This window comes from Miscanthus floridulus, chromosome 13 (genome assembly GCF_019320115.1).
Source record: "Miscanthus floridulus cultivar M001 chromosome 13, ASM1932011v1, whole genome shotgun sequence".
NCBI classification, from domain to species: domain Eukaryota; kingdom Viridiplantae; phylum Streptophyta; class Magnoliopsida; order Poales; family Poaceae; genus Miscanthus; species Miscanthus floridulus.
In genome coordinates this window covers 56,237,002-56,309,090 of record NC_089592.1, presented here as the reverse complement: position 1 = coordinate 56,309,090, position 72,089 = coordinate 56,237,002, and the positions used below count along the sequence as shown (strand labels likewise).

Genomic DNA, 72,089 nt, shown 5'->3' with positions numbered 1-72,089 from the left:
CCTTCAGGATTGTTGGGTCATTCTTCTTCTTCACGTGGGTCCCGCGCGATTTTGTAGATGTCAACAGAGACGGCTCCACGTCGCGGCCCTGTTCGTCACTGGCGAGATGCGTAGGCGTTGCCTGCCGGCCATGGCGTTCTATTCCGTCCTGACGGACGTCGTGGTGAACTGACACGTCTGTCATCATTCGTACGAGGGTTAGGCAGAACAGTACGAACACGCCCGTGTTCTTGATGTGAACCCTCAGGTATGGCCCGTCGTGGCCACGGGTTACATCGAGGCGTGCCAATCTCTTCCCTGGTGACAGAATTTTGATCCAGACACATACGCTTGACCTGGAGTGGCTGGCGGCGGTATAGGTCCCCGTCGAGCGAGACGGAGTACGAACCCAAGGGGTCAGACGAGGCGAAGCCCGCGACGTCGAGACGGAGCCCGCACCAAGAAGTCGGGTGAGACGGAGATCGCGGCCTCGAGGTCGGGAGAGGCGGAGCCCGCCCCGAGAGGTCGGGCGAGACGGAGATCGCGGCCTCGAGGTCGGACGAGGCGGAGCCTGCGCACCTGGGGGTTGGTCGGAGTCGTAGTCGCGCTCTTGACTAGCTCCTTCTCTTCGGATACTCTAGTAGTCATCGACACTATTTAATGCGGCACAACGCATAGGAGGACGGAGATGAGGTTTCGGCTCTGTTCAGCAGGACTTATTGCTGATACGGCTAATTTATATAACTAATTTATTATGAGAGAAAAACATATTTTTATAGTTGAAAAAGTAGAACATATTCTTAGCTGATAAACTCAGGCGAACGGAGCCTTCGTTTCACCGTTGGGGTTCCGGCCGCCATGTGCCGGTGCTCGGAGTCGTCTCCTCAGAGGTCAGAGCCCAGAGGCAGTCACGGCTGCTGGGACGCAGACGGACGGGACTGGCATTCGCTGCGCATCGGTTCGCGCAGCTGCATTGCAGTGGCTGCGGCTCGACGCTCCGGTCCGGGTCCAGCCTGGTCGCCTCGAGTCAACACAGCATGCTAGCTGGCTGCAATGGGCTGCCTGCACTGCTCCGTTCGTCAAGAAAAAAAAACAAAACAATTCTAGCTTTCACCTGACACTACGTACTACGCATACGCCCCCTGGCCTGGCGCCATACTGTGTCACGTGCACCTCATGTGCTGGGACTGGGATGGAATACTCAGCAGCAGCTGCTAGCTAGACGATGCAATGGGTTATAGCCGGCTAGGCCTTAGTTGACTGCACTCTGGGCCTCTGGCGCTGCCGTCCGCCGATGCGGATGCCCATACTGTACAAAACAAACCCTGGGCCATGTTTAGTTCCCAAATTTCAGAATTTGGCACTATGCAAAAAGAAGATTCTCCGTCACTTTAAACTTGCGGTACATGCATGGAGTACTAAATGTTGACGAAATCAAAAACTAATTGCACAGTTTAGTTGTACTTTACGAGACGAACGTTTTGAGTCTAATCAGTAACGATGGGACAATTATTACGGCGCCGAATCAGGACCGAACTAAACGCGGCCCTGGCGTACATCACCGGTGTCATGGCCCGATTCGATTTTCTAGACGCGAGAGGGACAAGGACGATGCTCGACTGGACGGGAGTAGCTCCCCTTCAACCACGCAACCCAATAACCCCTTTTCAACCCTTTTCGCCACAAAAGCCTACACCTCTCGAGAATCATAGCCTTCTTCGATGCTTCGTTGTATTAGCTTGTCTCCATGCATTGCGCTGTCACGTGCTATCGTACCTATTCATGTGACAGTTTCTGGGAAGATTAAAATCTGCTGGTTGGGGTTTTATAATTCGTAATCAATATGAAACTGGCCTCATTACATGAGCTGGTAATCTGCCATCAGTACACGATGCCCTATATGTAGAGGCACAAGCCTATCTCGTGGGTTTACAAGCAACAATTGGGCATGGACGGGATCTCACGTCTGTACGTGGAAACTGACTCTTTCACACTTGATATGCGCCCTGTTGTTTAGGCTAGTTTGGCTTATAAGCCATGGCTGAAAGTACTATTGGCTGGTTTGGTATGAGAGAAAAATACTATTCGTTGGCTGATAAGTCATGGCTTATAAGTCAAATACGACCAAGCAAACAGACTGATGACCATTAAGTCGGCATACTATGACTTTTGCTTTCAGGTGGTGCTTTGTAAACCCTAATCAATACAATAAAGTTGTCATTGCTATTTACTCTACCAGTAATTGATGCGCAATAGAAAAGGGTAATTGTAAACCTCACCTTAGCTTAATCCAATTCTTGTGTCCAAGTCTAGATTGACTAATTTTTTTTTGTGGCAACTAAAAAAGGAGGGGGTTGCGCAGGTTCAAGTCTGGACAGTATCTGAGCCTTCTTTACTACTTCCTCTGTTATAAAATTTTGTCTATGCCTTTAGGCATGTTAATCTTTTTTATAGTTTGACTAGGTTATTGAACATATTAATGATATTTGTACATTCAAATAAGCTTATTATAACATATTCAATGATTAATCTTTTGATATTTATTATACACCTTATCAAATATTAATAGTATTATATATATTTATTTATTTATTTTACCAAAGCTAAAAATATTTGATTTTTTTTAAAGCGAGAATGACACTATCTATAGGAACTTTGGCTTTGGTCATTGATATTGGAACTTTGTATGACTTATTATATGTTGAAGCGAAACTATTTCATGAGCAATTTGTATACATGTGTACTACTATGCGGAGGTACACATTTTGATGCTATTTTTAAGGGCAGTTGTGGGGGATATACCCTCGGTATCCACAGGACAAGACATAGGCTGCACCATCAGAGGTGGTCCAGCCTACAAGATCAAGGCGTGCACCGTAAGACTATATGAAGATATGATTTATTATATAATACCAAATATGATATTTTCCTTATAACTCTACCCCTCCAGAGTATATAAGGAGAAGCAGGGGTCCCCTAGACGAGATATATCGAATCTGATACACAATCAATACAAAATAACAGAGCACAGGATGTAGGGTATTACGTCAAGCTAACGGCTTGAACCTGTATAAATCTTGTGTTTTATATCTATTTTACCATCTGGTCCGCATCACGCTCACCTCCACGATTTATCTACTACCATGGGTATTCCCCTCGAGAGACTACCGACTAGATTTCATCGACAATGGCGCGCCAGGTAGGGGATGTGTGTGCTGATTCTGTGGCGAACCAGATGGGAATCTTTTCTTCAACCAACGTCGCCGGCAACTCAGCAATCGGTGGCAACTCGACGCTGGCACGCGGCGGATCACTTTCCTCGGCAAACAGGCGCACGTGCTGGAGTTCGACGCCATGCCATGCGCCTCCAACAGACACAACACACGACAACAAAATCGGAGTTAAGCAATCCAAGAAAGCTAAGTCAAGTGGCTTCCTAATTAAACATTGTTATTATACTTCCAGATATATCCGTATGTCTGCATGATTTCGGTTGGGAGAAACCTAATCACATCTTGTTGTTGCTCGTGATTTCTGATCGGATACGCAAGATCGTTTCCGTGGATCAAGATAACCAGCAATCAGGAAAGGCGGCCAACGATAACGAGATGTGGAGTAGTATTTCCACCAAAGATGCTGGCAACCTCATGTATCTCAGGCATGCAAAGAAGATCTTGGACTGCGCCCTCGCCTCGGTCGGACATGCTCAAGGACTTCGCCTCCCCACGCAGATTGATCCCGTTAGGCTTCGATTACGCCCATTCGCCTACGACTCCACGTACCCGTCCGAGCTGTCAAACGAACCGTCCGAGCCGTTAAGCGAGCCGACCGGACTACTCATTCTGATCGCCTATCGCGTCACAATGATTGCCACGAAGAACGGCGTTATAACGACCGCGATCGCCGCCATGATGATAGGATAGAAAGCTCAAGGGACGGGCAATTTCACCGCCGCCGACCAGACGTTATGTCTAAAGATAAGTACCTTTTTATATATGAATATTATTAAAGTATTTACCATGATGTTTCTTCATATTATTCTATACATGATTATTCTCCAAACGACTTTTCTCCATGTATACCATCTTAAAGATGACATACGCTTTTCACCTCAACGGCTCCCCGAACAGCCACGTTTACGCTTGTGCTCTCCAGAGATAGCCCTGTCGCTGGCTTCTCCCTATACGTGCACGAGCGCCTGCCCTCTCTGTTATGGGTGGTCAGCAGCGGCTCCTTGGTGATGCTTGTCTTCCTACATGTACATGAGCTCCAGCGCTCTACATTACGGTTTACGGGCTAGCTGGGGCTGGGGGCTCAACCAACAAACTAACAGCTCGAGCAGTTTATATTAAATATAAACACATCTCTAAAAGAAAACTTAATGTTTACAATATATTTAAGATATTCTTCATCAACTCGCCGACCAACCACGTTCGCACTTGCGTTACCAGGAATAGCCCTGTTCTCGATCTCACTCCTACACGTGCACGAGCGTCAGCCCTCTGCGTTATGGGTGGTCGGTAGTGGCTCCTCGGCGACGCCTGTGCTCATACGCGTAAATGGGTGCTAAGCACTCTACGCTATGGAATATGCGCTAGTCAGGGCTGGTGATACGATACAGGACCAACTGGCAGAAAGTTACTCATATTTAAAATATGAACACTTCATACAAACATAATGTCTATCTATTCCGCTCTGTTGCCTTCATCGCCGAGTTCATATATTTATTTTTACATCATGTACTACTCATTCTATATATTTATTACAGGGTCATCGTCCGGGTGGTTGCACCACCTGGCCTTTGGACTTCTCCACCGATCAACTGGTCAGACCACTAGGTTCATAGACTTCGTCGCCGATCAGTTGGTCGGACTGTTTGTCGTTCACTTCTACTCGGCGCTCACTTCACCGTCGACTAATTGGTTGGCCTGCTTAGTGCTCGATTCTTCGCCAACCAACTGGTCGGATTGTCCGTCGCTTCATCATCAGCTACGCTGGGGGCTCGCCAGCTAAGCTAGGGACTCCTCAGCGTTTGGATTGTTCGTCGCTTCATCGTCTGCTACGCTGGGGACTCCTCGATATTCGGATTGTTCGTCGCTTCATCGTCCGCTATGTTGGGGGCTCGCCAGCTAAGCTGGGGACTCCTCATCATTTCGATTGTTCGTCGCTTCATCACCACCTAAGCTGGAGATCCAGCATTCGGATTTTTCATGCAAGAGTCGGCAGCTAAGCTGGAGACTCCCTTGGCGGTTGGATCTTGCTACGTCTCATTGATGTGCTATCAACTTGCTCCATGTTGTTCGGATTAAGGTGCTGATCTAGGGTAGCACGTCTAGGGGCTTGATACGCACATGACAGATGACATTGACAAGCTTTTAGGCTTATTTTCTTTGACCCTGCTATAAGATTTATTTCTTCATCTTTTAGTAGACTCGGGGACTAAGTGGCTACACTTCACCTAGTGGTGAATGTAGTGCTCTTTTCTTGATTTACCATCCTTATTGACTAAATCATGGATGATTCCTCACAAATGGAGTCTAAGTGGCTACACTTCGCCTAAGGTGGAGATTTTTCAAATTTTTATCTTGAGCCCCTTACATCCTTTTGGCAAGCCTTACTTGGCTAAGTCCGAGGTCTCCTAACCAGTTAAAATGGTCGGCTTCTACTTTCATCGCCTAGGTCACCAGTTAAACTGGTTGGCTTCGACTTTCATCGCCTAGGTCACCAGTTAAACTGGTCGGCTTTGACTTCCACCGCTCGGATCACTGGTTAAACTGATCGTCTTTCACGTCGAACTGCTCGGACTTGCTCAAGACAACGTTGCTCAAAGGATATAAGGCGCTCGGGGAATAGCTGTGGGGGATATACCCCCAGTATCCATAGGACAAGACATGGGCCGCACCATCAAAGGTGGCCCAGCCCATAAGATCAAGGAGTGCACCGCAAGACTATATGAAAATATGATTTATTGTATAATACCAAATAGGATATTTTCCTTATAACTCTACCCCTCCAGAGTATATAAGGAGGAGCAGGGGTCCCCTAGACAAGATATATCAAATCTGATACACGATCAATACAAAATAACAGAGCACATGATGTAGGGTATCTACCCCACCCTATAATACACCAGTTAGAATAAATCTACAGCCACACAACAAATGCCTGCTCCACAGTCATAACCTATGCTACATCCACGCCCATGAATGCACCCAGAAAATATAACACCATCAAAATGAATGCACCAGATTATCTCTTAGTCATTCTCTCTCATTACTCATCCGAATCTGACGGCTCATGTTTAGTGTGTCTACCCTCAACGGACCGCGGAAAGGAAAAAACACCATGACTTCCACCGCCTCCTGGTTCCCGGCGACGGCAACCTCTCCAGCTCCGGTGGCCTCCTTCGACAACAGACGCGGTATGGCGCGATAACCAGCGGCAGGCACTCATGAGCAGGCACCCATCGAAGGCCGCCGCCGGTGCTTCGACCAAGCCGAAGGCTGCGACGACGAAGCTTGCAGCTCGAGGGAGGGCAAAGCGCGTCAAGGCACCGCCCAAGCCCAAGCCCGAGATGGATTACTTCCCCGAGAAAAGAGAAAGGAATCTGGTGAGTTGGTTTTCTAGGATGACCTGGCTCGGGTTAGGTTTTGGTATTCCCAATCGAGTAGTCGTTTGGTCTTGATCTAATTAGCCCATGAGCGGCGATTGTTGCTCTAGCGGCAAGATTTGCCTTGTCATGCTTTGATTGGTGGAAAAAACTAGCGATGATGGCTCCATTCTGCCGCGAGTAATCTGGACTGGATTGGATAGGCAAGTATCACCGCCCCTTCCAAGTTCTAATCCGATGTGTGATAATCAGATATACGCATGCTTTGGCAATTGTGTCGATTAATTATTGGTTTTATTAAATAGAGCATAGAGTGATGTCAGTCTGCCACTCATGGATCAGCAGCTAATCGCTTGCTATAGTTATGGTGATTGGTGATGCCAGGTCCCCTGCGTACTATGTTTGTGCCATCATAGCTTTTGCTTTTCATGTGTCCTACGAAATGCGTCTCTGGCCAGGCGAGTAGTTGTATCATCTCTTGTAATCTGATAAATTTCTACACTCTATTTGCATCCTTTCCTATTAGTTAGTTACTAATTGCAAGATTTAAATTATTTCGTTTGACACTTCAACATAGATTTTTCTTAGTCTGCTGATTTTCTTTGTTGTTTGTAGTTGCTAATATCTTGACTATTAAGCCATAATTGTCTTGTACATAAACAGAGAATTTTTGTAAATATCTACTAATCTGAGCAACTCATTGAAGTTAGCAGAAAACTTCTCTGAAGATTCACTGACAGGAAAAGCGCGCGCGCGCACACACCTTACAGAAAGTTGCGACATTCAGTTTCCTTTGAAATCCAAAAGTCATCAAACCACACATTGGTGAAAATCCCATGCGCTCGCGCGTCGCAATAATTAAACAACGTGGCATTGTAATTAAGGAACTCTCATCACGCCGATGAGAATGGTCGAGAGGATTGGAGAAGCTGTGTGGAAGGAAGTAAGGTATTCCAGCAAGCAAGCGAGAGCGAGCGAGGAGGGAAGGATCAGCAGTCGCGATGGGCAAGTCGGATTTTGACATATAATTTTCTGACAAACTAACTAAAAGTTCTATTTAGATTCTAGGTTGCAGGCAATGGTAATGGGTGCACCTTTAGAGGATGCCATACATCTGGCCCAGAGATATGACAGAATGAGGCAAGAAGCTGAAGCACAGGTGAGCATCTTTGCTAGCTTAAGCAAAGTTCCTTGCAAAGATGAAACTTTATTCTCAGATTAGAGAGTTATTCTCAGAGTCGATAGCAACTGTCAGTTAAGACTCAGGAGCTATGTGAGCTATAGTGGTTCTTACTATCACTATTGGCTTTAAGGTTGAGGCTGAGAGAGCTTACCATCAGAGAGTTCTGGAGATACTTGACCAGTTGGAAGAAGAAGTACGTATGCTACCAGCTTAATTATTTGAGCATATCAGGTGGCACAGAACATACTCATTTGCCGATATATGGAGATAGCACAACATTATATGTTTCTGATAATCTATTCCTTTCATTCTCTTAATGAAATTATAAATGGCGTTCATGATTTCCGGAATGTCTAAATTGCTTATTTCTGCAGCATACCAAGGATCATTGGTGACTCCATACCGATGGTTGGACTGGAATAGCTGGTGAAATATTGAGACTGACGCCGCTGTTATTCCTCCATCTGAAGAACTTTTTCCTGGTCAAAACTGAAAAGGACATAGAAGAGGCAATGGATCCAGCAGTATCTGCTTTGACTCAAGCGAACCTAGAATACAACTATACTTCTTGCTTGGCCTTGTTTATGCTGCGGTGACACTATTCTTGCTTCCTTTCATATATGGTATTCTTTTTGGGTTCGCATATGTTGTCTTCTGCCACCAGGTACGAACCGCTCTTGAGAGTTTACTGATCGTCAAACCCACTGGGGGTATTTAAATGATTTTGAATAAGTTATCTCATTTGAGTCTTGTTTTCTTGTGTTATTAGATAATAAATGTCTACAATCAGCAATATGAGAGCGTCGCACAGTTCTGGTAGTCACTTTGTTTCATTAACTCCTTCCTGGTAGTGGAGATGCGGTGATTTGGGATTCTCATGTGTGCTAGATAGTCCATGCCTCAATTGTAGGATGTTAATATGTTACTAAAGATTTCTCTTTTTTCACACCTATAGGTGACGCCAAGTGGGTGGGGCAACCATGCCCAAGGTCCAAAATGCACACGTTTTCATGACACATCAATCGTTGGAGGCAGGCACTGAAAGGATCACATTCGAGGTTGAGCAACATGCTTGGTTGTCGTCGTCGTTGTCTCTTTTTTCAGCTGTTGAGGACATGGATCAGGAGCAACACACCTACTAATGAGGCAAGATTTTTTTTCTGCATGGTTTAGCAATTCTAGAATAGCTAGAAACTACAACTTTTTCACCTCCACATATTATATAAGAGCTGACACATAGACACTGTAGGATTCAAGATTGTATCAATAATATTGATTTTTTTGCGCTGTTTTTGGAAATATTTTAGGAACTAAACTGAGACTATATTGTTATTTACATGGTGTTTTTTTAAGATGTCAACATGGTTTGTCGCCGTAGCGTTAGCACGGGCAATATACTATTACGTTAAGCTAACGACCTGAATCTGAATAAATCTTGTGTCTTGTATCTCTGTTACCATCTGATCTGCATCACGCGCACCTCTACCGATTCATCTACTACCGTGGGTATACCCCTCGGTATATTGCCAACTAGATTTCGTCGACAGCAGCTCCAACAATTAACTTTTAAGCTAGCTCTAAGTATTTTTCTTATATTTTTATTAAAAAGACATGAAGAGCTGGTTCTTGATAAAGAGCTAAACTCTTATATATATTTTAAGGTTACGTGAGTGTCATATATGGCTATACATGTTAAAAACAGCTTAGAGCTAGTAACCGGCTGTAACAACTGCGGGTGCCCTAAGCCTGGTTAAATTTAAAAACGCTTTTACTCAGAAAGCGTGGCATGCATCTTTTTTTAGCATAATACAGGCATCCAACCATAGACACATGGACACGTTGGGGGACAAAATTCAAAGGACACGGTTTAAAAAAAATCAAAGGACAGAAAAAGGTCAAAGGCTAAATAAATTAAGTACAACGTGCCAATTTGGCCGTGGGCCCTGCCTGCCGCCCACCGGCCCACCGCCAACCCCGTGGTGGGTCGTGCGCGACGGTTCGGATAAGGCCGGCGCCCCAGCGGTCGCCCTCGCTCCGTGCCGGGCCCCGCGCTTTTGGTCGTGGACTCCGCCACCGAGGCCGCGCCGTAGAACGCGGCGACTCGCAGCGTCGCGTGGCCCCCTCCACGGATCCCTTTTTTGGGGTGCTCGTCACCTCGCATCTCGCATCGCTGTGCGTCGGAGGGTGAACGCATCAGACGGCCGCGGGTGGGGCAACGGGCTGTGGGCCCCATCAGGGAGGTGGGCCTGGGATCTGGGTGGAGGATTTGCGAAACGAGCCTCTGAGGCTATCTGAATCACTCCAGTGACCTCAATGCGATCAGTGTCGCTCACGTCTGAAAAATCTCTGGACTCCATTGTTGACGCTTGCGTGAGGCATGAGCATTCCCGTTACGTTGTCGCAAGCATCATCACGGCCGGTTGGTTGGTTGGTTGGCGACTCGCTCTCCGGCAACAAACTTGGGCTACCACCGGCAACAAACATTCGTCTCCCAGATCGTGTGCTAAGGTACAGCGGCAGTACAGCACACTCGGTGCGTCACTGTATGACATAACAGGAGCCCCGGGGTGTTGAGTTGAGCCGGACCGGACGTGGCAACGAACGCACCGCGGCGCCGGGGAGTTTAGAGGGCGCTGGACTAAAGATGTCAACAGGCCCGTTCTCCGATTCTCCGCGAGGAATTCACCTATTAAGGGATAAGGATGGTACAATTTTTTTTCCATACGAAATTAAATGGAGAAAAAATCATCCCTATCGGGATGACGGGGACGGGGATGATATGCATGCCCCCGTCCCCGTTCACCGCGGGGACCCGAAATGTGCACTAAGGAGGCTATTGCTTAAGGTAGCTGGGCTAGCTGTCTGCTGAGTGCGTAGCTGGCTTGAGAAGAAAGAGAGCGCGTGGGCCACTGGGCGCTGAGCGCTGAGCGTTGGCGTCGTGGAGAAGCAGTGTCGGCCCGTCGTAGTGCAAGAGCTGGGCCAGCGGCTTGCGCGGCGTGGGGGCGCAGCTGATGCGCGTTGCCCGGCCATCAGCCAAGCCAAGCCGCCGCTTCTGCCTCCTTCTCCTCACTTGTCGTCTCCCTCGCTGACGTCCCAATCCATTCCCCTGATCCCCAGACCCCAGCTGCTTCGATTACACGACCCTCCTCGCAAACCCTAGCTCTCCCGCTCTCTCCCTCTCCCATGCGCCCCAAACCCTAGCTTGCCGCTCGCCCACGGCCCACCCGCCGGTCATGCGCACCTTCGCCTCCGCGGTCCCCATGGAAGCCTCTGCCTCTGCCCGCAGATCCGCCGCGGGCCCCGACCCCGATGGCGCCAAGAAGCCGCGCCTCACGCAGCCGCTGCCGTCGCGGGACCCTAGATCTTACGCCGTCACCGCTTCCTCCAATGGCGCCGCCAGCGCCGCCGAGCAAGCACTGATCGGCGAGCTGCTCGGCCAGTACCGGACCATGCCCGGAGAGCTCACCTTCAACTCCAAGCCCATCATCACCAACCTCACCATCATCGCCGGCGAGAACCTCCAGGCTGATGCGGGGATGGGGATCCCCGCAGGGATTAAATCCTCTAGCAGGGACGGGGATGGAGAATAAGTGCTTCCCGTGAGCTTTTACGGGGACGGGGACAGGGACAGGAAAAATTTACTCCCGCGGAGACAGAGATGGGACACTAACCCCACGGAAAATTCTCCGTTGACATTTGGACGCTGGACAGACAGGCAGACAGGCCTACGGAGCGCTCGGGCGAGGCCCACCAACTACTACTTGGGCTATACTGCCACTCTGCCAGCAGCAGGGGCCCCGGCCCAGGCCCGGGCCCGAGCCTGGTCTAGGAGACCGCGCCTGCGCTGCACCATTTCACGCTCTCCCGGTGGGGGCCGCGGCGCTGGTGACGAGGTGAGGTGAGGGTCGAAATACGAAATGGCGGTAAGGCCGTAAAATGCCGGGAGGGAGGCCTTATCCATCCACCCGGTGGGTGCCAGCTCGGACGTCGCGTGGTCGGGTAGCGGCGCGCAGTCGCTTTGGATTACAGTACGTATAAACAAAACTACCACCGCTAATCCCGGTTTGGCCCTCCTAATAACCGCGCCGGAACCACCCCCCCCCCCCCCCCCCCCCCCCCCCCCCCCTAACCGCACACACGGCCCCCCTGCCTCCTCGAAAAGACGCGACAGGCAGGCCGGACGGACAGGACACAGGAGCGTGCTCCAGCTGTATTTGGTCAAACCCGAAGCGCACAGGCAGCGTCGCTAGCCTCCGTCGCCGACGCGCGGGCCCGGGGTCTGGCGAGGCAGCACGTGTCGGTGACCCCTGGTGCAGCGCCCGGCGCGTGCAGAGGCGCGGCTGAATACGGGCCCACCGCAGCTTTAACTAACGCTATCCACTCACGGTTCCACCACAGGGCCCCGGGTTTTCCCCATTATTTACGGCGGCCTGCCACTGTCCGTGAAATTGGCTACGTATATGCCTGGAATATACTACTCCAGAGTGAGTAGGAGAAAGTGTATGTACTCCCTCCACTTGTCAAAAGACCGTCGTCGCAGCGAGATGGGTAAAGAAAGATCTTGAGCCTTTTTTTTCCAGCTGAACAACAGATGCCGGTTTCCATGTGTATTGTAGCTAGACTGATACTCGCTCCGTCCCTTAATATATATAGATTTTTAAAGAAAATTCTAAAATATAGGTACGTATCAGCTCCCATGCTGATTAGTTTGAAAACCTTTTCATCGTACATAACATATGCCCAACCAATCTCTTAGATTTAGGAAACAATCTGATTGGGAGAGAGAAGATGGTCTGATTTTTCTTTTTTTCCTTGGTCTTACATCATTTCCCAAGCCGTACGTTAATATTGGTGCTAAAAACTATATGGCTTATATTAAGGAACGAAGGGAGTAGTATAAGTATCTTGTGCATTTTTAGTTTTTTTTTACCATTTTAATTTGTCAACCTTTGCCCAATGCAAGAAAAAGATTTGATCCTGTTGATTTCGTGCCACGTAATTCACTCATGCTAGTTAACTCATTTTCATTCAAGTTGCAGTTTATTCATTGGGCGCACTTTTGATTAAAAAAAAATACATATAAGCCTAGTAATTTTAAGATAAATCAGGGGTTTAGTAGCATGTTCGTTTGGCTGTGGCTTGTCGTAAACGATCGTAAATTTCCAGCCGAAACAGTTTTTTTCTCTCATATAAACCAGTCAGCAGTACTTCTTCGCGAATTCGCAACGATACGAAACAGCCAACCGAACCGACCGCAGAACCGTGGCATCACGAGTTTTGAACCTTTTCGGAATAATGTATTCTTCGCCTGTATCTGTTTTGCCGTGCTGTTCGGTCAAATATGTTTTAGCTGTCACTGTCCCATCAGGGATTTCTTCTAATAAGTATACTAGTGCAGTGTCCAACTAGATAACCATCTACCAACGAAGGATAAGATAAACAATGCACCTACCGGTCTGTGGTACTTAATTATCCTAAAGATCAGATATTAGCATGAAAGCAAAGTTATTGACCCCGTTCGCTTGTCTTAAAAATGGCTTGTTCGGCTTCTTTTTTCAGCCGGAACAGTGTTTTTCTCTCCCAACAATTCAGCCGGAACAGTATTTTTCAACCAGTTTCAGCCAAGTTTCAGACCAGCGAACGGGGCCATTATTACTCGATCTTGGGTTAGGATTTAGTGTAGACCGTGGTGGTTAGGATTTTCGTGCGAGGACTATGAATTTCTTATTTTTTATTCTTGAATCAAAGTAGAGACACGCACACTCATCTATATGGACACGTATACACACTTTACACTATGAACACCTTCAAAAGACCAAGACTAAGTTGGCATATCTTGATCTTGAGATTGAGAAAAGTCACTACAACGTCTCGCTGTTGATTGGCACATCACTTCTACTGAAAGAATAATATTGTTAAATTTTAGAATAAATCTAGAAAAATAATAGCATCAAAGCCAAGTTGATAACTTAAACCTGAATGGGTAGTTTCCATCGTCACAAAAAAAACCCCCAACCACGCTCCGTTCAGCGGGAAAACTATACCTTGGATTCTCATTATACTTACTCCTATTGCTAGCTTACTAATATCATCGTTTTTAAGTAGGCATAATAGGATTTGAAAAGGTTTTGGTCTTTTGGATAACATGGTACTAAAAATTAATAGTTAAAGAATAGTCCTAATCCATCAAATATATGAAGACACTACTAAATGAACTAGCTGAGACTCCAACTAACAACTACTATTAGGTGGGTCCTAGCCATTGTTGTAAAATGATATATCAACACTGTAGTGGGTCCCGACAATTGACGTATGTAAATTTTTAAGGGTCTATTTTTACAATATTGCCAAATGTTCTACTATTGTTGCTAAAACACTTTATCTCCGGTAAATGAAGTTATTTGGCTTAGTCGCAAAAATATTTTAGCACTGCTAATCGTGATCAAGTCAAATATTCATTACTTACTTTAGTCCTAGAGGAGTATAATTTATGCATATCCATCACGTTCATTACTTAATAAACTATTAAATCATTGAATATTGAGTGTTGAGTGAATAAGAATGTTCATCGTAGTCGTAATATATTGACTGATTTAGTGAATGTTAAGTAATTGACATGGTGCATGTTCTCCTAAAAACATGTAAATATATCTAAGTGATCATAATTTTTCCTTAGCTAAATGTGTTCGTACATAGTTAGTTATGAATGTCATGTTTTCTATAAAAAAACGTAATTTAAAAAGCCCCTGCTATAACTTGTTATATTTTTATAGCTTTTAGAAGATAACACCGCTAAATATCATAGACAGCTAAATAGCTCCCGCTATTGTTACATTTTGTAGGCATGATGATGCTTCTAAAAAGATAACTTAGGACTAGTTTGGTAGAGCTCCACTAGCTTCTTAAAATGTAATTGGATTTTAGTAGGAAGCTGACGAGAAACACTTCTTCATTTACATCGGTCGCTGCTCGTTCAATCGTGATTCTCACTTGCTCTTCACCTTACTCCACCACCAAAATTACTCCGCCGGAGAATCAAGAAGTGAGGCTCAAAAATCAGGAAGAGGAGCTCTACCAAATTGACCCTTAAACCATTAGTTTCAACAGTACATGCAAAATCCGATAAATAAAGTATTATGAACGCTCCTTTTCATGGATGTTCTTATATCGATCAACCTAGACACTTGAAAGAAATCCTATGTCAAGATTGTAAATAAAATTTCCTCAATTGTTATGACCCATGACTTATGTTTCTAGAGAGAATAACTCTATTTGCAAATAGATATCTAAATCTATAATATCTCTGATCAATTTAAAATGTTTTTCTTTTTGTATCTGCAAGTATGAACAAACCATCAACCGTGTGTTCTTGGTTACCTCCACGATCCTAACAAGACTAGTACCTCGCCAAAAGGGGAAAAACTAACAAGACCAGTAATGTTGTCACAGTATTTTTCTTAAAAGGGAACCGAAGCCTTCAAAGTTTAAAAGAAACACGATCCTTAGAAACCGAAAGGAAACGATCCTTAGAACCGAGATATTGGGCTTGATTAGTTTATGATTGAAATTTATAGTTACCAAAACTTACGCAAGCAAAAATTTGGCAATATTTGGTTGGCTAATAAAATCTGCCAACATCTCGCAATTAGCATGCTAAATTTATGGCGAACATTCTTGCCTTAGTTTTGGTAAATTTTTAGTGCCAAATTTTTGGTATGGCAGTTTTTGATAGCCAACCAAGCGTGCCAACTTTTTGGAAGGTATTTTCTAAAATTTTTGCACTAAGCCAATTGCCTGCCAAATTTCTTAAATTTGCTTATATTTTGGTTTGGTCAAAATAAAAACAGCCAAAAATAAATGGTCAATCCTGCCCATGGTCCACTGTACAAACTGGGAATAAAATAAACAGCCAAAAGCAATCTGTTCGTTTGGGATAAGGTGAGTACCGATAAATTAGATCATTTTTTAACTCAACGTCAGATGTACCTTCATGAGAGAAGGCGAGTACCGATAATATCCTTGACGATGGCACAAGGGTAAATCCGGGAAACCCCTGGGGGGCTCGAGTCACCTTCAAAAACCTTTGCCTAAAATAAAAGAGGCGCAGAGCAATTTCTCCCCTTCCTGTCTCGACATTTCTTGCGACCTCTCCCCTCCGTCTCCGTCCCTCGCTCCCTACTCTGGTCTAGCAGTGTTCTCATAGGAGAGCGAGAGAAGCAAGCAAGCGGCCGAGCGAGAAACTGGAGCAGAGAACAAGCCGGTGGACCAATAATTCGGTGCCGAAGCGGGGGCGCAGGAGAGGAGAAAGAAGGGGAGGGCAGCGAAGAGCGAGCGCGTCACGTTTGATCTGGGTGAGCACCGGCTTGCTCCGGGCTTTTATTCGCGTCGCTGTTTCTTTTGGGTTTCCGGTTGGTTGTGGCGGCGCAGAGCCGCGGAAAGTTCGATTCTGGGAGGTTTTGAGCTCCATCCATAGTTTTGTAATGAGCAGCGGTTTTGGTTTAGGGATTTTTTCGATTTTTTTTTCGTTTCGTTCGTCGCACGTGGCCACAATCTGCTTCCCTGTCTCGTCTTGTGTAGGAGGAAGTTGATTTGGTTTTGGCTATCGTTCGTTTCAAATGAAATCTAATGTGAAAAGGGATTTTTTCTTCTTCTTTTGATAAACAAAATTTGGTGCTGCTTTTGCAATCTTCTTCAGAACTTTCCAATCTTACATTCCCATTCACTCTTTTGCCGTAAACATTCTGATCTGTAGTTGCTGCATTCCCGTACAGAACACTGGGCCTGTTCGGTCCTTTTTGTTTCCTCCGACCAAGGACTGGGGCTGTTGGTATTCTCTGTTACATTGTTCTATCTATACGCACATCGTGCTATTTCGTCTCAGTTTAATCAATTTAGGATGTGTTCTTTCGCCGTTGCTCTGTTCGTTTCACGCAATAAATCAGCTACCGGTTTAGATTCAGACATTCAGTTCATCTTTGGGCACGTTACTTGCTATTTTCGTTGAGATTTTTGCATGCCAGATGTGTACTATTCTTCCTCTGCATTTCTACTTTTCTAGCGATGGAAATCCAGAAAAGGTGATTACTATAGCCATGTACTGTATACCTATAGCCATCAGCTTTTTCCCCACTGGTTTGAACATTCTATTTTTTGCAAAGTTACAGTGTGTGATGTGTCTGATTCACTGATTGTGATCATAAAGCCCAAGATTTGGCCCCAATTAACTGACCATGCCAAGCAGTTACACTTCTGCAGAGTAGCTATGAAGTTGTTACAAGTGTAAGCTCTGGCGCTGGTGGATGCAAGTAGATTTGTTTTTTTTGATATAAATTGCTCGAAATTAACAAGCTGTGCTTAACACCATGTTGCAACTGGCAGCAGCAGTTCAGCAGCCAGCACGGTTTGCATGGGGTCACGGATCATGTTCCCGTGTCTGCTTTGTGATAGAGTCTTCAGCAGTATGATAGTATCTTGTGTAGGTCATCTCTGGCTGAATTGGTCTCGCAATTTTTTTTCCTGGAGTGGTGGATTGTCAGGATTGGGATGCCAAGTACTATATGCGTCTGGTTGATAAGAATGGGGGAGGACTGAACTGAGGGAGTGGTTGCATCATGCTGATGGAGTGTGGTAGTGGTGGTCCTGGTATTCCGTTCTTATGTTTTCGTGGAAGGGCGAGTGGACCATCCTGTTGTTTGATTAGTTCCTTTTGGAATGGATATTGTGGGCCTCAACCGAAGTAAATATGCTTGTGTTTTGGATCTTTGGAGATGGGATGAGCTGGACTTGAGGACTTGTGTTCAAGACTTTAGTTGTAGTTGTAGAAAAGCATCCTTGTTTCTCATACCTCAATAAGGTCTCTGCAAAGGTGTAGTCTAACAGTTGCTTGCCTATCATCTTTTTCTTGTTGACACTGTTGTGCTGGAATGAAGTGTTACTGTGGTTGATATGAAGTGGTTTATTCCTTCTCCTTGTCAATACAATCAACTGGGTTATAAATATTGCATCTGTTTTTTACTACTCATGTGCAGTCCGTCTTTCATCACCTAAGCTTCTTTGTCGATATTATCCATATTTTACTCGCTTCAGAGTTCAGATTCCTAATGCAAGAATTGATGAACTTAGTCAGTCCACTCAATGTATGTAGTCAGTCCACTCAATGTATGTAATTAAACTATTTCAATTTGTTACAATGTAGTGGGCAATTTTGTGATCATTTTTTTGTTTTATTCATCATAAACAAAACTATTTGATACGATTATTGCAAAGACACTTCCATGAAATTGGATTGTTAATGAATGACTTCATTGACTTGACATATATCTATTTCTCCTTTTATATGGTTGTTTATAGTAGGTATATTACGAGTGTTCTAAGATTAATGCATTATCTTTGATAGTGGACATCAAGGTTGGCTGATACTCTGTTTATTCTTTCAGAGGAATTCATTTTGTACAGTGCTAGCTACTTTGATACAAAGGTCTCAACAGGTTAACCTGAGACAAGAATACTGGAACCATGGTTTCAAAATCATATTCAAATCTGCTAGACATGACCTCTGGAGATGGATTTGACTTTCGACAACCTTTTAAATCTCTTCCTCGTGTTGTAACTTCTCCTGGCATTATATCTGATCCTGATTGGGATACAATAAGTGATGGTGATTCAGTTGGTTCAGCATCTTCTACTGAGAGGAAAATAATTGTTGCCAACTTCCTTCCTCTGAACTGTACAAGAGATGAAACTGGGAAGCTGTCCTTCTCATTGGATCATGATGCACTACTCATGCAACTTAAAGATGGTTTTTCAAATGAGACTGATGCTGTGTATGTGGGCAGTTTGAAAGTTCAGGTAGATCCCAGTGAGCAGGACCAAGTTGCACAGAAGCTTCTTAGAGAATATCGATGCATACCTACTTTTCTCCCATCTGACCTGCAGCAGCAGTTCTATCATGGCTTCTGTAAACAACAATTATGGCCACTTTTTCATTATATGCTTCCAATTTGCCTAGACAAGGGTGAGCTATTTGATCGCAACCTGTTTCAAGCCTATGTCCGAGCCAACAAACTTTTTGCAGATAAAGTTATGGAAGCAATCAATACCGATGATGATTGTGTTTGGGTTCATGATTATCATCTCATGCTGCTCCCTACACTCTTGAGGAAGAGGTTGCACCGAATAAAGATTGGTTTCTTCCTTCACAGCCCTTTTCCCTCCTCAGAAATCTACAGGACTCTGCCTGTAAGGGATGAAATCTTGAAGTCACTGCTTAATGCTGATCTCATTGGTTTCCAAACATTTGACTATGCTCGCCACTTCCTATCTTGCTGTAGCAGATTGCTAGGCCTGCATTATGAGTCAAAACGTGGTTACATTGGAATAGAGTATTTTGGCCGAACAGTGAGTCTGAAGATCCTTTCTGTAGGTGTCCATGTTGGTCAGCTTGAATCTGTCTTAAAGTTGCCTGCTACAATTAGTAAGGTTCAAGAAATTGAACAAAGTTATAAGGGCAAGATACTCATGTTAGGTGTAGATGACATGGACATCTTCAAAGGAATAAGTCTGAAATTGCTTGGACTGGAGCTTCTTCTGGACAGAAACCCAAAGCTTAGAGAGAAGGTTGTCCTTGTACAAATCATCAATCCAGCAAGAAGCACAGGGAAGGATGTGCAAGAAGCTATTACAGAAGCTGTATCTGTGGCTGAAAGGATTAATACAAAGTATGGTTCTTCAAGTTACAAGCCTGTCGTCCTAATTGATCACCGCATACCATTTTATGAAAAGATTGCATTCTATGCTGCGTCTGATTGTTGTATCGTAAATGCTGTGAGGGATGGCATGAACTTAGTACCATATGAGTATACTGTTTGCCGACAGGGAAATGAGGAGATTGATAAACTCAGAGGTCTTGACAAAGACACCCATCACACAAGCACACTTATTGTTTCAGAGTTTGTGGGTTGCTCCCCATCTCTTAGTGGTGCTTTCAGGGTAAATCCCTGGAGTGTCGATGATGTGGCGGATGCCTTGTGCCGTGCAACTGATTTGACTGAATCTGAGAAACGGCTGCGGCATGAAAAGCATTATCGCTATGTCAGTACTCATGACGTTGCTTACTGGGCACGCAGCTTTGCTCAAGATCTGGAAAGAGCATGCAAAGATCATTACAGCCGAAGGTGTTGGGCTATTGGGTTCGGTCTGAATTTTAGAGTTATTGCTCTTTCTCCTGGCTTCAGAAAGCTGTCTTCGGAGCACTTTGTTTCTTCTTATAACAAGGCTTCTAGAAGAGCAATATTTCTTGATTACGACGGCACACTTGTGGCCCAGTCATCAATCAACAAAGCTCCAAGTGAAGAAGTCATTTCCATTCTTAACACCTTATGTAATGACCCAAAGAACGTTGTATTTATAGTAAGTGGACGAGGACGTGATTCCCTTGACGAGTGGTTTTCTCCATGTGAGAAGCTTGGTGTAGCTGCAGAACATGGCTATTTTATCAGGTATGCCAGGCAAAAGCTGTCTCATTATTGTTTACACGGACACACACCATTGTATCCTTTTCTCAGGATGTGATGAACTATGTATGTGTTTTCAGATGGAGCAAGGAAGCTGCATGGGAGTCAAGCTATTCAAGTCCGCAGCAAGAATGGAAGCACATTGCTGAACCTATCATGCAGGTATACACAGAGACAACAGATGGATCTTCAATCGAGTCAAAGGAAAGCGCTCTAGTATGGCACTATTTGGACGCAGACCTTGATTTCGGTTCCTTCCAAGCAAAGGAGCTACAGGATCATCTTGAGAGGGTGCTATCAAATGATCCTGTTGTTGTAAAGTGTGGTCATTATATTGTAGAAGTGAAACCGCAGGTATATTCCCTTTGAAGTCATAAACAGTATCATTTCACTTCCCTATTGGTTACATCTCGTACTAAACAACTTTACTCATGCAGGGTGTTAGCAAGGGTCATGCTGTCAACAAGCTGGTTCAAACACTGGTCAACAACGGGAAGGCACCGGATTTCCTGATGTGCGTCGGCAATGACAGATCTGATGAGGACATGTTTGAATGCATCAACAGTATGACCTCCAATGATGTCTTATCACCCACAGTACCAGAGGTGTTTGCCTGTTCAGTTGGTCAGAAGGCCAGCAAGGCAAAGTATTACGTGGACGACACCAGTGAAGTAATCAGATTGCTCAGGAATGTAACCCGCATCAAATCGCAGCGGGAGGACGTCAATGCCAGCCATGTGCGTGTGACCTTCAGAGATGTAGTCGATTACGTGGACTAGGCACCACCAGTTTGTTACCCGAAATTATTAGCTGCGAAGCATGTAAATTCCACTGTCTTCTGTCTCTCAATGGTTCATTCTAGGAGGGTGTGTTAATCCAGAATTCTAGTGTAGCCGGCATGAATCGTCACCATTACATGAACAGCGGAAATGTGTGCTGAAGTTCTCCCTTTCGAGGTTCAGGTGATGTGTAGGCAATTTTGGTAGGGAAGGGGGAGCTGTTGCTGGAGGTTCGCATTGAAAGCGACGCCTCTTCTTCAAACAGTCATTGGTTGTCTGAATCTATTCTCATGCTGCTATATTGATGATTGTGTTGGATCTAAAATTTCTCTCTAGGTGAATTTGCAGCTCACCATTTAGCGCACTCGATTCATGGGTTTCTTTTTCACCAAGAAAAGAACGTTCTTCATTCATCACTCGGAAATACGATTGCGATACTCAGCAGAATGTTCTAAATTGTCAATTGGTTTTCTACTGCCTCTGGTAACACTGTAGCTCCACTATTAGCGATGAAATATGTAACACCATTGACCAAGGCAAATATTCATTCCTTTGCTCTTGATGATTATAACCTATGCATTTTTGTTGTGATTTTTAATTAATAAATGATGTAATGAACTATTGAATAATTTTTGAATTATTTGATTTTGAGCATTGAAGAAATATGAAAAATACTGATTATAGCCATGCGTATGTTGATTGTTTTAATGAATACAAAGTAATGGGCCTAGAAATATGTGCCCCATATCTTTATATATTTATTTGAGTATTTGAAAATTTCCTTGGCGACATGTTTTTGTATATATTAATTATGAATGTTCACGGTTTTTTTAAAAATCGCTAAATGAAATACTTTTCTCTATATCTCGCTATAGCTTTTCATAACTTATGTTCTAGAACAGGCTACCACTAAATGTCATAGTTCGTGATTTAAAACCTTGCTCAACACTCAACACATATAGGATCTGATTAGTTTGCATTAGGCCACAACACAACATAAGCCAACATAAACATATGCAGTGTCTTCGTGTTTAGTTGTCCTGCATAGGTAAGTCATATTTGATAAAATTGTATTTGTTTATCTATATTTTATTGTACATAGTCACCAAATATTAGAGGTCTCATGTTTCTTGTAAAAACCAGAGAATATAAAAGTATTTTATTTAGAGTGTCCACCAGCTTATACAAATATGCATTGGTTAATACATAAAATCTAGCATATTAAGCTAATATTACATTGGCTTACTCTGAACACTGTGTGTCGGGTACATAAATCCGCGGTCCCTCGTAGACCGGCTTTCACGCCAGGGCTCGACCCAGGAGGACGACTTCTTTTCTTCTGGACCGGCCCAAGAGCCTGAATTCGACAAACCGAAGCACTCGCTTCGGACCCTGGCCGCCTTCGGCCCATCTTACAGACCGGAGCACTCGCTTCAGGCCCTGGCCGCCTTCGGCCCATCTTTCCGACCGGAGCACTAGCTCAGGCTTAGGCCAACTCCGAAACGGCCTCTCCGATCGGAGCGCTAGCGTCAGGTCCCGGCTGCCTTCGCACGGCCTCCGCTCGGAAAGCCTGACCCAAGGACCACCTGCAACTCCGACCCCGCGACCGGGCTTGTGGGAAGCATGCTTACCGCTCCTCTCCAACCGCGCACTAAGAGCCGACTGGAGCCATCCGACCGGAGGCTCCCCGTTCGGAAGGAACCAGAAGACGTGCAGAGAAAGGCAAGGCATGGCTCACAAGTCAAAACCACTGTACCAGGGACCATACACTGCGTGAAACAGTGCTCTACAGCCACCCTGACACAGTATTGTAGGGGCCGCTAGAAACTCCCATATGGTAAGCCCCCCGTGTGTCTCTGGACATCGATCGCAGTATGGGCTCCAGGATTTGCCATACCGGGTGAACATAGCGCGGCCCCTCACATGCCACTAGTCATCAAGAAGTATTTTGCAGGTACCGGCGTCATCCTTCCTGAAGAAGATAGCTTGACCTCTCGTGCACATCTGACATCCTACAACGACATCAACAGTGTTGGGGGCGTCAACCATTATCCAGTTTCCATCACCGTAGGCAACAAGGCTTAGAAACATCCGTACTCTCTCCCTCTCACCTGTAAAGCCATCCCCTTCATCTATAAAAGGGGATGCGCTCCCTCCAATAAGGAGAGGGTTCGACAGATCGACTTCTTCAAGCTTAGACTCACTAGATAGACATCAACACTCCCAACCGTAGGACCACCCAGTTCCGACCGCGACCCTTCCGGTCGGAGCCAACTGAACCTCTTGTACACCTCCTTTCTCCTTCTTGTTTGTAACCCCACTATAGACTTTGAGCACCTGGGCTCGGGATTAAAGTCACCGACCGACCCACACTAGACGTAGGGCACGTTGCCTGAACTAGTATAAATCCCATGTCATTGAGTGGTAGGCCACCTCCGATCACAACGTACAGCAAAACTACAAATATTTACTAAGTTGGTCACATTCTGCAGCGACAGTTGGCGCCGTCCGTGGGGAAGCGCTGTACGTTCAACACTTTTTTGGTCATCGGATGGCCCATTTTTCCACCACCCCCACCGTGGCAGGCTCAAGCGATACGATTCGCTTCGGCTCGATGGAATTTCCCGCACTCTCGCTCGCCGGGATGCAGGTTTCGCCTGTCTTCGAGCCTTCGCAGGCCTTCCATTTTGGAAGCCTGGACTTCGCCGCCGACCGGCTCGGCGTACTCCACCTCTGCGAGGAGACTCGCGACCCGGCACCCGTCGGAGGGATGTCCTTCATCGACTCTGGGACGCGCGACTTCGACGGCGCGGCATCTGTGCTTCATTCTGAGCAAACTCTCTGCTCAAACCCCGCCGTGAGTAATATACATGCTGTTATTTACTTACTACGCTCTATCTTCCACCAAATACCCGATGGGTTACCGTTGTCCCCGTCGCAGCCGCCATACGGCCGGTTCCCCTATGGCCTCGCGTCTTCCGCGGGCGCATACGCCCGGGGACTCCAAAAGGTGCTAGCGCCGCACCCTCTCACGTTCTGAGTTCGTGGGGATGGCGAGCTATGCTCCCACCTGTTTCCTCGACATCATGGATGACGACATTGGGAGCGACGGCTCTAGCATCGATGATGTGGCGCCTAGCCACCGTCGGTCCTGAGAGTACGCTGTGGCGGATGCCCCGGAACGGCCGCTAGGGGTAACAGAGTCCTTCCAGACCCACGCCCCACCGGGCCCTCACGCGGAGACCCCCGAGCTCACACGTGTGCACAGGGAGGACCTACGATGACAGTGGCCACATCAGCCACCAACTGCACCAATGCGCTCGGCACACCACACTACGCCCCGTGTGCATAGACCGGCAAGTGGCGCTCGGGGTCGTGCCCGTTAGCCCCAGCGTAATGCCCTGGTTCAGGGGACCGACCCCCCCACAATTCGCTCAGGCCAGTCAGAACATTGCCGCCGCGATAATGCTCCTACGTGACCTGCCCGAGCCGAACGACCCTTGCGGATGGGCAATCCACCAGAACCTCCGGGCACTGTTGGAGACCATCGCCGTTCAACAGGCGGAGTACTCCGTATCGCAACGCCGACTCGTGACCTCGCTCCCCGTTCGGGGAACAGGGACGCAACAGATGGGGCACTACACCCTATCATCGCCACAACCACTGATCACGGCACAAGAAGCCACAACCGCTCCTCGTCTTGACTTGACGACCGCCCCATGCCGACCGCCTATCTACGCGTGGCTCTGGCCGAACCAAGACGCGCGCAGCGTCGACCGGAGTCCCAGCCCTGACAGCCTGGAACCACGGACCTTTGTTCAACACCCCCAGCAAGCGCCTTTTCCGCCGCGCTTCAATGGGGGCCATGACAAAGGTAAGGCCAGGCACCAGGATCAAGACGAGGGCCCCTCCACGCAGAGGGGAAAAAAGAACAGAAAGGATCGCCGCCAACCGGCTAACTTTGCGTCGGTCACCGCGGTCGATCACGCGGGCACACAGCCCCAGCAAGACCCTCCGGGCCACTTTCACAAGCTCATGGAGAGCCCGTGCACCAACCACAACTATCTCATCAACCACCTCTACAAGGACTGCCAGCTCCTCAAGCGCCTGCAGAGGTAGACTGGTAGGCCAAAGGAGGAAGAAGACGGGGAAGCAGCAACCGAAGAAGGGGGCGGAACGGGCAAGGATCTAGACGACTAAAGTGATCCGACCGGAAGCCTACCGACTGAAGAACGACGACGATGACGCCCTCTCCGTGGACCTTGGAACAACTATGTCTTTTACTCTTTTCCTAAGTTTCAGTCTTACCTTTACTTAGCGAACGCTCCTATAAGAGCACCCTGATCCAAACACTTTTCGGCTTGGGGCGCTCGGGGGCTCCACTAGGGGGTTCTACTACCCCTCTGTTTTTGTTTTTACCTTAAGTACTCTTTTACTTTCGCATGGAGAAACTCCTTCCTACCCAAACGAAAGGGCAGTTCGTTCCTTTGTTTTACCTTACGTAGCTTTGCTTTGAAACATTCTGACTGATTGCACCCCGCCTTTTCCTATGGTTACGATCGGCTGAGCCTTGCGGGCCACACCCTGGGCTTGCAAAGTTGTAGCCTACGGAACAAACGGGTAGGTACGAGAAAGAAAGAAATTTAAAACAAAATTATGCTAAGGCAAAACTAAGGAACGAAAGGGAACAAGCTTCCTCGAACGGAGCAACTCCATCACAAGAACAAAAACCAATTGCAGTCATTAAAACGCACCACAAACGTCTTACATGGGGGCTTCCCCACAAACTTAAAACTTTTTACGTTTACTAACTAAATTATATTTTGCAAGCTACTAAACCGACCCGGCGGCATCTGCTGGCGGCGCGACCGACGAAGGCATAGGCTGCTCACCCCTTGGCGGCACGATGTTCGGCTCGACCGAGGCTGAGGTGACATTTCCCCCCAAACCAGGCTCCAGGCTATCTGCAGGCTCGGAAGCATTCTCTCCACACATGCTTCGGGCCATGTCTTGACGGCAAACGTCCATCACCCACTCGGTAGAGACTTGCTCTGACACCGACCACACGTGCAGCAGAAAGCTCACCCCAATGGATTGGATATCCTCTATGCTCAGACCTTTAGCATACCCACTGCAGATAGCGTCGAAGTCTAGGTTCGGGTGGTGCGTTGCCACCGAGGTCAGCACCCTCGACGCTCCATAAAACAGCCTGCTCCTGACGAGGTCCTTGAACGCGTCTGGGACCTCCGCCAGTTGGACCGCGGGTGCGCTGGTACTTGGTGCTGACCCAAAGATTTCCGAGATGACGAGCCGGGCAACGTTGCGGATCTGGTCGAGATCCCCTTTGAGAGTACATCGCTCTTCACGGGACTTGGCCAGCTCCTCGGTGTTCCGGCTGAGGTTCGCCTTGGACGTCTCTAGGTCTCGCTCTAGCGCCTTCACCCTTTCACCCAGCTCTGGAGGAAGGGCGACAAACTCAGAAACAGGCTGAGGGAAAAATCAACGCCATGAGAAAACAAAAGGGTATGCACCAATGTGAGAGGCCTCAAGGGTGGAGAAATCCTCTGCCTGTTGGGCCACCTGCTCGTGTAGCCGGGCACCCGCATCTTCCATCCCCATCACCTGGCTCTGAAGCATGAGCACTTCATGATCCACCTCCGACCGGACCCTCTGCTCTGCCTCTAGGGCCTTCTGTGCCCTCTCCAGGGTGGCCCGCTCTGGCTCAAGGGCCGCCAGGGCCTCTTGAAGCGCCGCCTCAGTATTGGCTAGGGACGTCCGTAGCCCCACCTCAATCTCCTCATGGCGGGCCTTCGCTGCCTCGAGCCCTTGCTTGACAGCAGTCGCCCGCTCCACCGCACGCTGCCCTTCCGCTCGCGCCACGGCCGCCTGAAAGCTCTAGTTTGGTTTTGGTTAATTGATGAAACCCTAAGTGCTAACCTAGTTTATCAAAGTGATTATGAGATAGGTAGCACTACTCCAAGTGATGAAGCAATGACGAAGATCATGACAAAGGTGATAGCATGGTGATGATCAAATGCTTGAACTTGGAAAAGAAGAAAGAGAAAAACAAAAGGCTCAAGGCAAAGGTATAAAATGTAGGAGCCATTTTGTTTTAGTGATCAAGACACTTAGTGAGTGTGATCACATTTAGGATAGATAGCCGTACTATTAAGAGGAGTGAAACTCGTATCGGAATACGGTTATCAAAGTGCCACTAGATGCTCTAACTCATTGCATATGCATTTAGGATCTAGTGGAGTGCTAACACCCTTGATAATATTTGTGAAAATATGCTAACTCATGTGCACAAGGTGTTTGCAGGGTTGAGATGGGTTTGGGTCCCTCTCTCCCTCCCGCCGAGCTTGCGAGGCGGGATTCGGCGCTTTTGGAAAAATGAAATATCTATTTTCTATTGCGTCGGATGCAAAATTCTTGGTGGTTGGCACACTTAAGCAAGGGTGAAGAAGTTAGAGTTGAAATGGAGTTGGTCGAAATGATGCTGGCGTCGGTCTACTGACCGGACGCTGGGTCACTCAGCGACCGAACGCTGAAGGGCTGTGTCCGGTCGAGCTGTCAGACGGCACAGTCGCTGGGGTTGAGCACCGGACGCTGGTCTGCGTCCGGTCAAGGTGGACCGGACGCATCCGGTCGAAAAAATATGCCTCGGGGAGCTTACTGGAAACGACCGGACGCTGGGGCTTCAGCGTTCGGTCAGTTTTGACCGGAGCGTCCGGTCAGCTTCGTAGCCGTTGAAATCTGACGAACAGCGTTTGAAGCAGGTGACGCGTGGCGTCCATCGGGCGACCGGACGCTGAGGGCCAGCGTCCGGTCAGTATGACCGGAGCGTCCGGTCAGAGCGCGTTTTGCCCAGTGAAGGGGTATAACGGCTCTATTTGATGGGGGCTCTATTTATAGCCCCATGGCCGGCTCAAAGGATAACTCTTGCACATTTTCATTGACATAGCAACCTTGTGAGCTTAGCCAAAGTCCTCCCACTCATCTCCATCATTGATCCATCATCATTGTGAGATTGGGAGAGAATCCAAGTGCATTGCTTGAGTGATTGCATCTAGAGGCACTTGGTATTCGTGTTGCACTACGGATTTCGCTTGTTTCTCTTGGTGGTTGCCACCACCTAGACGGTTGGAGCAGCGGTGAAGGATCGGCACGAGTTGGTGATTGTTCGTGGCCGCCTTCAGTGATTGTGAGGGGAGTTGTACCTTCCCCGGCGGAGTGCCGAAAGGTAACTCTAGTAAATTGCTCATGTCATTGAGTTACCTCACTTGTGGGTCGGTTCTTGCAGTGTCCTATCGTGTGGACGAGGTTTGTGAAACACCTCTTAGCCGCCGAACCACCAAGTGTTGGTCGACACAACGGGGACTAGCGTGTTGGCAAGCACGTGAACCTCGGGAGAAAAATCGGTTGTCTCTTGTCATTTGCATTCTCCCGGTGATTGGCTTGATCTTCATCTTGTGATTGGTTCATCCCCTACACGGCGGTATAATCACCCTACTTACTTGTTTACATTCTTGCAAACTAGTTGATACAAGCTCTTTAGTGTAATTAGAATTGAGAGCTTGCTTTATTATTTACATTCATCTAGTTGAGCTCTTTGGAGTAGCAAGTTTGTGTGCCTAAGTAATCATTGCAACTAGAATTGTCGTATAGGTGGCTTGCAACCCTTGTAGAGCTAGAGCAAGTTTGCATTACGCTATTTGTCATACTAATCAAATTGCTCTAGTTAATTTGTAGATTTTTAAATAGGCTATTCACCCCCCTCTAGCCATATTAGGACCTTTCACCGCCTCGGCCGTCCGGACTTGGGACTCGTGGCAAGCGAACTCCGCCCAGCGCTCTAGCTCGGCCGTTCGGGCGTGTTCCATCCGGAGGAAGTATGACTTGCGGGACGACACCTTCCTTATTTCCTGTGAAGAACAAGCATGCTAAAAACAACCGACGAAAAGATTCAAAGGGCAAGGATAAGTACCAAAAACTCACCTCCGTGGCGAGCTGTAGGTCGACCTCAACCAGCTGTCGAGCAAACTAAGCCTGCTTCCAAGCACTATCAAGCTTCACGGACAGCTTGGTGAGTTCGGACACCGTGGCATGCCCTTGCCCCCTGAAAATGTCCTAGAGCTGGCGCTCCCGGGAATCCCGGAGGACGAACCTCACCTTCGATGGGTCCTCGGGGAAGGGCCACTCCAGGTCACCCTCCGATGAACCACCGGAGGGCCCAGCCTCCGACCGGACCACCACCAGCTCTCGCGGGGACACCACTGGTTCCGCCACGGTATCCGCCTCGTCGTCAGATGAGATTTCCACCACCACATTCGCATGGGACGCCACCGGGCATCCCAACTCAGTCCTGGCCACACTTCCCTCCAGCGCCTTCGGCTCCGACGGTAGGGATAGGTCATGCAGCCCTCCACCCGGCGAGATAGGGAGTTCGCTCTCCCTCGTCTCCTCCACCGCGACTGCCGAAGAAGGGGCCGCGAGCGTCACCTCCGCCGTCGGCACTGGGATCGCCACCAACACCGACGCCACCGCTATCACCTTATCAGCAGCCCCCCGGGGGCAACGCCCCTAGGAAGGAAGGCCTTGTTGCCACCACCCCGATGCCACCTTCACTCGCCGCCACACGCTGCAGTGTGGGCCTCCAAACCTCCTGCATGGGGGTCAGGGCGATGCTCAACCCCGACATCGCCCGACCGCTGACAAAAATCATGGGTAAGCCACACTCCAAAAAGACTCGACCAGCAAGAATCAAAGAAGCAACTAAAGGAAACATACCGGGTGGCGAGCGGCACGACCCTGGAAGGCAGGCTCCGACGACCACGGACCTATGGGCCAAGGACCGCTCCTAGGCTACGACCCACACCCCCTCGCTTCGAACGGAGTTGGAGTCCTCCCAACCGGCTCCTTCTCGGCCTACGGGTCGCTGCGACCTCTGGCTCGGGACTCCCCGACCGGAGCAACGGATGGGGCATCCTCCGACTGCAAGTCACGTATCGACCGGGCGCTAGTCTGCCCCTCAGACCGCCCGGACTGCTTGACTACAGCCATGATAGGCAAGGCCTCCTTCAGCTACAAGTCCATCATTGGCACCAGGTTCCGTCACTACATGAGCGCCCTGTCCGCTCCTCAGACCACTTGGCTTGCTCAGCCGCGCTCGCCACAGACGATGACGGGGCCAATAACGCCGCCAAAGGGTGCGGTGACCACGACCGCTTCACCGCTCGCTCACCAATGATGTCCGCACTCGCTGCGCGCTTCCTCGACGCAGGAACCGCCGCACGCCGCGCGGCCTCCTGCTGACCACCAGCGGACGTCGCCGCAGGGCCGCAACGATCCACCGAGGTCACTACGACCTCCCGACTCTCCTCCTTGTCGGAGAAGACCATGTCATCCAAATCCGTAGGAGGATCCTCTAATGCGAGTTTCGACTCGACGTCGCTCCTATGTTCCCTGGCCCTTATGCGCCGGGCGACCTCCTTCTTCTTCTCTTCCTTCCGTCGAACCTCCTCAGTTCTTTTCTTCTTCCGGGTGTCTGCCGCCTCCTTCTGAGCGGCTTGCCGGGCCTAGCCCTCTGGTCCCTTGGGAAGGTGTGGCTAGGACTTGTACTTTCTGAGCCCCTACGGAACGTACGACCCCTAATCAAGAAATGAGAAAAGCAGAGAAAAATGCACAGATTAGAGAAGGGAACGAACCAGGCGGGACACGATTGAAGAGTTGAAAGGTATGGGCCTCCCTTCAACCCTCTCCTTCAGCCTCAGCTGTAGCACCCAGCCAATGCGACTCCAGACCTCGTCGTCCGGTAGATCCTCCAATGACATACGGTCCGGGTCCAAAAGGCCGTCGTACATCCACATCGGCCGCACCCTCTCCACCAACAGCATGACCCGACTATGGTACAGGGTGTGAAACACCTACACCCTGTTGAGACTGCTCTTCACGAGCTTCCAGAGCTCCGCCTCGATGACTCCCACCTTGTGCTTCTCCTTCTTGGCGTAGCCCCACGACCAACTTTCTTTTTTCTCTGACCTCCTGCCGATGAACACCAGGAATGGCGCTGCCGCCGAATTCCTGATGTAGAACCACTCCCCATGCCACCCCCAATTGGAGTCATAGGGGAGGTACCTGGGATACGAGTCTCCCACGCTCGACTTCCTCTGCAGGGCGAATCCTCCCACTGGCATGATCTTAGCCGAGTCCCCCGCCGTCAAGACTCTCAGGGAGAAGAGCCACCGAAAGAAATCCACGTGCGGCTCCATCCCAAGAAATGCCTCGCAGACAGTAACGTAATCGGCGAGATGCAGCACCCCCGTCGGATTGAGATGCTGTAGCTCCAGGCCCCACTCGTTGAGAAGCCCGTGTAGGAACCAGTGCGCGGGATATCCCAAACCGCGCTCATGGAAGGTAAGGAATGGAACCACCTCGTCGGGACAAGGTTGTGGGAACTCCTCCTTTCTAGGGACCCTCTAGTGCGCCACCTCCTGCGGTGGCAGAAACCCCTTCTAGACGAAGGCCTCCAGCACTGACTTCCTCACGGTGGATGACTTCCAGTCCGACATCCTCACCCTGGATTGCAAAAAAACTAGTAAGTTCTTCTCTTCCTCTCTCACCCTCTGCCTTCTCTTTCCTAGAGACCACCATGACTCTTAGGGATGCTCACGGCAAGAATAGCTAGAGGGCGATAGAAGAAGAAGAACAGGCAAAAGAATGGAGCGAAAACCTCTCCCTGCTCCTACTTAAAAGGAAAGGGACGACGGTTAGGGAAGGACGCGCCAATCGGGGAAGGTAGAACGATGGAGCGAGAGTTTCTCTCTCTTTTTTCCATTTAATGCAGATGGGATGCCCCCTGACCGACGGGACGTGCCCAACACGACAAAACGGCTCCTGATCAGGCGGGACGTGACCAGGACATGGCCCACCAGTACCGCATGACCAACCACTACCGCACGTCAGGCATGAAAACCGAAGCGCCACCACATGCGGACAACTCCTTGTCTCCCCAGGCCAGACCTAGAGAGATCCAACAGTGAAATCTCCATCGGGATAAATCAACCGGCTTCCTGAGTTGATCGATTCACCCAGGATAAGCACCTGAGATAAAGGTTCTGGCTAGACGACTGGAGCTCTTCGAACCCCGTCTCTCAGGTCACCAAGGTAAGCATGTGTTCATTAGAATAAAACTGTTCACACAAGGGCTAACCCACGATTGACAAGCACAGGTCCCGGTCGGACGTCTCCGACTGAAGCTCTTCGAACCCTGTCACTCCAGTCGCCATGGCCAGACCTAGAGAGATCCAACAGTGAGATCTCCACCAAGAGAGATCAACCGGCCTCTTAAGTCAATTGATTCACTCAGGATAAGCACCGGGACACAGGTAGGAAGCAAAGGGACGCCCCATGTGGACCACGCTGACTCCATCACAAACGACAAGCACGGGTCCTGATTGGACATTTCCGACTGAAGCTCTCCGAGCCCTGTCACTCAAAACTATCAAAGGTAAACACTGTAAAAACCCCTCTATTTCTTTATAATCATTTCATACATCCATACGCGCATTTCATACCATACGCCTAAACCCCTCGGACGGTTAGGGCATGAACTGCCCAGGGGCTCGGGAACTAAGCATCGCACATGCAGTGAAATGCATCAAAACATTCCGTGATTGCGTCACGAAGCGGCTGCCTCATTTGATATGAGCAACCAAAACAGAGCCAGGGGGAGAAAACCGTAGATGAGCCCCGTGCGGCCCTCGCCTAGTTTGGTAGACTGGGTCATCTCAACCTTCTCTTTCGATCTTGAACCTCTCGCCAAGCCCACAGAATCTCCATCGAGGGGAGGCCGAAAGGCCACCTAGGCTTGGTCTCCGGAACAACCTAGGCATCTGTCGGGTTGTAGGTAAAGGAGTAGTTGAATGTCACAAGAGGGCTATGTCGACCCCGTCATGAACGATGGACCCGGATTCCACTCGATCACACCAGTTAACAACTCACTGAGCTAGTCTTTCAAGCCCGAGCGATCGGGACAGGAGATGAAACTCAGCCCCTCTGGTTGTGAGGAACCGAGGATGGGGTAAACGCACATAAACTCACATCGACCCCTATGAAGGCCCGACAGGGCATGGGGGCTCAAGAAAAATGCCAAGGACGACGACCTCGAACTCGCCAGATCCACGACTACGACTCGTCCGGTTCCCGACATGCACCGACACCTGGACCTGCGAGCATCGCCTCATCCGATCTTTTACAAAACTAACAATGTCTTCGTAACGGCTTCAGACAGCTTCACTGCGCTCCAAAGAAACCCTAGGACCGTGACCTCGAACTCGCGTCGACATGATTGGCGACATCCGGCTATGGCTCGTGGGACCTGCGACTCCTAAACTCGCGTAACAACTTCACTAACTAAAACTAACTCTCTTGATCCACTACGCACACCGATGCCTAGGTCTACTCGCACTTCCACCTCGATCCTATCCACGGCACGCACTGATGCCATGGACCGTTCATGACTCTGACTCACCCAACCCCATGGCGCGCAATGACACTGTGGTTAAACAAAAAACCTCCCCCACTGGCAAACGCAGAACCCCCCAACCGGTTCTGCCCGAACCGCCCGGGGGCTCAGGGGCTACACCCGCGGGTGCGCTCGTGCGCACCCGTCGGCAAGACAAAAATCCCCTGGACGATTCTGCCCAAAATCACCCGGGGGCTCAGGGGCTCCTATCGGGTTCATAAACCCTGGGGTCCCTCGTAGACCGGCTTCCATGCTAGGGCTCGGCCCTAGGAGGATGACTTCTTTTCTTCAGGACCGGCCCAAGAGCCTAAATTCAACAGACCGAAGCACTCGCTTTGGACCCTGGCCGCCTTCGGCCCATCTTACAGACTGGAGCACTCGCTTCAGGCCCTGGCCGCCTTCGGCCCATCTTTTCGACCGAAGCTCAGGCTTAGGCCAACTCTGAAATGACTTCTCCAATCGGAGCGCTAGTGTTAGGTCCCGGTTGCCTTCGCACGGCCTCCGCTCGGAAAGCCTGACCCAAGGACCACATGCGACTTCGACCCCACGACCAGGCTCGTGGAAAGCATGCTCACCGCTCCTCTCCAACCGGCGCACTAAGAGCCGACTGGAGCCATCCGACTGGGGGCTCCCCGTTTAGAAGGAACCAGAAGACGTGCGGAGAAAGGCAAGGCATGGCTCACAAGTCAAAACCACTATACTAGGGACCATACCCTGCACGAAACAGTGCTCTACAGCCACCCTGACAGAAAGTATTGTAGGGGCTGCTAGAAACTCCCATATGGTAAGCCCCCCGCATGTCTCTGGACATCAATCGCAGTATGGGCTCTAGGATTTGCCATACCGGGTGAACATAGCGCGGCTCCTCACATGCCACTAGTCATCAAGAAGTATTTTGTAGGTACCGGCGTCATCCTTCCTGAAAAAGATAGCTCTACCTCCCGTGCACATCTGACATCCTGTAGCGACATCAACAGTGTTGGGGGCGTCAACCATTATCTAGTTTCCATCACCGTAGGCAGCAAGGCTTAGAAACATCCGTACTCTCTCCCTCTCACCTGTAAAGCCATCCCCTTCATCTATAAAAGGGGATGCGCTCCCTCCAACAAGGAGAGGGTTTGACAGATCGACTTCTTCAAGCTCAGACTCACTAGATAGACATCAACACTCCCAACCGCAGGACCACCCAGTTCTGACCGCGACCCTTTCGGCCCGAGCCAACCGAACCTCTTGTACACCCCCTCCTTTCTCCTTCTCGTTTATAACCCCACTATAGACTTCGAGCACCTGGGCTCAGGAATAAAGTCACCGACCGACCCACACTGGACGTAGGGCACATTGCCTGAACTAGTATAAATCCCGTGTCATTGAGTGCTAGGCCACCTCCGATCACAACGTACATCAAAACTATAAATATTTACTAAGTTGGTCACATTCTGCACCGACACTGTGAAAACATGCTTAAGACTTATGCAGGCAACTAAATATCGGCGTTGTAGTGCCGCGGACGTTCGGACGGACGCCCGCGCCTGCACCCCGACCCACCCAACGCGGCGTCTATGCCCACCCGACCCCACACATTGTCTATGCCCCCGCTTGACCCCACGTGGCGTCTACGTCGTGCCTGACCCCTCGCGCCCCCTCCAGCAGCTACAACAGGCAGGTCACATTGTAATATATGCAATACCCGATCTACTTTTGAAACATCCAGATGCAACACTTGCAATATATGTCTGAAGACCAATGAAACACTTGAAACATGAGTATAAAACAATTGCAAAAGCACATGAAAACACTTGAAGACCATTGCAAACATATGCAACATTCAGATAAAACACTTGCAACATATGTGTGAAAAATATGCAACATGCAGATAAACACACTTGCAACATACGTCTGAAAAATAGATAAAATATTGGGAACAGAAGTTTGCAACATATGTGTGCAACCATTCCAACATATGCAACATCCTGATCTACTTTTGCAATATCCATACGAAACACTTGTGTTTTCAGCGCAACATCTACTTACTACTTGGATGATTGGAGGCTCGTCGACGCGGAGCTCAATGCCGCGAAGTGGCGCGCAGCTCCGGTTGAGAAGGCCACTCCGGTGGAGATGGAGGCCGGCGCTGTGGATAACGCCGCGGCGGAAAGTTGGCCTGGTGGAGAGGAAGGATGGCGGGTGGCGGCGCTAGAGCATGGTAGAAAGAGAGGACGGCGGTTGGTTGGACACGGTGGCGCGGCGGTGTGGTCGCGCTGGAGCATGCACGATGGAGAGCTTCACAGTGGCATTGTCGCGCTGGAGCACGCGTGCGGCGGTGCGGACGCGACGGTGGTGCGGTGAATGGAGAGGAATAGACGACGGGCTGGTTGGGGGCGAGCAGATACACAAGTGGAGATTTGAGCCGTTTGTCTGGTGTCATTGGCCCATCAAAGACAGCATTTGAACGGACGAACGTCCTTAGCTCAGCAATACCGACTAAATATAGGTAAGCTGCACTACACAAGCCTGAATACACCATAATATAGGCAACGAGTTGGACCCATATATGCTTGCAATCTCCATACACCATGCTTAGGTCGTTTAGCGAGTTGTACGGGGTATTGTACCACGTAATTTTGCTCTCCAATACCTCTATATATTTCTTTTTGTCCAAAACTCCAAGTTCTCTCAGTCCATCGTGCTTCTGACACAGTTTGAAACACATGATTTTATCTCTAATCTTACATACCGACTAAATCCTGTGAAAATTCTGCCACTCAAAGGGAGCCCTCGAATTCTATTGGCATGCGCGTTCAGAAGGGATTTCCTTGTCGAAAGCAACATCATTTGTCGTTATGTACTGACCTTTACCGCTAAGAATTCTGGTTGGTAGCCAGATCACAGCGCCTATTTGGCACGGGTTTATCTGGTTTTTTGTTACACTATACGTAGAAGCTAAAATCCATAGTAAAGGAAAAAAATAGTGGTTTTATTGACACCTAGTTTACTTCAAAAGTTGTTTTTTTCTGTAGTACTCGGAGGAGCTAGAGTGACTAGAGCTTCGCCAAATAGAGCCCCACAGTTGCTTAAGTAATAAGAACTCAACATGATCAATCAACCATAAAAATTCTACAAGTCGTGCAAAAAGACACACATTATACTGTCTCCAACAACCGCGATCCAAAATACAAGACCCATTCGTACTTTGGGTAGCGCTACAGGCAAATGGTCCAATATCTATTTTTGGTCTTCTCCACCAGCAAGATCCAAAAGACAACCCTTTTTACAAATGGGTCTACAGGAGAGATGATACTCAGATTTGTTTTATGCCTCTCCTGGCACTTAAAATGGGTCTTCCATATATATACTCTGTTGGAGGCTATATGTATTGTGTTAGAGACCTATTTTAGGTTTGGGTTCCGCAATGAGTCTCCTATTGAAGACAACCTTATCACTTAGGTTTGCTAGCTGTCACACCGGAACAAAAGCTTTGGTCACCATTACATGAACTCAGTGTCCAAGGTACATTATATATTTTTATGCCATGACCACAGAACATAGTAGCACTTGCTACACAAAGTTCTTTTATTTATTTACTAGAAAACCTGGGCGCGACGTTCACCGCGCCATCTTTGATGACCCATACTTTTTTCTGGCTATGGGTAAACGATAAAGTACTGAGCTCAATAAAAAGCTATAGGGTGTTAGATATCTTGTCGAGTTGTTTACAAAAATGAAGGAGCAATACAAGATTGATGAAGACGTGAATCCCTGAGCTTTAGTATGATTTGTTGTACTTATAGTAATTAAAATGCATTTCATCTAAAATTGAATATTTGGTGAAATTTAACAAGACTTCTTCTCATGACTTACAGTGAAGAATAAATAAATGTCACGGCTGAGGTAACGGTTACCAGGACTGGAGTTAAATTTTGCTCCCAATATGTGACAACACAAACTAAATATATTTTAGTGGTCAGTGCTTGAGGGTTCATACATACATGGTTAGATGGACCAATGCTCTTGATGAATTAGTAATAAACCAACATGGGAATTGAAAGATATGTCTTTAGCTCTACAAATCTGTCTCAAATGAATAGAGAACGCCTTATGCCTTCGAACAAATGCCCACCTGGGACTGAAACATGATGAGGCAACATGTAGTCACTATTGAGGTTTTTGGCTAAATCTATGTATGCTCGATGAAGGAATATTGGTGTTGTTCTTAGTCTTTTTTGATTCAAAGCAGTAACCTGGGGACCTCCTTTTGTCCTTTGTGCATTGTACTAACTACTAACCGGAGTAAAACCAGATTAATGTCCACATTAGTCCTACATAATTTGAGTCTTCCATTCCTGGAATTAAGCAATTAAGTGAACTACCAAACTGATATGTCTTTTTTATTACCAGTACTTGCAGGTGGGAACATGATATGATCAATCAGAAAACTGTTGGCAGTATGAGTTTGATCTGATGCTCTTTGACATTTCATAATGAGGTGCTAACCTTGTGAGGCGGTTTATTGATTGCTTGTCTTTTTAGTTAAGCAGCTTGTAGGAGTGTGACTATTTTGATTCTTCACTTGCGCTAGATTGCTGAAGCATTAGTAAAATGGCTTTAGTAATATTGCACAACAATGTTGCATGGGAAAAGTCCATTTTCCTCTGAAGTCAATATAGCTATTAGTAATAATGTGAAAAAATTCTAGTGCGCAATGGCAGAAGCTTTAGTGCCTTCTTGGGATTAAGCAGATGCAGGTGTCACCATGAGCGACACCACGCTAGCATCAACGCATCTGAAGCACCACCATTTTTGTTTCAGTTTTGTCAGGCTGCCGGCGAGGAGAGACAATCTGCACATTGCGATTGTTCAGCAATGTAGGAGTATCAATTTTTATGCAACTACTAGGATGACCTTTTTAACTGTATATATTTTGTGAAATTCCTATGTGTATATGGCATAGTCATGATGTTATGGTGACATCATCAAGCTAGCAACAGAGGCAGAGGATGCGGCGGCCGCGTCATAGCTGCGCTCGGCCAGCTCTCGGCCCGGAAGAGGCGGCGCAGAAGTTGCACACGCGCTTGGCCGGGCCCGGGACCAGGAGGGTGCTGGAGCTGCCGGCCCCGAAGCACATGGTGGCGGCGTTTGGCCGGATTTGGGGTAGAGCCCAATCCGTCTCCATCGTAGCGAGGAGGGCGGCGGCGCTAGGAGCCGCGGACAGGCTGCTGCACGGTGGAGCGCGTGCACTACGCGTGCGGGGCTGCGATGCGGCGGAGCACGGGCCACACAGGTTCGCAGGCCTGCGGACGCGGCGTAGCGATGCGGGGGCCACACGGATAGGCGGCTACGCGGGGAGCCGCGGACAGGCTGTGCGACCCTCCCTCATGTGCCCACTAACCACGCCGCGCCGCCGCCGCCCTCCTCGGACCTCGCGGTCTATGGCAGAGCAAAACGACCCGGGCGCCGTCGAACCTCGGGCAGGAGAACAGAAGACCGTGGTGCGACTCCCGCAAGAGGAGGCTAGAGCCTGGAGGAAGATGGAGAACGGGCGGTGCTGGACGCTGTGAAGATAGGGAACTACGACGCCGATTCCTATCTCGACCCTGAAGGCATTGGACTGAGCAGGGACGCCGCTCAGGAGCTGTGCTAGTGCCAAGCTCAGCGTCCAAAGACCCACGATGGGCAAGAGTGGCAGCTGCAAGCGGATGGAGCGACGGTGCAGGGGGCGGCGGTGGCCGAACGGTGGTTGGAGCATGAGCGGGGCAGCAGTCTGAGGCGGGAGGTGTGAGGTGCCGAGGGGGCGACCGGGCGAGTCGAGTAGGTTCGGGAGCATTCCTGACGGCCCGGTTGTGGCTTAACGGGCAGGAGACCCTGTGAATACGCTGATCGAACGGTCGTCATTGTTGGTTCACCGTAGGCTAACGGGCTGATGTGGCCCTATTCGTTAGCCCGCTTTTGGAAGCATGATTCCTATATAGAGATTGTATAGGCAAACATGCTTTGCATTACAGTTATCTAGTGCCACTTGTGAGCTCTAATGTTGCAATACCTTTGGTGGTGAGTGGCGGATAAGTTGACGCCTTTGTGAAAATTTTGTTAAAAAGCTAACCGGTGGCGAGTTGAACGATTGTCTTGCAGGAGATCGTTTCTTGGTGTTGGCTTTCTTTGAAAAAGGTTTTGAGCACGTTGATACTAACTTTGGGAGTCTACGGAACCCTCCTTTGTGATGTGGAGTGGTGGAACAAAGCAAAGGAGGCGGAGCGCTTGACATTGGGTTTTCTGGGTGACCGTGGACAGTCCGGCCCTTGGGCGGTGGACAGTCCGCCGGTCAACTTGAAGAAATCTAATAGATTGAATTCACAAGCCCTGGTGGTGGATTGTCCGCCGACCAAATTTTCCAGCTGAGCAGAGCTGCTGGACTTTATGTCCAGGGTGCCATGGTTCAATGGCGGATAGTCCGCCCGCTTGGTTGCGGATAGTCCACCGGTCGGGTTTTGAACCTAACAGCTAGTTGCTGTGAACGGTGGACTGTCCAGGAATGCCGTTTTAGCATAGTAACAACTACTTTTTGGGTGTTCCTCTATATATAGTGGGGTGCCTAGTTGGAGAGGGGGCTCTTGGCCATTCTAACAACATATACTTGGAGAGAGCTCCTCTCTTGCACCTCCTCTCATACTCCTTGCTGGTGGGCAATATTTGGAGCGCCACTAGTGTGAATCTTTGCGTGAGAGATTGTTTGTGGCACTAGGTGGTCGTCGTGTGGATGGGTTGCTTGTTAGTCTTGGTGCTTTCCGGTCCCTAGACGGCTTGGTGATTGTGTCTCCATGAAGCACGTAAGAAGATTGTACTGATGCTCCGGAGAAGGATTTGTGAGGGGCTATTGAACTCATCCCCGCCGGAGGAAGGCGAAGAGCATCTCTAGTAGAATCGAGCCTTTGGTGAGTGTCTAGTTGATTTATCCGGCTCAAGGTTTAGTGCTCAAGTTGGAGCCTACCTCGAGGGGTAGTCCTAAGCTTGCGGGCTTGGAGGTAACAAGAGGAGCAAGCTATCCTAGAACTCGCCTCAACATGGACTAAGTGACTGGCAAGTCACTGAACCACGGGAAAAACATCATGTGTCATCCTCTACATTGTAGTTTGCATATCTCAACACAACTTTACTTCATTGCAATATCTTGTGCTTGTGTTGTTGAGCTAGTATTTAGTGTTTTCCGCTTTCTCACTAGTATGTGTAGGAGCTCTGGTGTGCTTGCTCTTGTTCTAATTGCTTAGATTGTTTGATCTTGCAAACTAGAATTGTTTAGGTGAGCTAGACTGAATGGGCACCTCCATAAAATTGATGTCCCTAATGATGTTTACTAGTGCCTCGACATCGTACCCCTCTTGCATTTCGTCACCTCCAACACCATCAAAGGATTGCAAATCCTCCTTCCTAAGTCCATTGTCGACCACCACGACCTCAAGGCTTGACACATTTGCTCCTTGGACCGCCTTTTTGTAGTGCGACTAATGTGCCTCGTTACACAAGCTCATCGACAGATAGTGTGCCCTACTCTTCCCACAATCCAACCTCTCTTTCATTGTGATATCACCATCAAACTTCTCCTTAACCTAGCATAAGAGATCACTAAAGCTAGGCGTATTTTGAAATAATTCGACTTCATCATTCATCTTTCAAACTCCCCATCTTGTTTAACTCTTCCTCCATGATACAAACAGACTAAACTATCCATCTACGAAAGCATTTGAGCAAACTACATCAAGTATTCAAATTGATTCTAAGCAATGTAATCTAAACATACTAACTAAACTACCACCAAATCTATTTAAGCTGAAACAACCTAAACCAACCACAAACATGACATGCAAATAGATGTACATGTATAGATTGAGGGCAGCCTTGAAACACAAGTTTCTACATGTATTCGATCTACCTAATTGTCTTTGCATACCTAGTATATTCAAATTAAAACCCAACCCTAGCTACCTAGACTATTCTACAATACAACTTGAAACAAGCAAATGAACCAGAGATTGCCCTAGGGCGTGGGGGGATGGAGGGGGAGTCATATCCACAAAAATCAAGACCCAGATGCAAGGATCTGGCCCAAAATCGGCGACGATCATGACCGGAGGTAGGAGAAGAGATGAGAGAGAGGTGGAGAAGGGGCCGACGCGTGGCTCTGTATGCATAGCTGCCGAGCCAGGGGCGCCAGTTCAGCAAGTCCGCGGGTCGGCTGACTGCCACATTGGCAACCCAGCCATGCATGTCTGCCTACCGAGGTAGTGCGTTTTTGCCGCATCAGGAGAATTGGCGTGGTCAAAGGAATTAGTTTTCTTAAACAAAGAAGGCTAGCATTAATAAAAAAACAAAATTTTCTTTTCAAAATGGATTTACAATAAAAACTCTTGGTGGCATGTTGTAGCACAATCAATTCTCGTGTCATATAATGAGACAATTGCTATGACATCTTGTTATATTCGCCTGTGCTCTAGAAAATCGTGGATACTATGTCTAGATTTATTTATAGTACAAACTATATTTTAGAATGCCAGAACAGCTTATATTTTGGAACGAAATTTCTGAATCGTACAAAGATGAGTATCATGCATCACATCGCACATGCCCGTGGACCACAGAGATATCTACAGAACACCTGCTACTGCAACAATAATAAACCAGAACACTCGTGCTTTCTGTTCCCACGACCTCTATCTGATAAAGCGGAACACCTCCAAAAATCTGGCACCAAAAGGCAAAAGCGATCCTACCAAGAGCAGCAGGACCACACCGCTGCCTGCTTCCCGGAATAGAATAGAGACCAGCATGGACCGTGCCTGCCAATGGGCTCGCGGCACCCGCCCGACGCGGACACTCTTCACATGCATGGGATCTGACTCTGAGATGCTAGCAGCTAGCTCACGCTAGAAGACGACCTGTCTCGCTTCTCACCTCCCCCCTGGCCTCACTCACAAAAAGAAAAGCGCATACCCATACGTGACTTTGCTTAATTAATCTCAAAAGTCGTCTCCAATAATTGGCCATACAATAATCGTTGAATTAGTGACGGACCCCGTCCCGCTACGCATCATAACGTAACCTTTTGATCTCGATCCGTCCGTCCTCCCACTCCCACTCCCATTCCCATCCTGTCACGTCAGGCCACAGCGCGCGCACATCTGTTAGGCTTAGGCCGCGTTTAGACGACGAAATTTTTTTGGTTTTGGCTACTGTTGCACGTTCATTTATATTTGGTAGTTAGTATTTAATTATGCACTAATTAGGTTCGAAAGTTTCGTCTCGCGATTTCTCACCTAACTGTGCAATTAGTTTTTTTTCGTCTATATTTAGTACTCCATGCATGTGCCGCAAGATTCGAGGTGCCACTTTGAGATGAAAATTTTTGAAAACTAAACAAGCCCTTGCTCTATATTTAACTTGTTCAACCTGTTTTTTTAGTCGAAACGGTGTTTTTCTCCCACGACAGTTCAGCCGTTTCAGACCCGCCAACGACACCAAAGCCGGAGGGAGGATCGGTGCCCGAAAGCTGCAGTGCTGGATTCGCCAAAGCAATAAAACCGTTGACATTCTCCTCCTCCTCCCACTTCCCCCGAGCGGCCCCACGCGTCGTCGGCGTCGGCGTCGCCCGCCTTCCTTCGCTCGGCCGCTTTATTGTGCCACGGCCGGCCTCGCCTGCGCACACGGCACACCTGCGCGTTCCTCCCACCTTCGTGGCCGCCTGCCGGTTCGCGGCTTTCTTCCGATCGGGTAAGCGGCGGGGACGCCTCTCGCTCTCGCTCGTCTTTGTTGATGGCTGTGAAGGCCAACTCTTGTTTGGATTTGGGCACCGGCGGGTTGGTTCGTCAGGGTGTGGCGTGGGATTTGAATTCCGGAGTTCCGCGTCATGCTGCCTCCTGCAGATTCGCGTATCTCGCGCGCCCGCCCTTCTCTTGACCTTTCCCTATTTTCATTTCACATCATATGGTGATGATGCTTCCCGCGCACGTCTCTGTTCGTAGACGTAGCTCGTGGCTTTTGACCAACGGAAATGGAAGCGTTTTTCTTCTGGTGACTTCCATTCAAATAAGAATTCATCTACGTTTCTTTCTTTCTTGTTGATCAAGCGTATTGATCTCTGATAGCAGGTGCCTCTGCTTTCGAATTGCTTTCATTCAGGAGGCGGAGCCGGTCCATTGAATCTGCAGAACGATCGAGCGGGGCAGGAGATTCGGTTCGGTTCGGTTCGGGGCCCTTCTTCGACAAGCATCAGCAATACCAAATGTGGCGTTTGTTTAACGACCTGTGGGATGTGCTAGGATCCGGATTCCTCTCCTCCAGATTTCTCTGATCCAGCTGTACCGTGGCAGCGAACCAGGCATCGCGCGTTGACGCCGCCGACCCCAGTCGCGTCGCGGGCCGCGCTTGCTCCATCGTCTCCCGCCGCCTGCCGGAGGCCGGAGCCCTCCCCCGTGACTTTGAGAGGAAGAGAAGATGGACGACGAGGATTACTCGTGGGTGCGGCGGACGCGCTTCTCCCACTCCGTCGTCCGCTCCAACTCCGGGAGGGAGCAGTTCGGCGCCTTCCTCGAGCAGTTCAACCGCGGCGCCGCGCTCAGGCAGAAGGGCGCCGCCTCGGGGTTCAAGCTCCACGGCCTCAACATGGAGCCAGGGACGACGAGGTTCTCCACCTCCTCCGTTCCGACGACGAGCTCGCTCTGCGCCAAGCCCAAGCCCAAGCCCACGGACATGTCTTCTTCTTCAGACGACAACAAGCCGGCGCAGCACGACAAGGCAGCAGTCAGCGATCGCCCGTCGTCACAACAAGCGTCGGCGAGGCAGGACGATGCCAAGGCTGCAACTGCAAATGTGAAGAAAGGGAGCGGCAACCTCAGCGTGGTCGTCCCTCGGGAACAGCCCACGGTTCAGAGCGCGGAGGATGATGAGAGCCCCGGAGCGCTCGAGTTCTCCTTCCACCCCGACAAGCAGAGCCTGAAGCTGCAGCGAGCGTGTTCAAGCCCTGCTCCGTTCCCGCGGAAGAAAAGCGAAGACGCCGCCCTCACGCGCAGCTCGTCGCTTAGTGTGCTCGGTGAGTCGCCCAAGACGAAGCAGAGGGCGATGTCGCCCCTCCCGTCGCGCCACGTTCCCGAAGTGTTTCAAGAGGCCAAATCAGCCACCAAGAGGTTCTCCACGCCGCCGCCGCCCCGGAGAGCCGCGTCTTCGCTGGACCTGAATGGGTATCAGCCAGCAGCGCCGGTGACGGTGAGGGCACCGGGCAAGGTGAAGCATAGGAAGGAGGGCCATCATGCCAACGGGAGGATGAAGGTTTCTGCACTGGAGGTGCTCGAGAAATGGTCCGTCGATCGCTCCCAGCTGCTCATTGGGCACAGATTCGCGTCCGGGGCTCACAGCCGGTTGTTCCACGGAATCTACAAGGAGCAGCCTGTTGCTGTCAAGTTCATCAGACAACCTGATGATGAGGAAGATGCAGAGCTGGCTGCTCAGCTTGAGAAGCAGTTCCACACGGAGGTCACCACTCTGTCACGCCTCAATCATCCTAATGTCATCAAGGTAACTGACAACTTTCCATTTTGTGATATCTTTTATTTATGATAATTATGCTGGCATGATTCTACAGTCTACACTACTGGCTGTGGAACAGCCTGGAATGTCACATTGTCTTATTGCGTGCTTGAGGTTTTCTTGTTACTTTACTTTGCTGAAATTTGTGTTTAGATGCACTCATGACTATATGGCCCAACTATCAAGAAATTGTTGAATTGATGTCTATGCAGTTTACTATTTTTTTTATGACAATTGGTACAGTATAGAAATTGCATAGCCAGAGGAACGCTTGAAGTATTGAACCTGAAATGGACTTTTACTTGCATTGATTAGTGTAGCCTTTCTTCCAGCTGACCTGGAAACTTGGGAATCCCTTCTAGTGTACTACCTCCATTCTCATATGTAGGATGCTGGTTGGTTTAAATTTCAACTAACCAAAGTCAAACAAAGGCCATGTTTAGTTCTCCCCATTTCCAGAATTTGGCACTATGCAAAAAGAAGATTCCCCGTCACATCAAACTTGCGGTACATGCATGGAGTACTAAATGTTGACGAAATCAAAAACTAATTATACAGTTTGGTTGTACTCTGCGAGACGAACGTTTTGAACCTAACTAGTTAACGATTAGACAACTAGCACCAAATAAAAACAAATAGTACTGTAGCTACAGTACACCTCTTTTTTGGGCGGCACCGAATCGGCTGATGAACTAAACGCGGCCAAAGAAAATTGGTTGGAGTACTATTAATTAGTAGCTGCACTTTTAGGGTTACCTTCCATATTTCCATGCCATCCTATCCTACTCTTAAATGCCTATCACATGGGCACATGTAGTCCTCCTGTTCAGTTGAGTGCAAACATACTGAAAATTCAGGAAACGAAAGCCCATCCTTTATCATAGTTAGTACAGATCATGACTTGTTTTTATGAGTCTCCTTCTCACTTCATTCACATTTTTTTTTTGTAGCTGGTTGGAGCATGCAGCAGTCCACCAGTATTCTGTGTCATCACTGAATTCCTTTCTGGTGGTTCTCTGAGAGCGTTTTTGCACAAGCTGGATCACAAAGCTCTTCCTCTAGGCAAGATCATCTCAATTAGCTTGGATATCGCATGCGGCATGTCGTACATTCACTCGCAGGGAGTTGTCCATCGTGATGTGAAGCCAGAGAACATCATATTCGATGAGGAATTTTGTGCAAAGATTGTTGATTTTGGTATAGTTTGTGAAGAAGAGTACTGTGACCCTCTCGCAAACGACACTGGGACATTTAGATGGATGGCTCCAGAGATGATGAAGCACAAACCGTACGGTCGAAAAGTCGATGTCTACAGCTTTGGCCTTATCTTGTGGGAAATGTTTTCTGGCACGATACCATATGAAGAGTTGAACCCATTTCAAGCAGCTTTTGCTGTTTTTGACAAGGTAATAACCTGATGCCCCTTTCCTTCCCTGCTTGGTAATATATATTCATTGACATTCAAAATTAAGAGATTGGGTTGCTAAAGAAACAATATGTTGAGACATTTCAAATAGCAACGCTGTATGGTGAAGTTTCAGAAGTACATAGACATTTGTCTCATGACTCTGCAGTAGTGTTGCTTTTCGGAAAATTTAAATGATGAACATACTTTTCTAATTTTCAGAATGTGAGGCCGGCCATTCCTAGTAGCTGCCCGGCACCAGTACGGCTTCTAATTGAGCAATGTTGGGCCTCGCATCCGGAGAAGAGGCCTGACTTCTCTCAAATAGTTCAGATACTAGAGAAGTTTAAGAGTGTTCTTGACAGAGATGGCACACTCGACAATATGCCAAGCTCGATCTGCCAGCTAGAGACTCACGATCACAAGAACTGGCTTGCTCATTGGGTCCAAAAGCTCAAACATAGCCAGCCTGATCTCTCTGGGCCTCCTCCGCCAAAACTGTTGTAACTATTCACCATTCAGTACCTTCTCTCCCTTCCAAACCCTGCTAATCCGATAGGCAACAGAATGTAATTTCAGTTATTTTCTGTCTATAGATTAAAAGAAAGAAAGATAAGTAGCACAGTTAGCACTTGCTTCGCTTCACCACGGTGTTCTCTTTACAAAATGTGAATACAGAGGTTGCTGAGAATGCTTTCAAGGGCTTGAAATGATTGATATCGTCACATAATGACTCATGTGAGTTTTGTGCACACATTGATATACACGCATTCCTTCATGAGCCTGCAACGTTCCTTGTTTAGCTTATCCATATTTACTATAGCAGACTTGTCATGTGTATTTTGACTAGTAACAGAGCTTTTTACATGCTTGGTGCTGTTGCATACTGTTCTGTTCTTGTGCTGCCTATATAATTCGGAGATCTGCTTTCTGTGCACTTTATGGATGTGTAAATGTGCCACGTAGCATATTTGAACGGCCATAGGAGTAACTTTTATCGTCAACTGTGATTTCATATACTCTCCCTGTCTCAAATTATAAGATGTTTTAACTTTTTTCTAAAAATATTATTATTGATAATGCTGTAGATAGGGCGTCCGCCCACACGCTTTGCTGGGCTGGTCCCTAGGCAACCGGCCACTCACCTCCACTCCCCGTAACAAAAAAAAAAAAAAAAAACTGAATTGCCATTTTCTCACCCGACCATCGCGGCTGGTTCCATCGCCGCATCCTGGCCACGCGTCCGCTCCACTGCCGCACCCTACGCGCACGGCCGCTTCACCGCCGCATCCTGCGCGCACGGCCGCTTCACCGCCGCATCCTGCCCACGGGGCCTGCTCCACAGGCGCATCCTGCCCGTGAGGCCAACTCCACCGGCATCCGGCCGCCGCGGCCGCTCCATCGCGCCATCCGCCTTCCCCACTTTGCCTCCACTGCGCGGCCTGCCTGCACCACGGCATGCGGCCACCGCGGACAGCTCCATCGTGCCGCCCGGCCTACCCCAGCCCTAGCGGCCGGTTGCCTACCAGGTTTCACCCGTTTTTATGGCAGCTCGCGCCAATAGCTGCTACCTTCGCCTCTCCCTCTCCACGACTACCGCACCGCGTGCTCCCTCCACGACGGTTTCCACCAGACCGGCGAGCTCCGCACCACCGGCGAGCTCTACACTGGTAAACTCCATGCGCCAACGAGCCTCCATTCCCAAGTAGCAAGGAGATATTACGCTAAAAACGCATGTTGCAAACGTATGTTTCATGTGGTTTAAATGTTTCAGAGGTATGTTGCAAGTGTTTTATATCGGTGTTGCAAAAGTAGATAGGGATGTTGCACATGTTGCAATGGCTATACACGTATGTTTCAAGTGTATGTTCTAACAGTTTCAGTTGTTTCAGACGTATGTTTGCAAGTGTTTCATCAGGATGTTGCAAAAGTAGATCTGAATGTTGCATATACATACATGTTCAGTGGCGGATCCACAGGGGGGGCTGCCGGGGCTACAGCCCCCCCTAGTGAGCCTAATCTGTTCATAAATCACTATTACATAGTGGCAAATCACCATTAATCTTTAGTGTTAGCCTTAGATCTTCATTGTTTAGCCCCCCCTTAATCACCATCCTAGATCCGCCGCTGTACATGTTGCAAGCGTATGTTTCAAGTGTTTTCAGTTGCTTCATATGTATGTTTTAAGTGTTTCATCTGGATGTTTGCAATGGTTACCCACGTGTTTTTCTGGTGTTTTAGACGTATGTTACAAGTGTTTCAGCTGTTTCGGACGTATGTTGCAAGTGTTTAATCTGAATGTTGTAAAAGTAGATCGGCATGTTGCACATGTTATAATAGGGACACTTGCTGCAGTTGCTCGGGCGCCGTGCATGTGTGTGGGAAGTAGGGGGATGGAGCGGGCAACATCCAGGAAGGTGATAGGCTAGGCAAATTTGCCTGGCCTATCACTTTATTAAACCTGGACAAGTGACTGAACCAGACATATGCGGCCTCACCAGGCGAACAAATGAGCTGTTCGGCTGATAGTTTTTCGACCGATAAACCGATTGATATTGTTTTATTATGAGAGGAAAAACAATTTACCATGGACGATAAGTCCAAGCGAACAGGACAAAAAAAACCAGTGTGCTGCAACCTGGTTGTCCAGGGATCAGTAGCACTAGTTAGTTGGAACACGTGTAAGTTTTGTTTTTTCTGTCTTTTATTCCTCTTTTGACCGTCGATTGAATTAAGAGAAAATAGGCTATTTGCTATTGCAAACAATGGGTTTCGCAAAATTGCCATATAAAGGATTGACTTCGCAAAATTGCCAGCCTAAACATGTATACTTTGTTTTTGTTGCTATAATCCCTATTTAGCTCCTTTGTTTCTTTTTTTTATTGTCCTCCACGCGAAAAGACATTTCTGCCCTTGGCTGCTGGAGACGTCGGGCGGATCACCGTTCGCACCTTGGCTGCGTCAGACCTCAGACGTCAGGCAGATCAGCTGATATCCGAATCAAATGGCCTGCATGCTTCTGTATGAGCTACTGTGCATGCATTTGGCCGGGTTTTGAAAAAAAACAATAAGGTGGACAATATAATTAGAATACATGCACGCATATGTCTGTCACACAAATTCATAAATTGAGAATAAATTGAGTTCACATCTGAATCCATAAGCCGAGTATAAATGAGTTCATCTCACACATGCATAAATTGAGCCTAAATGAGTTCATCTCACAAATCTATAATTTAAGTCTAAATGAGTTCATCTAATATGTAGTGGTGCTACTATGCCGGCCGTGGCGACACTATAGGCACGGTGGTGGTTCGCCAGCCATCCTGTGCGACGTGGTCTTTGCCATGGTCTTCGTCGTCGCCTTCTGGTTTTCGGGGGCATCGTACAGGAGTTGGTAGCCGCCCTCAGATCGATGATCGCCCTGTGGGCTTTAGGAGCTAAGGGCTACGATCCCAACCATTGGGGTCGTGGCTCCCGCCAGTCTAGATGGCCTCTAAGTCAAGGCCCTCGTCGTGGATCCCATCCCATAGTGGGTGTAAGAAAAATGGACCTTAGGCCCATTTACTTTGGATTTTGATGTTTGATGACCAACACAATCAAATTGGACTAATGATTTTACAAGTGATTGTTTTGTAGTTCAATAGGGTGCAAGCGTGACTTGGACAAAGGCGACAGTGATGATCCGATGATCAACACCTTAAGCAAGACCCTAGGAGCACAAGAGAAGACCCAAGTTATCAAGCAAAGTTCAAGCACGAAGATAGGAACCAAGCCATATGCAAGATCACGAAGAAACGAGCTTATAGAGATGACCGGACGCTGGAGGAAAGTGACTGGACGCTCCGATCAAGAGGCTTGGCTACAGCATGCGTCAGCAGCAGCGACCAGACGCTGGCGGCAAATAGACCGGACGTAGGACTGCAGCGTTCCGATCGAGTACAGAAAGGTTCCTAGGGCGACGAAATTGCGACTGGACGTGTCTGGTGGCAAGTGACCGGACGCTGGCAGCGTCCGATCAGTTGATCACGGCTCTAACGGTCGGGACGACCGGACGCGTCCGATCAGGACGTGATCAGCGTCCGGTCAGTAGCAAAAAAGCGGGATTTCATCCCCAACGGCTACTTTCTCAGTGGGACTTATAAATACACCCCCAAATCGACCAAATGAAGTGTGTGGAGCTGAGGAAACATATCAAGGGTGTTGATACACCTGTTTTAGTGATCTCCACTTGTATAATGCTTAGTGATTCATTAGGTGATTAGCGTAGGTGCTTTGCGAAGTGCTTAGGTTGATTAGACCATCGCTTATGCGCTTGCTCTAGGTTTAGGCCTAGTGTTTAGTGAGGTTTGCATACCTCTTACCACTCGGTGCTTGTGCGCACCATTGTTGTATATCGGAGGGGCTTGTAGTCTTGCGAGATCACACCAACCTGCGGTTGTGGTGTAGGCCGCCACCGTGTATCGGAGGGAACAAGGCCCATGGACATTTCGGCTGGAAGCTTGATAGTGAAGACAGCGGGGAGCATCCGGAGAGAGACTTGCTGGAAGGTACGTCGGAGACCCACTTATGCGTGGGGAAGACCCTGAGGCTATCCACGGAGTTACTCGACTGGGAGGCTTGGCCCTTGCTAGGGAATTCCTTGCGAGAGGACTCCAACTGAGGACTAGAGGAAAGCTTGAGCGCTTCTTGATACCTCGGTAAAAATACCGGAGTCATCGACGAGAGTTTGCATATCTTTATCTTGCTCTTTAGCTTCCTGCATTTACATTGATTGCATTACTCCTTTTGCGGTAAAGATAGCAACACATTAGCAAAACCATAGTTGCACATTTAGATAGTTTATCTTTTGAATAAGTTTTGCTAAGGTTAGAAAAAGATGCCATAGTTTAGAAGTAGAATTTTAAGTTGCCTAATTCACCCCCCCTCTTAGGCGTCACAGGTCCCCTACAAGTGGTATCAGAGCCGGTTGGCTCAATTAGGACCTTTGGCTTAACCGCCATTGAGCCGACGCTATTAAGAATTATTGGGATGGATACCTATAGGCCTTCCGCACTTTGACGACACTAACTTCGCCTATTATAAAGCTAGAATGGCTTACCACCTTGAGGCAGTTGATTTGGGTGTTTGGAGAGTCACTCGTGATGGGATGAAACCCATTAAGAATCCCGATAAACCCACAAAGAGTGAAGAAAAGAAAATGCATTTCAATGCTAGAGCTAAGAATTACTTGTTTGAAATCATTTAGCATGGATGTGTTTAACCAAGTATTCACTTTAAATACGACACATAAAATTTGGTTAAAACTTCAAGAGCTCCATGACAACACATCTAATGTTCGTGAGCAAAAACATTGTCTAGCTAAATAAAATTATGATTCCTTTACAATGAATGATGATGAGCTTGTTCGTGATATGTATTCTCGTTTGAATCTAATTATCAATGAACTCCATTCAATAGGATTAACAAAGCTAGATGATGTGGACATCATGAGGAAGATCATCTCCGTGCTTTCACAAAAGAAATATGCAAGCATCATCACCATCCTTCACAACATGGAGGACTTGAGCACCATAACCCCTGGCCATAGTCATTGGCAAGATAGTGGTATTTGAAATACCACGCAAGATGGGTCAAGAAGAAGCCTTGTCATCAAGCAAAGGCAAAGCTCTCGCATGTAGTGAGAAAAAGAAGATGAAGGGCAAGCAAGTTGAGACAAACTCAAGCTCAAGCTCCTCAAGTGAAGATGAAGAAGAAGATGAGGATGATGATGATGAAGATTCAAGTGATGATAATCAATCTTTCTCCTCCACCTCCGACCTTGATGAAGAATCAATCAAACTTATCATCAAAGTGAAGAAGATAATTCAAAGGCTCAATATCAAGGGTGTGCCCATCCAAATTCAAGATATCATCTTCACCAATCAAAGAAATGAGCAAAGAAAGAGAGGATGCTATGGATGCGGCGAGTTAGGGCACTTTGTGGAAAGTTTGTCCAAATAAGCCCATACCCAAGGCAAAGAACAAGGCATGCAAAAACCAAGCCCTCACATAAATAAGGTTATGGGATGATTCTTCAAGTGAAGAAGAACACCATCACAAGAGGCGAGGCCGTAAGCACTCATCATCAAGTTCTTCTCGTGTGTACCTTATGGCATGAGGTAACAAAAGCTCATCCTCTAGTGAGAGTGACAGTGATGATGAAATACCTTCTTATGATGAAATTGTGCAACAAAATCTTAATTATGCTAAAGTTTGCACTAGTCAACAAAAGAAGCTTAAAAAATTAAAAGAAAAGTTAGATAGTTCACAAGAAGCATATAAATTTTGCTTGAACAATATGAGACATTTGCTAATCTCTATATTGAACTATCTACTAAAATTGAGCAAATTAAGGCTAGTGCAACAACAAATGCATGCACAATCAATGATGAGCATCTTGTAAAGAAAAATTAAAAATTAAAAGAAAAGTTAGCTAGCTCACAAGATGCTTATAAAAGTTTGCTTGCTAAAATGGAAGACCATGTGTAAACATTGTGATGAGCTAACTAATAAAGTTGCTAATCTTGAAGCCGTTGGTACAACCCCCACCAAGGCATCTAAAAAGAAAAGTTATATCTTTAACATGCCTAAAAAGAATGCCTCTACTTCTTGTAATGATTTATATTTAGACTCACCCTTGTGCAACCAAGTTTGTGTTAAGAAAGTTATTGTAGATACATACACACAAGAGGTTGCAATGGAGAATGAGCAACTCAAGCAAGAAGTGGCTCGCCTCACCAAGGACTTGATACAAGTGAAAGGCAAGGCGGAGCAAACCTAACTTCATCAAGATAACACCATAAAGGGAGTGAAGAAGCTTGATGAAGGACAAACCGTAGGTTTGCTATGTGTGCCACAAGGAAGGCCACAAGTCCTATGAGTGCAAGGTGAAGAATGGGGGAGGAGCAAAGAAGAAAGAGAAAAAGCAAACAAGCAAGCTCTCCAACACCTACACCAACAAGGTGGACAAGGAGGTTTCCACACCATACTTGTTAAAGAAGAAGAAAAATGACAAGGTGGTGACCATCAAGGTGAACAAGCAAGCCAACAATAGGGTCAAACGCTTTTGGGTGCCAAAGGAAATAATTTCCAATATGCAGAGCACCAAGAAGGTTTGGATCCCGAAAGGGAAGTGTGAGGTCCAATAGACTTCTGGGAATTTAGAGACTTGGCAAAGTATGGGTGCATTTCATGGGGTGCATCATGATGGACAAGATCATTGCCAAGTGGGTTAGTGAATACTATGGACCTAAATTCCCCTTCCCATGTTAGGTAACTAGATTCAATTTTCTTAAAATGGTACTAGATTTAATTTTCTACTAGTGGTATCTTTGAGCATCTAGTTACTTTTCATGCCTAGGTTTGCATGTGCATGCTTATATCTTTTGTCATGCATACACTAGGTATATCTTATGGTAGGCTTTCTCGGTTTCATTCTTAAGCCTTGGAGCAAACCTACATGGTTTAAAATTAGTTTAGGAGCACGGCACATAGCTTGTCTTTCGATCGTTCATCTAATATGTGCCAAAGTCCAAATTGTAGATAATTTCTCCCAAATATCACCTTCAAAAATGATTCTCACATTCATGTGATGTCATCTTTCAAGTGGTAATATTGATTCTAAAATCAATGTGCACGTCTTCTACAAGTATTCCACACTTGTGTGCACAAATTTAGGGGAAGGTTACTCTACAAGTTGGATGTCTTGAGACTAACACCTTTTCAAGCTTATCATGTGTGTAGTCTCATTGCAAGGAAAATGGAGTCCCCCGGAGTTAAGCATTATACTTTAAATATCCACCACCAATGCAAGTGGTAGAAATCAAATTGATTTCCACATGTGGTATTTCTAAACCGATATCATCATGTTGACTTCATTTTGATATTTATATGCTTTCTCCATGCATTATATAGATTAACTTCCCTTGAGCAATAATTTGTCAATTATGCATATGCTTTGCCCTCTACCATATGTATGCATATATTTAGGAGGAGCTTAGTCTATATAATGTGAGAGTCAAATTTTGTGACCTATTACACTCCACATACAAAGGATCACAAAGTTTGACCCTCTCTTGTGCTACTAATGTCTTCCTTTTCGATGTTTGATTCCAAAGGGGGAGAATTTAGAGGACCAAAAGCAAGCATTATTTTGCAAGAAACAAAAGTTAGATCATAATAATTTATAACTAGTAATGATCTACAAGTGGTAATGGTCCGAGAAAGGAAGGATAGTGGATTATGGATTAGCCTATGTAATGGGGAGATTTGTGGCTTAAATCCATAATACCACATGGGGATTTTTGCAAGGGCAAGATAAGCTTTCAAGTGGTATCTTCTAGTATTACAAGTAGTATCTTTTAGCATCATATAACCTTGCCCCTTGCATTGCATCCTAGCAAGTAGATAGTTTTCAAATTCCAAATTTTTATTATTTGCTTGCTTTGGTCGTATTGTCATCAATCACCAAAAAGGGGGAGGTTGTAAGAAAAATGGACCTTAGGCCCATTTACTTTGGATTTTGGTGTTCGATGACCAACACAACCAAATTAGACAAATGATTTTGCAAGTGATTGTTTTATAGTTCAATAGGGCGCAAGACGTGACTTGGACAAAGGCGACGTTATGATCCGATGATCAGCACCTTAAGCAAGACCCTAGGAGCACAAGAGAAGACCCAAGATATAAAGCAAAGTCCAAGCTCGAAGATAGAAACCAAGCCGTACGCAAGATCGTGAAGAAACGAGCTTACAGAGGTGACTGGACACTGGACCGAACACTGGAGGAAAGTGACCGGACGCCCCAATCAAGAGGCTCGGCTTACAGTAGGCGTCAGCAGCAGCGACCGAACGCTGGCGGCAAATTGACCGAACGCAGGACTGCAGCGTTCGATCGAGTACAGAAATGTTCCAGAGCAGCGAAATTACGACCGGACGTGTCCGGTGGCAAGTGACCGGACGCTGGTAGCGTCCGATCAGTTGATCACGGCTCTAAAGGTCGGGACGACCGGACGTGTCCGATCAGGATGTGATCAGCGTCCGGTCAGTAGCAGAAAAGCAGGATTTCGTCCCCAACGGCTACTTTCTCAGTGGGGCTTATAAATACACCCCCAACTGGCCAAATAAAGTGTGGAGCTGAGGAAAATATATCAAGGGTGTTGATACACTATTTTAGTAATCTTCACTTACATAGTGCTTAATGATTCATTAGGTGATTAGCGTAGGTGCTTTGCGAAGTGCTTAGGTTGATTAGACCACCGCTTATGCGCTTGCTCTAGGTTTAGGCCTAGTGTTTAGTGAGGTTTGCATACCTCTTACCACTCGGTGCTTGTGCGCACCATTGTTGTACATCGAAGGGGCTTGTAGTCTTACGAGATCACACCAACCGCGGTTATGGTGTGGCCGCCACCGTGTACCAAAGGGAACAAGGCCCACGACGTTTTGGCCGAAAGCATGATAGTGAAGACGGCAGGGGAGCATCCGAGAGAGGCTTGTCGGAAGGCACGTCGGAGACCCACTTGCGCAGTGGGGAGGGCCCGAGGCTATCCACGGAGTTACCTGACCAGGGAGATTGGCCCTTGCGAGGGATTCCTTGCGAGGGGCTCCAACGAGGACTAGAGGAAGCTTGAGCGCTTCTCGATACCTTGGTAAAAATACCGGAGTCATCGATGGAAGTTTGCATATCTCTATCTTGCTCTTTAGCTTTCGCATTTACATTGATTGTATTACTCCTTTTACGGTAGAGATAGCAACATATTAGCAAAACCATAGTTGCATATTTAGATAGTTTATCTTTTGCATAGGTTTTGCTAAGATTAGAAAAAGAGGCCATAGTTTAGAAGTAGAATTTTAAGTTGCCTAATTCACCCCCTCCTTCTTAGGCGTCACGGTCCCCTACAGTGGGTAGTATCATACAGGCGTCTTGTCAGGCCGCATCTAGACGATGGTCTCCGTATCGGCCATCACCACCTTGGGCGGTGTTGTCTTGTCCCGCGCTGCGTGGTTCAAGGGTGGCGTCTGACCGGACAGAGGTGACCGCTATACCCTCGGTCCTTGTGGAGTCAGAGTAGCGTGCTTACTTTTGTCAGAGCGGGCTCAGTTTGTTCGGGCTTGACCTCTCCCCGTCCCTCCTAGGGGTCATGACGGTGGGGAGGTCATGAGTCTCTTGCGCGTCATGTGGCTCAGACGGAAGGAAGGGATCATGGCTGACCCTGGCCTTGGCGTCTGGCCAGCTGGTTCGCTTGGCTCAGCTGGGCCTCGATCTTTCGGGCCTTTGCTAAGCTGATATATTGTGGGTTGCGTGGCCCGTCAACTAATCAGTGCCTTGAGACACCCCAGTGTTATGACCCTGACAAAATCCTTGACCCTAAGATTGTCTAACTACAAGGCTTTATATTTTAATCTACCTTAAAATGGGGTTGCAAAACATTGAAGGAATAAATAATGTTTAAGCTACTCTACATTAGAAACTAAGCAATAAGCTATTATAGTAGAATAATAGTGAAGTGCGTGATAGCATATATTGAAATATATAAGTGATATATGGTATATCAAACCAACAATACAACAATATGGAGCCACAAGAAAGCCACCAAGCATATAAAGTGAAAATGCATGAAAAAAAATGCTGGAAACGAAATAGCTAACAATCAAAATGAGATACTTATGAAGAAAATTTAGTTAGAACAATCGTCCATTTTATCATTCTCATTAAACTAAAAAGGCAAAATACTAAAACAGATAGTCTCGTCCTTGATAGTCTCAAAATAGTACTCATCCACAGTTTGATATGTGGCTCCACACCATCATCTTCGTCACCAAACATCATGGTTCCTCAATTTCTACACGGACAAAAAAATATTTCTTCGTCGACGATGTGTGTGCGCGCGCGTGTGATCTACACATACTAGTCAGGATCTAAGTTTGATAACAGATATACAAGTAAATCTTACAACAATGGTTTGAGTAAATTCCTATGAACTTAATTGAACATATATAAACAAATATGACCATGTGATATAGCATGTAAAATACAATGGGTTAGGATACTCCGGTTCTTGCCTTGGATGTGATACTTTTGGGCTAGCTTTCCTCTGGTTCAGGAGTGTGTTCTGGTTACATCTTCCTTGTACACCACTTCTCAGTGCCTCCTTGTGCTTAGGTTCAACGTACTTTGTTCTACATGTTATACAATGATGCATGTCACGAATGTATGAACACATGTGTAAGAATGACAACATTCAAGCCAACCCCGCAATATTGCAATATAAATTATGAAACAAGTGAATTTAAGATGACTTAACATTTTTAACCTTCATTTTTAACTTTATTTCACAATAAAGTTGTAAGCTAACATACAAACGGCCATACAATGCATTTTAAGAATTATTCCTCTTAAGGAAAAGCATGAGATTCCTTCCTTGGTGCTCAACTTACTCAAGTAGCTTACTCATTTTCCCTAAGGGCCCGTTTGGATCTTTGGAATTGAATTCATTATAATAATTATAATTTAGACATAGATTAATTAAGCTAATATAGTTGTATATAGAATATATTTGTATATTTATTATTAAGCATACAAGGAAAATACTTATATGTTGCATTTCTATTGTAGAGAAGTGAGTTGAAGAGTGTGCTATAAGTTGGAGAGTAGAATTATAGTACAGTGATCTATAGAATCAATTTTCATCTCCAACCCTATGAATTTGAGATAGACTTATCTATGAGCTTGAGAAAGTTATGAAATATTAAATTCCTAAGCCAAATAGTTTAATCCATTAAGTAGATTTTAATTCCTCCAAAATGAAGGGATCCAAACAGCCCTGTACGTTGGTGTTGCTAGAAAAGAAATAGGGTCCTTGATTTATCAAGGACTCATCCATTTACTTTGTTTTACTAGTAGAAGCAATGATCTAATCAAGCACTATACTGGTATATGTATTATGCTAAAGCATGCAGGATGCATATACATCACCATGAGGAAATGCATAAATGACAAATGACACAGTAACATGTGTGCTCTGTTCTCCACTTCGTAAGCTCTGTTCTCACTAGCTCACAGATTCCTCTCATACACCAACACTGCGATTCCCTGTATGCCTGACAGCTGAGTTAACCTATACTAGTACTCCTTTCCATTCATACACTCAGTCACAGTTCTGTGATCAATAATCAGAAATCGGCAGGGAGCTTGCTGCCATCAAAGCTTCAGATCGACCAGGCTAAGGCAAGATTGAAGTTTCCTAGGACCCATACATGACGCTACGAATATATTTCTCATGCTAGCAGCTTCGCCGGTGACTAAACAACCTACGCAGCGGTTCATATCCTTCTTCCCCTAACCCACAATCGTGCTGTGCTGACAAAAAAGCACAAAACAAAAATATAGAGCCCGGGTGCAGATGGTACCATTGCTGCTTGCTGGGTAGGCACGTGATGCATCAAGGAGGAGCAGGATCTCTGGATGATGATTCGTGCTGAGCCTGGTAGAAGTAGATCAGAGTAGCGATTGCTGGTTCAAGAGAAGGGGAAAGGAAGAACTCTGCCAAGTGCCCAACGCACTCGCGCACTCAGCCGTGGGAGCAGAGCAGAGCAGGCAGCGGCGCAGCGCAAGCGGGGGGAGAAAGGCGAAACGTTGCGCCCGACGGGGGTTTTCCAACGTGCGAGCGGGCGTCCAACTCGGCCAGGTGGCGGTCGACGTTGCCGCATGCGTGCAACGTGGCATCAGGCACGGCGCGTGTCCGAACGAGTTGCAGCGCCCGCTCGGCTGAACCTGATTTCAGGCCCATGAACACGACCGGACCGGCAGGCTTAGTGTCAATATACTAGGAACGCAGGGCGCGGCTTTGCCACGCCTTCCCTTTCGATTAGATCAGTGGCAATGAGAATATAGGTGTAGTGATAAGAAACTCAGTAATTTTTTGTTTATTTTATAATTTTTATGTATTTTCGAGACTTTATCATTCATGAAGGTATAATTTTATTTGCCCCTTAAAAGCATAGGATAAAAGTTTATATGGAAAAAATCCTTACTAAAACATGTGATATTATGGATGCACTGCATAGTTCTACTCGTTAGGATTTCAGATGAACTTGATTTTCTAATTTACAATTTTTCTATGATTTACTATGCAATTTTAAAGTTTCAGCTAATTTATTTTTTGAAAAAAAGAAATATAATCAAAGGTGGCCTGTATTTTGATTTGAGAAAAATCTGAGGAGGTTTTCGCAAAAATTGCTGAGAGTGTCTCTAGAGCATGGGTTGATTTTCGATAAAGTGAAGGTCTTTTTTGCAAAAAAAACTCAGAGACCATCCGTTCTGGACTACAGGTTGATTTGGAAATAATCTAAGGTGTTTTTTGCAAAATATTCTGAGAGGGCCTCTGGAGCGCGGGTTGATTTTTGAAAAATACAAGGGGTTTTTCGTAAAATGACCACGGATCGCCCGATCTGGGTCGTCCACGCGCCCGATCGAACGGCCGCGAAAAGTCCGTGACGTGGCACAATGGCTAGCCGCGGTTTAGACGCATGTTTCATATGTAAAAGATTTAACATGAAAGCCCATCGAATCTTTCTATTCAAACAATAAGATTACAATCTCTAACAAACAATCCGTCGGCTGCTGATCTAGAGGTAAGAGAATAGAAGAAAATACAAAACAAAAAGAACAATAGAGATGGAAATCTGTCTACCAAAGAGGAAGGTGTTGGAAAAGTTATCTCGTGGCTCAATCGTTCTGGACGTACATGCTCCGACGAAGGGGACTGCACCGGCGCAGCTCAGCCGTGCGCATGCTAGAGCCTCGCGCGCTCGATCTGCCCTCAGCTCCCGGCCGCCGTTGCGCGAATCACAGCAGGAAGAGGAGAAAGTGAGCTAGGGTTTCCAAGGTTTCCTGTTTTGTTCCAAGCTCATGCGTATGTGACCGTCCGATCAAGATCAACAGCTGATACTAGGCGGGCCCTTAGGCAGGCCTGCGGGTGTGTGCGTGCGCATAAGAAATTGCGGCCCAGGCCTAGGACTTTGGGATCGGAGCCCGAGCTGCATCAGCATGTGGCTATAATGGACTAGGCCGTGAGCGTGGGCATGTTGCTCAGTTTTAATGTTTTCCATTATTTTTGAGTGTATGGGCTAAACAATAATATGCCTAATGGATATGGACATAATTAATAATGTTTTAGGCTTTTTTCCTGCATTGTATTTTTTTATTTTATAACTTACTAGCAGATATTGCCCGTGTCTTGCAACGGGAGTCGTTTTTTCTTGAGAGTCCAAGAACGGCTGCGGAGCTTAGGGTTTTGTCGGGGTTATAACCTCGAGGTGTCTCAAGGCACCGACTAGTTAGCAGGCCACGCGGCCCGCAACACAATGGCTAACAAAGGCCCGAACGACCGAGGCCCAGCAAAAGCCATGCAGAACAGGCCAGACGCCGAGGGACGGGGTCATGCCCGACCCCTTCAACCCGCCTTAGCACACAACGCTCGCAAGACGCTCGACCTCTCCCCTGTCACGACCCCCGGGAGGGATGGGGGGAGGTCGAGCACAGCTAGGCACACCTGCTCTGACAGGAGCAAGCATGCCGCACTAACCCCGCAAGGACCGAGGGGACAACAGTCACCTCGGTCCGATCAGACATCATCCTTGTGCCATGCCGCACCGACGAGACAACACCGCACAACTGGTGGCAACGGGTACGGTACCCTGCCGTCCAAATATGAACCCACTAGACACTTGTATGATCCCACCCACTACGGGATGGGATCCACGACTAGGGACTCGACGAAAAGGCCATCCAAACCGGTAGAGAGCCCCGACCCCGACGATCGGGGTCGTGGCCCTCGGCCCCGCAAAGCGACCAAGCGAGCGATGACCTAGGGCAACTACCTACTTCGGGTACGATGCCCCTAGGAACCAGGAGACGATGACGAAGGCCACGACGGACACCGCATTGCACAGGACGGCTGACGAACCACCATCGAGGCTACATAAACCTAAATAAATCTATAACTTAGTTATAGATAAAGCATAGTTTTAACCAGCATAAACATAAATAAATCTATAACTAAGTTATACATGATCCAATGAGTATGAAATTTTTACTACAGTTTAAGCATATAATAATTAGCCCACCATAAAAATTTCACCATAATTGGACCACAGAAGGCTGCAGCTATGAATTATTCCAATTAATTACAGAAAAGCACAGATCTTAAGCTACATCAAAAACTTTGTACTAAAGCATATCATATTATATGTTCACTATGTAGATTTACTCATGTGGAGTCCAACCAAGTTGGATTTTCCATTTTATAAATTTTCTGTGATTTACTATGATTTTTCAAATATTCAACTGAAAATAAATAAAAAAGAAAAAGACAAAACCACCGTCACTGTAGCAAAACCACCGTCCAAAACCGCTTGAGGGATTATTTGACCGGTTTTGGAAAGTTTATGGGGTAGAAAATCCGGTTTTATAGTTTGGGGGAGAAGTAGTCCACCCTGAATAGTTGGGGGTATGTAGACTTTTTTCATTTTCAATGCATCTCATTATTTTTAAGAGAATTATGGCACTGTCTTATGTATGATGTTTAATTTTGCCCATATAATGATAATTTCGGCTGCTAAGTTATGGTTGCTTTTCTGGTTAGAATGGAACTAACGTGAAATTTTAATTAGAAACTTTGTTGTGGCTTAATTATGCATATATCTTTGACCAACGTTAATTTATATGCATATATATGTTCACAAGTTTATGTCGTTTCTGCCCAACGGTGATGCGAATCTAAAATGTCATTAGCTTGTTTTGAATCAGACCAACGTAGGATTTCATTCATTCATGACATAATGTAAATATACCCTTACTACTATTGTTTAATTTATTTTGAGTCGAAACTATGTCCTTCAGAGATTATGGATAGAATCAAAGAGATTCCTCCAGACTAGACTGACTTCCCATTATGGAAAGAGGAAATTCAATTAGCTCTCTTAGTTTTTGAGCTGTAATCATGCCATTTGTTAGCATGCTCCCACCCTTCCTACGAGAGAACGTGATTATGATAGCGGCTTTTTTTGGAGGGTTAAAGAGTTTGTGGATGATAAGCGTCAGTGGGAGCACCCAAAAAGGCTATCGCTCGTGATCATGAAGAAGCACATTAGTTTTGATCTTAGGGAAAAAATAACTGACACTGATAATGTCAAACAGCTCCTAGCCACGGGTGTCAACCACTATAGATTGGATGGGCTCTAGCCATAATTCACTAACTTTGTCAGCATTGGTAGGATGACTTGGCCACCAAGTCCTTTAGATACCTGCAAAACAACTTAACGGCAGCGTCATGAGTATGCAAATTGTACTACATAGACTTACCTAATATATAAACAAAAAAGTATGCATTTGGCATTAGCAAGGAATAAAGGTTGAGTTGCATTAATAGGATTTTGCATAAAGTAAATGTCATCTATCAACTATATATAAGCATAGCAAGGTAGAGCATATATGAGCATTAAGCGTAGAATGGAGCTTGATCTTCCACGAGTCCTTCATCGTCACATCTGCTCTGAATCTAGGAGTAAGAACAATCAAATCTGTCCAAAGAGTTTAGTCATTTGAAGAAAACTCTGCAGAGGACTAGGACGAATCTCCATACCCGTGTGCCCAGGTAAGGGTTGCCTCAAGTCCCTAACTTTTCACAAGTGTGGCCAAATCGCCCATGAACGGTATAGTGATGGGCCAAGGTATAGGGTATTGGCTTATTCTAGCTACCACGCGCCACACTCGGAGCCGAATCCACTTGGTTATCCGATCACCACAAGCTACTTGGCTTGTTACACCCATATATAACATGTGGTCTACAAGGGGGTTACTTCAAAAAAAATTGCAAACTATCTTGGATGGATACCCTATACTGTAAGGATCGATGATTACCTCTCTGGTGTAACCTGTAGATCCAGGGGATGATCTCTTCCTTTAGGGCTTCTCCACTCACCCTAGGACAGTAGCACCGCAGCGGGTAGACACCACTGTAACAGTGTAGAAGACGTCGGTGGTGCTGCAGTGGAACGGTAGAACCCTATAGGCAGCGACGGTGAGCTTGGTGGGGCACATCCCGTCGCCGGCAGCACGTCTTTAGGATCGGATTAGGGTTTTCTGTGGGTGGGATGGCGGCTCCAGTGAACCTCATAGCTCAAGCCTTGATCCCCACCTTCCTTTTATGTGTGCTGTACAACAGGGGCCCACCAACCATATTAGGGTTGGGCTCCCCCGATCAAGGAGCAGAGACAAGGGCCCAATAGGCCGTTGGGCCTATTGGTGGAGATCAACTAACATTCTTCCTCTTGATCTCATTCCATCTTTCAATTTCATATCATTTACTTTTATTCATTCCATTACAGATTAGCGCATAGAGTATATCTCATCGTCACGGTCCATTGCCGATAGACTTAACAGCTACAACACACTACTCTGTTCTGAAATAGATACTTATCTTTGGGCCTTCTTTTATCTAGGAATTTTAGGCTTTTCCCTTAAACCCATGCTAGCTATATGTTCTCTGAATACCTATGTTCTCTGAACATGTTGGGTGGTAAGCCTTTTGTAAGCGGATCCGCGAGTATTCTTTCTATACTTATATGCTCAAGACTTATGACTTGATCCTGGACTTTATCTTTCACAACATAATACTCTATGTCAATGTGTTTGGCAGCATCACCTGACTTATGTTATGAGCATACTGTACTGCCAGATTATAATCGCAGTATAACTTAAGTGGTCTATAGATGTCGTCAACCACCTTCAAACTAGGTATGAACTTCTTTAGTCAGTTCACCTACTCATTGCCTCATAACACGCTATAAACCGTCATACATTGTGGACGATATAGTGATAGTTTGCTTTGAGCTTTTCCATGAAATAGCTCCCCTTTGCGAAGATGATAGAAAATCCACGTCTGGATATGTATTCACTCTCGCATAATTAGAATCTGAATATCCTCACTATGTGGAATGAATCAGATCTTCTATATGTCATCGTGAGGCCTTTCGTTCCTTGTAAATAATGCAAGACTTTCTTTACTAATTTCAGTGTTCTATTCCAGAATTGCTCTGGAATCCGCCAAGTAAAACCCAATAACAAATGCCAAGTCAGGGCATGTACATACTTGAGCATGTTGCAAGCTTCCGACAGCTGAAGCATATGGAACCACTTTCACTTTATCAATTGAGCTCATATTGGTTCCTGGGGCATTGAAAATCCCCATATCTGTCGCCTTTGACTATAGGAGCAGGTGAGGGACTACATTTGTGCATACTGAATTTCTTTAAGATCTTTTCCATGTATGCCTTTTGTGACAGTCCTTATACCCTTTTTCTTCTATCTCGGTGAATCTCGATCCCTAGAACGAATGAGGCTTCGCCAAGATCTTTCATATCAAATTTCTTTGTCTCTAGTAGTAGACTAACATCACTACTAGCAAGTAAGATATCATCTACATACAGGACAAGGAAGATAAACTTCCCATTCTTAAACTTTGTATTGACACAATTGTCCTCTACATTCTCTTTACTTTGTATAGACACAATTATCCTCTACATTCTCTTTAAAACCCTAAAATTATTTATTGTCTGATCAAACTTCAAGTACCACTGTCTTGAAGCTTGTTTTAATCCATAAATAGATTTCTTTAGGCGGCATCACATTCGTTCTTTTCTTTCCATGACAAAACCTTTCGGTTGTGCCATATAAACATTTTTCTCCAAGTCTCCGTTGAGAAATGCCGTCTTTACATCCATCTGATGTAATTCTCAATCGTAATGTGCCACTAATGCTATTATGATTCTGAAGGAAACTTTACATGAGACTAGAGAAAATGTCTCATTATAATCAATCCATTCTCTTTGCATAAAGCCTTTTGCCACAAGTCGTGTTTTATATCTCTCTATATTCCCTTGAGAGTCAAGTTTTGTTCTATAGACCCATTTACAGTCCTACTGTTTTGGCTCCTTTAGAAATTATTTCTAAAGTCCCAAACTTTATTGGCATTCATTGATTTCATTTCATCTTCCATGGCCTTAAGCCACTTTGATGAATGATCACTTCTCATGGCTTCTTAAATGAGGTGGGATCATCCTCCATTTGAAATTCCTCAGTGTTGTACACTTCATAATCAGCATGAATAGCTGATTTTCTAACTCTTTGAGACCTTCTAGGGGCATCCACTTTTGGCACATCTTCTGTTTGAGGCTGTTGTTGCTCCCCCTCATGTGTGGCAATAGGTTCTATAGAATCCTAAAGAACAGGTTCCTCATCGTCATTCATTGTTGCCACAGGTGGAATAACAACAGGTGCTGACACCATAGTCTCTTGCACTATCGGTGCAGCGACAAGTAGTGAGAAAATTGGTTCATGAATCATTGGAGTGGGCACATACACCCAGCTTCACTTCAAGGACAATTTCTCGAGCTAGCATGCTCCCCCTCATCAATTCATCCTCTAGGAAGACAGCGTGTCTCGTTTCATAAACTTTGTCAGTCCCTCTAGACAGTAGAAACGAAAACCTTTTGACTTTTCTGGGTAGCCAAAGAAATGGCACCTTACTGTTTTGGGATATAACTTCCCAATGTTTGGGTTAAATACTTTAGCCTCAGTAGTGCTCCCCCACACACGTAAGTGTTTAGTGAGGGTACTCATCCTGTCCACAACTCATACGGTGTTTTGGGCACCGACTTTCTTGATACTTTATCGAGAATATGAATGTCCGTTTTTAACGCCTCCATCCACAGGCTCAACTATAAGGTGGAGTAACTTATCATACTGCCCACCATATCCATCAGGGTGCGATTGATTCTTTTAGCTACTCTATTCTGCTGAGGTTCGCCCGGTGTAGAATACTGGGCTATTATGCCATTCTTTTAGGGTATGCCGACCGTAGTATTCCCCCACGGTCAGACCTGACTATCTTAATCTTTAATATCTTAAATTTATCCAATACATCTTTTCTTTCTTTGATTGGATAAATATAGCCATAATGGGACTAATCATCTGTGAATGTTATGAACGGATCATAACCATCCACACTCTTTACAGGAAAGTTGACCACAGATGTCTGTGTGAATAATCTATAAAATTCCTGCGCTTCGTTTGTCATCTTTATTAATCTTCTTTACATACTTTCCTTTTATGCATTCCCTGCATTGTTCTTAATCTGAGAGCTCTAATGGAGGAAGAATATCATTCTTAACTTGTCTTTCTATTCTCCCCCTTCGAAATATGGCCTAAACGACAGTGCCATAATTTCAACAACGCATCGTGAGCTCTCTTATGCCACCATTTCCAGAGTAACACTCTGTCACCAGCTGCTTTATCAGCTGGGTAGCATATGTCTTTGAAGAGCCAGTGAATTGACTCTTTATTCTATCGAGGTACTCGGTGACTGTGTTACACTCTGGGATTGAGCCCACAATACAGGTTCAATCATGTTCTTTATCACAGCCAAAATATTTCTTATTGGCAGTGACCCACTTCCTATGCACAAAAGTCATAGGACTATCTTTTGGGATTCAAAATCCCTCTCTTTAGTTGCCCAAGTGGCATCATTCTCTTTTGTCTCCCTCACTGGTGCCACAAACTCAGTGAAACACGGTGAGGTGACTACCTAGTCCACCTTAGACAAGATGAAAACTAGGTCAAAACTTTTCTTATCATAAAAATAACACCATTTGCATGCCTTGATTTCAACATTGGTCAAAATCAAAACATACAACTATTCTTATACACTAATTCTACAAAACATGCCTCGATGATTACCTCTCTGTGTGTAACCGTAGATCCGGGGATGATCTCTTCCTTTAGGGCTTCTTCACTCGCCCTGGGACAGTAGCACCGCAGCATGTAGACACCACTGTAACGGTGTAGAAGACGTCGGTGGTGCTGTAGTAGAACGGTAGAACCCTGCAGGCGCGATGGTGAGCTTGGTGCGGCACATCCCGTCGCCGGCAGCACGTCTTTATGATCGGATTAGGGTTTTCTGTGGGTGGGATGGCGGCTCCAGTGAACCTCGTAGCCCGAGCCTTGATCCCCACCTTCCTTTTATGTGTGATGTGTGATAGGGGCCCACCAACCGTATTAGGGTTGGGCTCCCCCGATCAGGGAGTAGAGACAAGGGCCCAATAGGCCGGTGGAGATCAACTAACATATACCAGTGTTGCTGGACGTTTCGTAGTCCATGAAATACCCACGCCAGACAATGTCCATGTCCGGTGAGTTCACATGGTAATTGAGCTAGAAAACTGGCTAGCGCCTCTCAGCTGTAAACCAAACTAAATTCGATCAAAACTTGTTCAGATTGAAACCAAAAGATCTCAGGTTTTGAAGGGAGATTCACAAGATCACGTGACATCCCATCGCAAGCAAAAGCCCATTCCGAAGATAGAGAAAAAAAGGTTAATTTCAGAATCACTCATCGCTCACAATATAGACACATATCAACCATGTGTTCTCATATTTAAGGTTATCATCATATTTTGAGACTCAAATTTTTTAAAATTCCAAAGTATCACGGATAATGTGACGCCCTATACCAAAGTTGCAGTTGATCTCGACAAGATCCTCTCAAACTTATATGTTAGTCGTTTTTTTTTCATTTGAGATTATTTAGCTGTCAAAATATTCAATAAGATTATGAAATGTTAATACAAAAGAATAACATTATTCTATACTCTCTCATAAATGAGTATGTAGTGCAATTGTAGCGATTTGTCGTGCGAGGCTAAAGGTTATTATGGGTTCAAATCCTAACAAGAGACATTCTCTTAAAATGTCTGCCCCTCATGAGGTCTACATACCGCACCATAGAATGTCTTAGTATTGACCTTTCTATTTTGATTGAAAAAGAATAACACAGGCAAGATGTTCTTAACATATTTTAGTTAACTAGCTTTCTTTATTTGAACGTTAGTATATGTATTTAAAAAGTTAACAGTAAAACAGCTTTGATCCTTTGAAAGTTGCACAAACCTAACCTGTGGGGTATCATGCATAGCATGCACTTTAATTTGAGGCAACACAAATGTTATCATGCATGTATGAGACCAGCGGCGGATCCAGGAAATATTTTAGGGGGGACTGAACAACACTGCTACTCGATCTTAAGTCTCAGCCCCCCCTATACTATAGAACTTTGCCTAAAAATTCATAGGGGCTCTACAGTATTTTGTACTGATTCGGTTTGGATAGGGGGGGGCTTGAGCCCCCCCCCCCCCCCCCCCCCCCCCCGCCCCACCGCTGGATCCGCCCCTGTATGAGACGAACTAATAATTGGTGTCGACATATGTGAACAAATTAAAATGGTCGCGTCCAGCAGCCAGCTATCAAAGTATCAACGCGTTGAAATTAAAGGTCACGATAAGGGGCATACGAGTGCTGAATGAAGCCAGTCGGGACTGACACTGATACATACATATACATGGGCGCTATAGAGGCCGCAGAGCTGGTACATGATTGGAACGGGGAGATCGAGTGATGGGTACGATGATCCTGTGACGAGCCACCGCATGTGCGGCATGCTCCGTCCCGTTTCCACCAGCTGCAAGTCTGCAACGGCCGCAGCGTCTACGTGCGTACGTGTGCGCGACGCGATCCAAACCCACCGGTGCCGCGCGGACACGTCGGGGCCGTCCATGGCGCCACGCACGCTATGCCATTCCTAGCTTACTTCGCATTATATTGTTAGCTCTAGCTGTAGCTAGTAGGTTTAGCCCCACCGTATATATGCTGTTTTAGCTCAAGGTGCCTTTGCTTTCGTGGTATGTACCTGATGCTTTTGTGCGCGATACAGGTTGTGCGGCTTGTGCTTTAGTTGATCACAGCTGTATAAATTTAGATGATATTGAAGCTTCAACGAAGCAGCAGCAGGGTCGTGCTATAACGAGATAATGGTAGTGTAACTTTGGTTATAATTAATGTTGCCTTTTCTGATTTACTCGATGCATGATAATAGTGTATCTGAATGGTACCACTCTGGTTATAGTTCATGTCGTACATCTTTACGCCTTCTATTCAGACGGTGTTTGGATGTCAGCTATAAAGTGCCACAGCAACTGTGGCGAGAATGCTGCAAGCTTTGCCGTCTGAAAAATTGTGGCCTGCCTAAACTACTCACCAATCAAGCAGTAGCTAAAATAACTATGGCTGCCACAACTGTGACGTGGCAGGTGGTGGCCTAAAACCAAACACCCCCTCCATATCTTTTCATGTGCCTATTTCATACTACTATACACAGAGGCTTTGAGGTAGTTGTACATTATTTATTGGTAGAGACGGCTACTTCCAGCCACAACTTCTACCTGTCTCTGGCGCCGTCTCCATAAATCGGTTTCTATAGAACTCCAACCGTCTTTAGAGATCTCTTATTTCTAGAATTTGTAAATCGGGATAATAAAATAGCAAACACTACTATATTTTTTAATTACAGAGGCAGCTCGGATGCCTATATTAAGAGGGTTGGCCCAACTGCCTTAGCTCTTTCTTATCTACAAATCGAAGATTCGTAGAGGCGGCTGAATCGGACTTCTAGCGGCGGTTGAGAATAGAAGCCACCTCTAGATATGTCGATTTGTAGAGGCGGCTTCGAGCCACCTCTACAAACACTACACCACAACACCTGCAACACCGTCAGACATCTGACGCTAAAAATTTTGTTTATCGATGGACGATCTTACGCTAAAGATATCTCACAGATGATCTGTCGCTGAATCCTCATTTAGTGATCTACTATCTGACACTATAGATAATCATGTATAGCGTCAATCTGTCTGTCCCTAAAAGGATATACAGCGTCAATCTATCTGACGCTAAAAAGAAGTGGCCCCCGCCCAGCTCGCCCACCGGGCTTACATTGAGCTCGCGCGCCTGCTTGCTTTGAGTTCCCACGCAAAATTTTAGCGTGGGCCCACAAATACAGTGACAATTGACAAACCCTAGATGCTTCTCACCCCTACTTCCAATCCCAAATCCAGCCGCCACTGCCTTACTCCCGCCTATCACGCCGTCCCAAATCGCGTCGGTCGCCCTCTCCCTCTCAGCGCGCGGCCGCACTCAAATCTAGCGCCCCGCCCCGCCCTGCCCAAAGCTCTGTGCCCGCCGCCCTGCTCGCTCCAAGTCCCGCCCGCCCCCAATTCCTACCGCCCCCCGCCGCGACTCAGCACGGCGCCCCGCTCTGTGACCGTCCAACGCTACTGCGCCACCCACCCTACAGCATCGCCAGGAACCCTGCCGGCCCCGCCTAACTGTCCTCGCGGGAGCGCCGCCTGGAGACCTGCCAACCCCCTGGTGCCGCCTGCCCCGCACCTAGAGCACACGACGGTGGAGCACGCAAGCCGGAGCAGTTCTGCCATCTCCGTGACTTCGCTGGTGGAGCACACGACTGGGAGTGGTTCCGCCTTCTCCGTGACTCTGATTCGTGCTTCTGTTGCAGATCCATTGGTATGTCCAAATGCTCTCCCCTGTCTCTTTCTTTCATGTGCTGAAAGCTAAAAATAAGCTTCATCGCCGCCTGGTGATATTTCCTTGTATTTTTTATCACCAACTCCTCAGTTCAGTAGTAGATGGTTAGTCAAATTAACATGTGTAACTCGACTAGAGTAGGAGTCACTGGAATTCAGTAGTAGACGATTAGTCAATTAACATGTGTGAAGGGTCCTAACTCGACTGGAGTAGGATTCTTTCTGGTGGGTCTACTGATTCAAGGTGTCCTTTACAGGAGTACGATTGTCCTTTACAGGAGCTAAAAAATAAGCCACATTGCAATTAAATATTGGCAGCTGGTGATATTTCCTTGTATTTTTTATCTGCATCATCGCCGGCAGCAATCGCTGACCGATGAGTGCCACCGCTATACTCACGAGAGACCTACATAGAGCAGGCAAAGGGCTAGCGAACAAGCACGGGAGAGGATTGGGGAACTTCAACGTGTTGCAGATATGCAGGGTGCAGGGGAGAAATTTGGAGGTGCGGTAATTTTGGGAGAAACAAAGGGGAGCTATTGGAGGCGGAATTTATACCTCAGTTTCTAAAATTTTGTTTTGGGCCGTGGTTGGGCATCTCTTGGAGTTGCTCTTAGGTTGGGGATATTCGGCATCTATAGTTAGATTTTTCTTCTCCATCTGTTGCTAGTTCTAGTATGTATCTGTCTAGAAAAAACTGGAGCTATGACGGGCCAGCAATTACACTACCCATCGAATCCTCATACCTTATGCCCTATGCCTTGTCCAACTAGCATGAAGAAGATGAATTATAAGGGTAAATTGTGCTCTTCTTTTTTTGTTGTAATCTTACCATCAACAAGAGTCAAAGGTTAATGTACTGAATCCCATGTTTCCTTCTTACTGAAACCATTCGGAAAATAATTAGGGGTCTATGTACTTGTTCTTACCGTAAGCCCAAAACTATTCTAGGAATTTTTTGGGGCTTCTATATTTGTTTTTTACTGAACAACCA

General features: G+C 46.8%; 2 protein-coding genes across 8 annotated transcripts; both read left to right on the top strand.

Moving 5' to 3' along the window:
- Positions 1-15,858: 15,858 nt before the first annotated feature.
- LOC136502046 (probable alpha,alpha-trehalose-phosphate synthase [UDP-forming] 9) lies at positions 15,859-21,750 on the top strand. Of its 5 annotated transcripts, none has more exons than XM_066497528.1 (4): positions 15,859-16,123; positions 18,209-20,269; positions 20,365-20,638; positions 20,722-21,750. In XM_066497528.1, the coding sequence occupies exons 2-4, from the start codon at positions 18,288-18,290 to the stop codon at positions 21,061-21,063; spliced, it is 2,598 nt and encodes an 865-aa protein (XP_066353625.1). In that variant the 5' UTR covers positions 15,859-16,123; positions 18,209-18,287; the 3' UTR covers positions 21,064-21,750. The 5 variants fall into 5 exon arrangements, with proteins under 5 accessions (XP_066353625.1, XP_066353628.1, XP_066353627.1 ...); XM_066497531.1 differs by having other exon boundaries at positions 15,859-16,849; XM_066497530.1 differs by having other exon boundaries at positions 15,859-17,625.
- A 21,415-nt stretch (positions 21,751-43,165) lies between these two features.
- LOC136500475 (uncharacterized) lies at positions 43,166-47,549 on the top strand. Of its 3 annotated transcripts, none has more exons than XM_066495827.1 (4): positions 43,166-43,345; positions 43,754-45,145; positions 46,108-46,563; positions 46,785-47,549. In XM_066495827.1, exons 2-4 carry the CDS (start codon positions 44,069-44,071, stop codon positions 47,067-47,069), a joined length of 1,818 nt encoding a protein of 605 aa, XP_066351924.1. In that variant the 5' UTR covers positions 43,166-43,345; positions 43,754-44,068; the 3' UTR covers positions 47,070-47,549. The 3 variants fall into 3 exon arrangements, with proteins under 3 accessions (XP_066351924.1, XP_066351926.1, XP_066351925.1); XM_066495829.1 differs by having other exon boundaries at positions 43,723-45,145; XM_066495828.1 differs by lacking the exon at positions 43,166-43,345 and adding an exon at positions 43,374-43,645.
- The last annotated feature ends 24,540 nt before the right edge of the window (positions 47,550-72,089 follow it).

Excerpts from the sequence above, each read along its gene's own strand:
- LOC136500475 (XM_066495827.1), top strand. The coding sequence starts at position 44,069 with ATGGACGACGAGGATTACTCGTGGGTGCGGCGGACGCGCTTCTCCCAC. Across the intron at positions 45,146-46,107 it reads ATCATCCTAATGTCATCAAG|CTGGTTGGAGCATGCAGCAG; the intron begins GTAACTGACAAC and ends TTTTTTTTGTAG. Across the intron at positions 46,564-46,784 it reads CTTTTGCTGTTTTTGACAAG|AATGTGAGGCCGGCCATTCC; the intron begins GTAATAACCTGA and ends TCTAATTTTCAG.
- LOC136502046 (XM_066497528.1), top strand. The coding sequence starts at position 18,288 with ATGGTTTCAAAATCATATTCAAATCTGCTAGACATGACCTCTGGAGAT. Across the intron at positions 20,270-20,364 it reads GAACATGGCTATTTTATCAG|ATGGAGCAAGGAAGCTGCAT; the intron begins GTATGCCAGGCA and ends ATGTGTTTTCAG. Across the intron at positions 20,639-20,721 it reads TTGTAGAAGTGAAACCGCAG|GGTGTTAGCAAGGGTCATGC; the intron begins GTATATTCCCTT and ends TTACTCATGCAG.